Source organism: Haematobia irritans, chromosome 2 (assembly GCF_050003625.1).
Source record: "Haematobia irritans isolate KBUSLIRL chromosome 2, ASM5000362v1, whole genome shotgun sequence".
NCBI lineage: Eukaryota > Metazoa > Arthropoda > Insecta > Diptera > Muscidae > Haematobia > Haematobia irritans.
In genome coordinates, this window is record NC_134398.1 from 113,505,273 (window position 1) to 113,577,361 (window position 72,089).

Genomic DNA, 72,089 nt, shown 5'->3' on the forward strand with positions numbered 1-72,089 from the left:
TTGCTTTGTTAAAGAGCTTCCTGCAGGATTTCCTCATATTACTTAACTCCGTAGTCCACCATGGCGGCCGATTTTTTCCCCTTGGCTTTCCTCTAGGGCAAGCAGCTTTCAGTGAAATGTTGAAGGCCTTCGTAATCCGCTCCACTGCGTGTTCGATATCTTGCACAGTGCTCATATTTGTCTCCGGCATTTCCGGTATCATCAAATTGAACGATTCACTATACCTATTCCAATCAGCTTTCCTAACATTTGCGGAAATATGGTCTTTGAAGTACGAACAGCCAATCTGAAACTGATGTAGCGATGATCTGAGAAGCTATGTTCCCTCAAAACTTGCCACTCAAATATCTTATCATTCAGTTCCGGAGAGGTCAACGTTACGTCCAAAACCTCTTGTCTGTTCCTGGTGACGAAGGTTGGTGCATCTCCCTTATTGCAAACTACCAGGTTAGTACGCAAAATAAACTCTATTAGCGACTCTCCCCTTGCATTAGTATCACTACTTCCCCAAATACTATGATGTGCATTTGCATCGCATCCCATAATGAGTTTTGTCTTTGTTTTTAGTGACTCCTCAACTAAGGTCTTAACGGCACAGGGTGACATATCCCTATCATGTCCCATGTAGACCGAAGATACCCAATATTTGCATGTGGATATCTCTAGACTGGCTACGACAGTGTCTGCATTGCTCAATGAAGGAAGCAGAAACAAGTTTAGTTCGTTTTTAGCAATTATACATGCTCGATTTATATTGTTACCGGTATTATGCAAAAGTTTGAAACCCGGAGTGCTTAATTCACAGATCTTGTTCTTATATATGTATGGTTCTTGAATAAGAACTATATCTATGTCTCCTTTCATCAGGAGAACTTTTAAGGCAGCACAAGCGGCCTTACAATGGTGAAGATTTATCTGGAGGAACCGTAGAACCATCCAAATTTTCAACCACCGTCACATCAGCCGCTTCAATTGAGTCATCAAGGGCTTCCTCTTCACAGATCTCGGTAACTCTCGCAACATATCCATATTTACTTCGTGCCCATCAAACGTAACATATAAACGCAGACATCATGTAATTGCAAATAAAAATAAAAACTACCATATAACAAAATGCAGAACAAAAAACTGGTAAAGTTTTTCAATTACACTTCCCTTTTTTGTGTTCACATAAAACCACGTGCCACTTCTGAATAAATAAACACAAAACACACTAATTCCGTATTCTCCGTCCATTCCAAGCACCAATCAACACACGACTGACGCACAAAATGAAAATTGTGTATACCTGCTCAATGCTTTTATAAAATTCTTTTCGCTGCAAAAAAGTTAAAAAATTAAATGGCCACGAAGACAATGCACATGGTCTCCTTGGTCATGTAGTGGTTCTAGACATGTCTATACGTAACCTAAAAAATACTTTTTCCCTGCAAAAAAGTCAAATAATTTAAATAATAAAGTCAATAAATTCTATCATTTAAATAATAGAACATGATTGCGGCATTTGAGAACCATTTAAATGCTTATTACAAGCATTCATTTTTCTCTGTTCGAAAATTATTTTTACAAAGACAAAATACACGGTTTTCGCAACAATTACATGCTCTAGATAAGCATTAAATGGAAGCGACAACCATGTTCCAACATGTTTTTTCTGTGCGTGTAATTTTAAAATTTTCCTAGAGATTAATTAAACTATTGTGGACAGTAAGTGGTTTACCCATTTGCTATCAACCCGATATGTCCTTGTTAGTATGTAATAAGGATAATCGGCTCTGTCCGCAGGAAATCTGTAAAGAATTGTTGTTCCATCGTATCCTTTCGTCCAAAACAGCAGATAAATTAAAAACCTGAATTAACAAGCTGTTCCGACGTTCGCCTTGGGCTATCCACGTCCAACACGAGGCATCGAATTTCGAATATGAGGAATAATTAATTAAATTTGTTTATTGTAATTGTTCACTTATTGCTCTTGCTTTTGTTGGCTGGCCTGCTCGTATGGTAACATTCTGACAAACTCATATTGTTACCTTGCAGATGGTATTTCAATGGGGAACAATGTTGGAATGGTAGTGCAACTATTTCACAATATCTCTCGAAGGAGTGGCATATTAATTGGATACAATTACTGTTAATACATTCACAGATTCAGATCCGCATGACATCTTCTTGGAGAAATTTACACCAGGGAAAATTGAGATGGTTTTATTTTAAGGGCCCGAAAAGCAACATTGAAAAGAAAAAGGAAGCAGATAATGATCTTTTTTTTGAGCCGATGTGGACAATTTTGTATTCGTTTCCCCATACAAGTAAAAATTATGAATGAGAATTTGAATTGTCCCCAAATATTGCAGAAATATTCTATTATTCAAATAAAGATCATGTTGTTTTTATACCCTCCATCATAGGATGGGGGTATATTAACTTTGTCATTCCGTTTGTAACACAACGAAATATTGCTCTAAGACCCCATAAGGTATATATATTCTGGGTCGTGGTGAAATTCTGAGTCGATCTAAGCATGTCCGTCAGTCTGTTGAAATCACGCTAACTTCCGAACGAAACAAGCTATCGACTTGAAACTTGGCACAAGTAGTTGTTATCGATGTAGGTCGGATGGTATTGAAAATGGGCCATATCGGTCCACTTTTACGTATAGCCCCCATATAAAGGGACCCTCAGATTTGGCTTGTGGAGCCTAAAAGAGAAGCAAATTTCATCCGATCCGGCTGAAATTTGGTACATGGTGTCGGTATATGGTCTCTAACAACCATGCCAAAATTGGTCCACATCGGTTTATAATTATATATAGCCCCCATATAAACCGATCCCCAGATTTGGCTTGCGGAACCTAAAAGAGAAGCAAATTTCATCCGATCCGGCTGAAATTTGGTACATGGTGTTGGTATATGGTCTCTAACAACCATGCAAAAATTGGTTCACATCGGTCCATAATTATATATAGCCCCCATATAAACCGATCCCCAGATTTGGCTTGCGGAGCCTCAAAGAGAATAAAATTTCATCCGATCCGGCTGAAATTTGGTAAATGATGTTGGTATATGGTCTCTAACAACCATGCAAAAATTGGTCCATATCGGTCCTTAATTATATATAGCCCCCATATAAACCGATCCCCAGATTTGGCTTGTGGAGCCTCTAAGAGAAGCATATTTCATCCGATCCGGCTGAAATTTGGTACATGGTGTTGGTATATGGTCTCTAGTATCATGCAAAAATTGGTCCACATCGGTCCATAATTATATATAACCCCCATATAAACCGATCCCCAGATTTGGCTTGCGGAGCCTCAAAGAGAAGCAAATTTCATCCGATCCGGCTGAAATTTGATGTTAGTATATGATCTTTAACAACCGTGCCAGAATTGGTCCATATCGGTCCATAATTATATATAGCCCCCATATAAAACGTTCTCCAGATTTGACCTCCGGAGCCTCTTGGAGGAGCAAAATTCATCCGATCCGGTTCAAATTAGGAACGTGGTGTTAGTATATGGTCGCTAACAACCATACCAAAATTGGTCCAATCACACAAAAATTGGTCCATATCGGTTCATAATCATGGTTGCCACTAGAGCCAAAAATAATCTACCAAAATTTTATTTCTATAGAAAATTTTGTCAAAATGTTATTCTATAGAAAATTTTGTCAAAATTTTATTTCTAGAGAAAATTTTGTTAAAATTTTATTCGGTTCATCATTTTCAAAATTTTATTTCTATAGAAAATTTTGTCAAAATTTTATTTCTATAGAAAATTTTGTTCAAATTTTATTCGGTTCATAATCATGGTTGCCACTCGAGCCACAAATAATCTACCAAGATTTTATTTCTACAGAAAATTTTGTCAAAAGTTTATTTCTATAGAAAATTTTGTTAAAATTTTATTTCTGTAGAAATTTTTGTCAAAATTTTCTTTCTATAGAATATTTTGTCAAAATTTTTATTTCTATAGAAAATTTTGTGAAAATTTTATTTCTATAGAAAATTTTGTTAAAATTTTATTTCTGTAGAAAATTTTGTCAAAATTTTATGTCTACACGCTCGCAAAAAATCGCTTCTGTAACATATACTCCCAAACATATTTTGCTTCAAGCATATACATTTTTGGGTATTGCCCAAACATTTATATGTTTGATCTCTTCCAATATATAATATGTTTGAAAGCATATTGGCCTAAACAATATATGTTTGGGTAGTCTAAGTTCCAAACATTTTGTATTTTTGCATCCAAATTCAATAATGTTGTCTTCCAAAAAACAATATGTTATTATGTGAACATATAATATGTTTGGAAGCATTTTGCACCCAAAAATATTACATGCTTAAAAAAAATCTCCCAAACAATATTGTGCTCAAAATTTTATTTATTTATTTATATATTTACAATCATAATGAATTATCAAAATAAACAGGTAATATAGGTGCTAACAACATAGGTTTTCGACCTGAATGCTCAAAATTTTGTTTCTGCCCAATTGTATATTCCCCGACATCTTTCTTACTTCCACGAGATTTTTTAGTTCTTAGCACCTTTTTCTGTAATACAAACATTGTAGAAGAAATTATTCAATTGTATGATTTTTTTTATTTTAATTTTACCTTTTGCCGGACGGGGATTCGAACAGCGGACCACACAGTTTGTAAGGATCAAAGAAGTAGCTGATAAATTGCCCAAGGAAAAATAAAATGTTAATTTTGTAATAACAAGCAACAACCACCAACTTAATTCAATATCGCTCCCTGTTAAATAGCGCTCCAAGCTACTAAACACATATATGTTTATAGGCTATTTCTAAATTAATATATGTTTGCATCCAAGCATATTATATTTACAAACATTTTATGTCCCAAACATAATAAGTTCTAACATATTAACATATATGTCCCAAACATGTTATGCTAGTTTATGAACATTATATGCTTGCACTCAATAATATTGTGTTTAAAAATGTGTGCTCCAAACATATAATGTTTATAGCCAAACATATGAAAAACAGTCTTTTTCATCCGTGTACTTTCTCAAACTGAATTATATACGTATTGGATCGATCTTTTTTGATGTAATATATACCACGTATGGACTTACATACAATTTAGAAGATGGTGTTAGGAGGTTTTAAGATACCTTGCCATCGGCAAACGTTACCGCAACTTAAGTAATTCGATTGTGGATGGCAGTGTTTAGAAGAAGTTTCTACGCAATCCATGATGGAGGGTACATAAGCTTCGGCCTGGCCGAACTTACGGCCGTATATACTTGTTTATATTCACATTCATACTTTATTTGTAATTTTAAAGCCCTATGGCCAATTATAACAAAATTGCACAGATTACAATTCAGTCTACTATAAAATACTTAAATTCAATGCAGAATTGAAGAATTCTTAATGTTTACCATTTAAAGTGGATATGTATATATCCCTACGAATTACAAAACAGTTCGCTATACTACTAAAAAATTAATAATCCAACGCGAAAATAGCAAATATCTCCTTAATTTTAACTCGTAACAATAATAATATATGTACTAACAGGTTGGCTGATAAATCCCCGGTCTAACAAAGAAAAATACATTTTTTTTGTCAAAATTCGTTTTTATTATTCAACATAGTTCCTTTCAAGAGCGATACAACGATTATAACGACCTTCCAATTTTTATACCCACCACCATAGAATGGTGACGGGGGTATAATAAGTTTGTCATTCCGTTTGTAACACATCGAAATATCGATTTCCGACTATATAAAGTATATATATTCTTGATCAGGGAGAAATTCTAAGACGATATAACGATGTCCGTCTGTCCGTCCGTCTGTCTGTCTGTCTGTTGCAGGCAGGTCAAGTTCGAAGATGGGCTATATCGGTCCAGGTTTTGATATAGTCCCCATATAAACCGACCTCCCGATTTGGGGTCTTGGGCTTATAGAAATCGTAGTTTTTATCCAATTTGCCTGAAATTTGAAATCTAGAGGTATTTTATGACCATAAAGAGGTGTGCCAAAAATGGTGAGTATTGGTCCATATTTTGGTATAGCCCCCATATAGACCGATCTCCCGATTTTATTTCTTAGGCTTATAGAAACCGCAGTTTTTATTCAATTTACCTGAAATTGGAAATCTAGAGGTATTGTAGGACCACAAATACGTGTACCAAAAATTGTGAGTATCGGTCCATGTTTTGGTATGGTCCCCATATAAAACGACCTCCCGATTTGGGGTCTTGGGCTTATAGAAACCGTAGTTGTTATCCAATTTGTCTGAAATTGGAAATCTAGAGGTATTTTAGGACCATAAAGAGGTGTGACGAAAATGGTGAGTATCGGTCCATATTTTGGTATAGCCCCATATAGACCGAACTCCCGATTTTACTTCTTGGGCTTATAGAAACCGTAGTTTTTATCCAATTTGCCTGAAATTTGAAATCTAGAGGTATTTTTGGACCATAAAGAGGTGTGCCAAAAATGTTGAGTATCGGTCCATGTTTTGGTATAGCCCCCATATAGACCGATCTCCCGATTTTACTTCTTGGACTTATAGAAACCGCATTTTTTATGCAATTTACCTGAAATTGGGAATCTAGAGGTATTGTAGGACCACAGATATGTGTGCCAAAAATTGTGAGTATCGGTCCATATTTTGGTATAGCCCCCATATAGACCGATCTCCCGATTTTACTTCTTGGGCTTCTAGAAACCGCAGTTTTTAACCAATTTAACTGAAATTGGAAATCGAGAGGTACTTTAGAACCTTAAAGAGGTGTGCCAAAAATGGTGAGCATCGGTCCATGTTTTGGTATGGTCCCCATATAAACCGACCTCCCGATTTGGGGTTTTGGGCTTATAGAAACCGTAGTTTTTATCCAATTTGCCTGAAATTTAAAATCTAGAGGTACTTGAGGACCATCAGAAGGTTTGCCGAAAATGGTTCGTATCGTTCCATGTTTTGGTATAGCCCCCATATAGACCGATCTCCCGATTTTACTTCTTGGGCTTATAGAAACCGCAGTTTTTATTCAATTTACCTGAAATTGGAAATCTAGAGGTATTGTAGGACCACAAATACGTGTACCAAAAATTGTGAGTATCGGTCCATGTTTTGGTATGGTCCCCATATAAAACGACCTCCCGATTTGGGGCCTTGGGCTTATACACGCTCACAAAAAATCGCTTCTGTAACATATACTCCCAAACATATTTTGCTTCAAGCATATACATTTTTGGGTATTGCCCAAACATTTATATGTTTTTATCCAATTTGCCTGAAATTTGAAATCTAGAGGTATTTTTGGACCATAAAGAGGTGTGCCCAAAATGTTGAGTATCGGTCCATGTTTTGGTATAGCCTCCATATAGACCGATCTCCCGATTTTACTTCTTGGGCTTATAGAAACCGTAGTTTTTATCCAATTTGCCTGAAATTCTAAAATATTCTGGTATTTTAGGCTCACAAAAACGTGTATCGGATTAAGTTTTTATCGGTCCATTTGGTAATGCCTCCATATAGACCGACTTCACTTCTTGAGGGTGTAGAAGGTGCACTGATCATGAAAATTGCTTGAAACTCAATGTAAAATTTCAAGATTTTACTTCTACAGATTTAAGATTTCAAATCAAGACGTTATTTTATAATTTTCTTGCACACTTACAAGAGATGTTAATGATTCCTCTAAAACTCAAACAAAAATGGTTCTTATAAATCCAGAATCTGATATAGTCCTGATACGTGAAATCTTTAAATTTATTTTCGGGAAGTGTCCTCAAGTCCTCAAGCCCTCCTGAAATTTAAAAGGAAACCCTAATATTTGGTTCATGGTGGTGAGTATTTAAGATTCGGCCCGGCCGAACTTAGTGCTGTATATACTTGTTTGATACCATTTTGCAGCCAAATTTTTTCCCTGCGAGCATCCTTTTGAGGTCTGAGAACAAGCTGTCCACTCAGCCGACTGTCGATTGGACTCAGGAGTGTAGTGATGGAGCCATGTTTCATCCATTGTCACATATCGATGGAAAAACTCGGGTGTATTACGAGTTAACAGCTGCAAACACCGCTCAGAATCATCAACACGTTGTTGTTTTTGGTCAAATGTGAGCTGGCGCGGCACCCATTTTGCACAGAGCTTCCGCATATCCAAATATTGATGAGTGATATGACCAACACGTTCCTTTGATATCTTTAAGGCCTCTGCTATCTCGATCAACTTCATTTTACGGCCATTCAAAATCATTTTGTGGATTTTTTTTGATGTTTTTGTCGGTAACCACCTCTTTCGGGCGTCCACTGCGTTCACCGTCCTCCGTGCTCATTTCACCACGCTTGAATTTTGCATACCAATCAATTATTGTTGATTTCCCTGGGGCAGAGTCCGGAAACTCATTATCAAGGCAAGTTTTTTGCTTCCACCGTATTTTTCCCTTCAGAAAACAGTATTTTATCAAAACACGAAATTCCTTTTTTTCCATTTTTTCACAATAACAAAAGTTGCTTCACAAAAGACGCTCTATCTCACAAACTAATTGACTTATAACGTCAAATTTTGACACGAATCATTTGAAGGTTGGCACTATATAAAAATAATAAGCATTTAATACTAGCGACGCCATCTATGTGTCAGACCGGGGACTTATCAGCCAACCTGTTAATAAATTTCAATATACAAAAAACCCTTGCCAATTATCAATACCCAGCAAAAAAAGCGTCGCCAAAAAAGTAATGAAAATGTTCTTTTTGGATCCGGAAGTGGTGCAAAATTGACGCAGAAGCGATGAATTTAACATGGGCTTGTCATAGGACGGAAGTCCTCCATTTCAACAGCCGTTGCACTGAATTTGCATCACTTCTTTAGGTGTTATCCGAATTCAATGTTTTGGATGTAAATTAAAAAATTCTGTGATATTTTGTCAAATAAATAATTTTTATAATTTGTTATAATTTTTAATGGATTCTAACGCTTGTCGGAAAGGTTTGAACTCAATATTTTCAAAAAATCACAATTTTTTCAGATTGGATTTAGCATTTTTTTTGTTTTTAACCTATTTGAAACAAAAAAGTTAAAATTACCCATTAAAAGTATGAAAAAACCAAGTTATAAAAAATTGAATTAAAAGAACTTACTGGGGAGTTAAAATAAAGAACATCATTGGGAGTGCATCTTCCCAAAGTGCTTTTAAAGTTGTGCCTTTGGAAGTACTTCCAAATGTTTTTGTTGGGTAGTTCATAATGTAATTACAGGAATTATAATAGTGCATCAGCTAACCGCAAACAATATTCATAAAACTAACAATATTTATAAAAATTCCCACGCGTCAAAAACTCTCAATAGCCTACCATGGTACACCGAATCAGACACACCAAACGTCCTCAAAGCATCAGAGAGGACATTAAAAGCCATCAAGTAATAACCAGCACAACCTGCATAAACCTCCATACCATACAAGATCATAGACATCACCAAATCGCAATTAAAGAGCTGTCGGAGGGTGAAGTTGACACGCGACACCACCAATTCCACATGCTCAGCAAACTAAGCCTGTCATCCGCAACAACTCCCAAACATCTAACACTCGACGCAAAGGCGATACACCATACCGTAGGTCCCCGCCACCGGTCAAGAGACAAACAACACCGCCTACCTCTTACCGGGATTAACAGAAGGGCCGTTGGCAGACATCCAGCTATGCAGAGCAAGTAAACAGAATCTGTATATCATCGGCATATGCCTGCGATACGGCAGGTACGGCGACTCCAACCGACACGCACTAGGACGAAACCCAAAGCAGTCCCCAAACTTCCTCACCAGCAGCCCATGGTGCACCCTATCAAACGCCTTCTGCAAATCCAATGAAAGAAGAACACAAAACTTCCTGTTGCAGATACTGAACCTTATCTCATCAGTAAGGCCAGCCAGCAGGGTAGAAGTACTACGGTTAGAGCGAAGACCATACTGGCAATCGTTAGGCATAGGCTAAACACATCCTCAAGTCATCGATGGAACCAGAACTAGTGACTTTCCAAATCGGCGTGATCCTAGCTACCTTCTAATTTGAAGGGAACACAGAAGTCATAAGGATGTTATTAACCAGATCTTAGAAAACCCCTCTTTCATGAGGGAAAACCACCTTAAAGAACTTCAAAGAAAGCCCATCACAACCTGCCGCATTTGAAGATATCGTCGAAAACAATTCCTCCATAGCTATACAGGCCAAAATGAACGATATCAACATATTCGTCCAATCTATCATCAACTACCCCTCAATTTCGAATGCACCTCCATGAGGGAAAACCACCTTAAAGAACTTCAAAGAAAGCCCATCACAACCTGCCGCATTTGAAGATATCGCCGAAAATGCCGAAAACAATTCCTACATACCTATACAGGCCAAAAATAAACGATATCAACATATTCGTGCACCTCCATAAGCACCTAGCATCACTGTGCACAGAAAACAAAGACTCATGACACTGCCTCTTGGCTCTCATCACAACAACCTTGGCCTTGTTGCGCAACCTACAAAATCCAATCACTCCTATCCTCCAAGTAAGCCTTAAATGCCAAATACCGAAGAGATAGGTGGTAAGATATGAGAGGAACATTGAACCAATCATCCACCTCACCTCGCACTCTGACAGTCCTCACCGGAAACAAAGAATTTGTCCTATACAAATCTGCAATGCCGCGATTTTCCGTTTTTCCACTCTATTTGTAAGGCTGCGTGCTCAAGTTATAAAATATGGGTAATTAGTGATTCCTCCAGCATTACAGATAATTATAAACTTGCTGCGTGTAGCATTACCGGGGACTTAAATAATAAGTTACCTGCGTAGACCAAAAGTCATTCCTTTTATCATTACGAGTAATCAAAATCGTACTACTCTCAGCATTACAAAAGATTTAGAAGTAATGGGTTACAATCTTTATATAAATACATTGTAATCATATGTGGTTACATTGTAATTATATGTGGTCAAATGTTTTTATTTATTTAATAAAAATAATTAGTATAAAATATAAATATTTAAAAAAAATTTTTGAATGCAAAAAGTTTAGCTTAAATAAATAATAAATTTGAGTCGTTCCGCTCCAATTTTAAGTTACTCCTTTTCTGAAATTGGACAGCATTGCCGATTGGGAAACTTTGGTCACTGGAATGGAATCTAAAATTTAGAAAAATAATATAATCTCTTAATATAACTAATAATTGACGTACTTACCAAATATATGGAACAAAAACGATCCGAACACAACCAAACTTAGAGAAAGACTGACAAATATGTTTTGTTTTTTATTTTTCACCGTTGAATTACGGTACTCTCAGAAATCTTAAATGGTTTTTATAGATTACTTCGTTGCATTCCAATGAGTATAGGAACCCTTCCGATAACTTTGTATGCAGAAAGGAGTTAGTATACCAAATTATTGGTGAAGAACCAACTACGTTGTGCAGAATGATACTTCTAGCACCACAGGGAACGTACGACGAGTAATTCAAAATATTCAGACAAAGGAAGTTGAAAACAGCGGAAAATATATAGAAATTACAAAAGGGATCTTCATACAAAATAACGAAAGGGCACTATAATCTTTTTAGAGTTGGAGCAGTAAACTAGTTCACGCCTAAATAAATTTATGTGTATATTGTTTTTTAATTATTTATGTTTATACTCCACACATTCTTCTTTTGTTAGTTTGTGAATTTCATCGAAAATTTCAAACTTTTATACCAAAATTTTATCCAAAAGTTCAGTCCATTTCGTTTATAACAGTCACTGTTCTTTTCTGACTGTAAATCTTTAATAACCTAACGCAAAAAAATAATTCTTTCCTCCCAAACGAAATTTTAGACAAACAAAGTTCGTTTTTCATTTGCTTTTCGCTGGAAGTAAGTGTATTTGGAAGAAAAGTATATACTTTTTTGTGATAAACGTTTATTCTTTTCCAGGATGTAAAAACAATTTCATAAAGACAAACTCAAAAAAAAAACATTGTTTTCTTGCTAATTGCATTTTCCCTCACATCTTTCTCACATCCACGAGGTTTTTTAGTTATTAACACCTTTTCCTGTAATACCAACAATGTAGAAGAAATTATACGATTTTATAAATTTATAATTTTTTTACCTTTCGCCTGGACAGAGAATCGAACCGCGGACCATGTACTTTGTAAGCCAACACACTAACCACTCAGCTATGTACCTGTTATGGTCATCAATAGATAATTATCATATGGAAGTTATATTTATATAGCATAGCTTGCGGCGCCCACGAACCGAATAAACAAAGTTTATTTAACAGAAACAAACATTTAGTTTGGCACCGTGGAGCAGTGGTTGCTACGTCCGCCTTGCATGCCAAGGGTCGTGGGTTCGATCCCTGCATCGACCAAAGTTTTTTTTTGTTTTGTTTTTTTTTTTACATATATTCCAGATATGTTCGGCAGATTCCGAATTCAACATGTTGTTCAACATTATATTGTAGTATATTAAATTTTGAAATGTAAAATGTGTCTTATTAAAGACCTAAAGTCAGAAAAGAACAGTGTTTGATATAAACGAAATGGACTGTGTTGTTGTTTCAAAAATAACTTTTTTTATTGAAAAAATAAAAATTTTGTAACAAACGAATTTTTTTGGTGATGAAAGTTTAAAATTTTCGAAGCAATTCAAAAAACTCTAACAAAAGAAAAACGTTTTCGGTACACGTTTTCCAAACGTTTTTTTTGCTTTGCGTATACATTTCGAAGTTTCATTATAAAAATTTAATATAGTATCGAGCATCTTTTCGGAATTTTTGGAATATATGTAAAAAAAAATTTGGTGTTCGGTCGGAGCAGGCATTTGCATGCAAGGCAGACATGTCAACCATTACTCCACGTGGCCAACAAATAAGATCGATTAAAAGAAAAAGTTTTAAAAAACAATCAAGAATTTGTGGCATTGCCTTAATAACTGACACTCGATGTTGTTGAAATATGTGGGATTGACACTTATATATAAAGTTTACAAGAGCTTTAAAATATCGGAAATTAACAGATATATTGTCTGTAAAGAAATTTTTAAATCAGCAATTTGCCGTACAAAAATGGATATTTATAATTCGCCGTGGACATATTTTCAAAACAATGAAGAGACTGGTGAAACTGTTTGCAAAAAATGTAATCGATAAATGAAATCATTAAAACTGAATTACTACCGTGGTTTAATATTTAGAGGGTTATATACAAAGTGTATACGAACACAATTAAAAAATCAAATCACAAGCTCACAACGTGTTTGCCTGTCTCCAATTTCAATTTGTGTCACACATACTACTACATAGAGTTTTCGTTTAAATTAGCTCGAAAAGAGCCTATTTTTCAGGGCTCCGAAAGCAAGAGCTAAAAAACTGAACAGCTCTTTTTTTAAAAAAATGCTGCGCCGGAGCTTCGGAGCAATTTGGAACACTGAATAACACTATTCTGAAACAAGTATATACGGCCGCAAGTTCGGCCAGGCCGAATCTTATGTACCCACCACCATGGATTGCGTAGAAACTTCGTAGACTATCATCCACAATCGAATTACTTGGGTTGTGGTATCTTAAAACTTCTTAACATCGTTTTCTAGACAAAAAAAAGTTATGTATAGTTACGTCTACAAATAATTACGAATCGATATGGACTTTTTGTACGTAGAGAATTGAAATATCGGGGTCGCTTATATGGGGGCTATATACAATTATGAACTTGATATGGACCAATTTTTGTGTGATTGGGGATCGATTTATCTGAGGGCCATATATAACTATAGACCGATATTGCCCTAGTTAGGCATGGTTGTTAACGACCATATACTAGCACAATGTACCAAATTTCAACTCACTCGGATGCAATTTGCTCCTCCAAGAGGCTCCAAAACCAAATCTCGGAATCGGTTTATATGGGGCTATGTACGATTATGGACTGATATGGACCACTTTTGGCATGGTTGTTAAATATCATATACTACCACCACGTACCAAATTTCAAGCAGATCGGATGAATTTTGCTTCTCCAAAAGGCACCGGAGGTCAAATCTGGGGATCGGTTTATATGGGAGCTATATATAATTATGGACTGATAGGAACCAATTCCTGCATGGTTGTTGGATACCATATACTAACATCACGTACCAAATTCCAACCGAATGGGAAGAATTTTGCTCTTCCAAGGGGCTCTGGAAGTCAAATCTGGGGAACGGTTTATATGGGGCCTATATATAATTATGGACCGATATCGACCAATTTTTGCATGGAAGTTTGAGGCAATATATTAACACCACGTACCAAATTTCAACTGAATCAGATGAATTTTGGTCTTCGAAGAGGCTCTGGAGGTCAAATCTGGTGAACGGTTTATATGGGGGCTATATATAATTATGGACCGATGTGGACCAATTTTTGTATGGTTGTTAGAGACCATATACTAACACCATGTACCAAATTTCAGCCGGATCGGATGAAATTTGCTTCTCTTAGAGGCTCTGCAAGCCAAATCGGGGGATCGGTTTATATGGGGGCTATATATAATTATGAACCGATGTGGACCAATTTTTGCTTGGTTGCTAGAGACCATATACTAACATCACGTACCAAATTTCAGCCGGATCGGATGAAATTTGCTTCTCTTAGAGGCCTCGCAAGCCAAATCGGGGGATCGGTTTATATGGGGGCTATATATAATTATGGACCGATGTGGACCAATTTTTGCATGGTTGTTAGAGACCATATACTTACACCATGTACCAAATTTCAGCCGGATCGGATGGAATTTGCTTCTGTTAGAGGCCTCGCAAGCCAAATCGGGGGATCGGTTTATATGGGAGCTATATATAATTATGGACCGATGTGGACCAATTTTTGCATGGTTGTTAGAGACCATATACTGACACCATGTACCAAATTTCAGCCGGATCGGATAAAATTTGCTTCTCTTAGGGGCTTCGCAAGCCAAATCGGGGGATCGGTTTATATGGGGGCTATATATAATTATGGACCGATGTGGACCAATTTTTGCGTGGTTGTTAGAGACCATATACTAACATGATGTACCAAATTTCAGCCCTATCGGATGAAATTTGCTTCTCTTAGAGGCCTCGCAAGCCAAATTTTGGGGACCGTTTGTATGGGGGCTATGCGTAAAAGTGGACCGATATGACCCATTTGCAATACCATCCGACCTACATCAATAACAACTACTTGTGCCAAGTTTCAAGTCGGTAGCTTGTTTCGTTCGGAAGTTAGCGTGATTTCAACAGACGGACGGACGGACGGACGGACGGACGGACGGACGGATGGACGGACATGCTCAGATCGACTCAGAATTTCACCACGACCCAGAATATATATACTTTATGGGGTCTTAGAGCAATATTTCGATGTGTTACAAACGGAATGACAAAGTTAATATACCCCCCATCCTATGGTGGTGGGTATAAAAATATTTACGTGATATTAAAGATTACGCAACCTAAATTTTAGGATTTACAAAATATTAAGGACAAATTTCTTTAAAATAATGAATTTTTACTTAAAATAAAGTTTATAATCTTTGCTTCAAAAATTTTGTTCATTATATTTAGGACACATTTTGTATATTTTCGTTCCTCCGTTGATGTCGCATGTCTTTGAACTAAGGCTAATTTTCCTTAAAGTAAAGAAACACATTTTTGATTTAAAGAAATTGTCCTTAAATTAACTGAAATATTAAAACTTTAGATTTAAGATAAAAACGCTTCAAATATAGGCTAAGACTTATGTTGAGGATTTAGCGTCTTTGGTTTAAAGTTGTTTTGTAATTAAGAAAACATTTTCTACTTTGAAGTGTCCGCTATAATTTGGTTTTTTACACTGGCATTTGTTTGTACGTGAGTTCCTTTATTAATAAACCGCGAAAAGAGAATGAAATGTTGATAAATGAGATCTGTATCCTAATTTTAATTTTATTTGTCCTAGATTTAAAGCCATATAAGTCGCTAAAAAATTTCTTTATTTTAAAGAAGCCGAATCTTTGGCTCGGAATCGATACAAAAATCCTTAAGGAAAGGTCAAAATCTTTGGATCCAAGTAAACTTTTTTTTTGAGTGTACTATAAAATTTTATGATCTAACATTATGCTTAACAAACGTACTTAATAATAAAATTTAGCACACAATTCCCTAAATAATTGCTTATAATATACAGTGCTGTTCAAAACATTTGCAACTACATTCCCTGTTGAAAATAAACCGTAATTATAATGAAAATAAAAACATTAAAATAAAAATTTTTATGCAATATTGTTGCTTATTATGTCAATTTTAAAGATTCAAGGAAATAACGGAACTAACGATAAAGATTTTTTGATAATTTATAATTTTAAAAAAATTAGAGTTTTCGCCTGTTCAATACATTTGCAACTGATATGAAGTGTCACATATATTTAAAAATAATTAATGTTTTTGTAACTTTTAACGATAAATGTTAATAGTTGATACTAAGGCCATGCCGTTTGATTACTTCTGCGCAACTTTTTGCCATTGGTTAGGATTAAATGGTCAATGATATCCTATGGTTCAAGTTCAAATAGATTGCGTAAGCCTTCTGGACAATAATATTGGCCCCACCATGATTGACGTCACTTTTTGCATATCTTGGATTAAGGCTTTCTTTGCAGTCTTCGTACTAAATTTCTACCATCCGATCCATGCAAATGAAATTTTGTGCCGTAGGAAAATATAGCACATATCCACTGCTCCTGAGGCCATTTAAGGTATTTTTGTGAAAATTTAAGGCGCGCTTACCTAGTTTTCTTTGAAATAAGTGATTTTTGACATTTTTGTATAATGGCACTCCGACTTCCAATGCTCTACCTATGATCGTTCTTGTAGATATACCTACCCAGTTGAATTTAGTTTTCGACTTCTTTAGATTATATTTGATTGAATTGTTGCATAGTTCCTTTGATTATATGATCTTCTTTTGGCGTAGTCTTAGGTTTTCTTTTACCTCAGTTTACAATCATCGATATTTTGCTTTTTATTATATTGATTATGCTTATTTCCGGTAATTTTTTTCGAATTATTAAAAAAATAGGGCATAAATGCCTATGCCGATCAGTTTATGACCAAATTAAACAATAAACTTAACGATATTCGTACAATGCCATTTTTGTACATTTAATCCATCTTTTTATAGGTTCAGGGAGCCACCGTGGTGCAATGGTTAGCATGCCCGCCTTGCATACACAAGGTCGTGGGTTCGATTCCTGCTACGACCGAACACCAAAATGTTTTTCAGCGGTGGATTATCCCAGCTCAGTAATGCTGGTGACATTTCTGAGGGTTTCGAAGCTTCTCTAAGTGGTTTCACTGGAATGTGGAACGCCGTTCGGACTCGGCTATAAAAAGAGGTCCCTTATCATTGAGCTTAACATGGAATCGGACAGCACTCAGTGATAAGAGAGAAGTTCACCACTGTGGTTTCGCAATGGACTGAATAGTCTAAGTGAGCCTGATACATCGGGCTGCCACATAACCTATCCTAACCTAACATAGGTCCTTATAACTATTTCAGGTAAAAAATGCAAAAAATAATGCCCTTAAAGAAGAAAATATTACAGTGTGCTACATAGTTGAAAATGTTTTGAACAGGTCGAATCATACGATTCTTTATCTTTCGTGAAATACCAATTTTTAATAACAGCCCATTCACTGTTCCAATTAGAATTTGGAAATACCACTCCATAACGATTATTTTTTAAGTGGAAGCGCAACAATAAAGTTATTATTATGGGAAATATACGTAGATTAAATTCATGGTTGGGCTAGTTGCAAATGTTTTGAACAGCACTGTATATGGGCACTATTTGTAGATTGTGAGCTACGGTAGAAATTATTGTAACTGCAAGATGCTTAATAATATTATTTTGTGCTGGTAGAGCGTTCCAAGTTCTTGCTAAACGTATCGCAAACGATCTTTCATAGTTTGGATTATTATAATATTCAATCCTAACTTAGGTGTTCTTCGTTGATCTCAAGAATGTGAGGATGTCCCCAGATAAGCACACAGGTCGGGACAAAACAGAAGTAGTAAAATTATCCAAATTCATTATCAGAGTTGGTTGCAATAAAGAATTTCACGCAAGACTAAAAATCATGCGAAGAAGCTCATATCGCAAGATCATTTTTCCTTACTGCACGACATCGGGATTGTTGCACCACGGATATTTCTCACACAGGTATATGGGTTTCAAAAAGTTCTCATAAATATTCATTAAAGCAACGCAGCTGTATGTCTATCGCAGAAATGTCCCTGTCACATATTTCGTTAATCAAGTTTAATCGAAATTAATGGAATTATAATCTCTTATAATTTTACCATGTTGCCATGAATTATAATCTCTTATAATTTTTCCATGTTTCGTTTTCTTTCATCAAAGTATCTTTATTTGAATGAATACGTGTTTTCTTGGCTCGGAATCAATATACACACAAAAAAATCAACGAATTTTCTTGGCAATACAATTAAACTTATGTTTAAATTTGAGCTAACAACGTTTACAAATTACGTAGAATTAGTAAAATTTTGTCACATTAACAACCAATTTTGTTATATCAACAAAAATTTTCTTGAACTTAAAAATTTTCTTTAACAACAACTTATTGTAAGTTCAAAAATTATAATATTATTTTGTGTGTATTTGGATCCAAGTATACTCCTTTTGAGTGTGGATTTCCGCTCTACTAAATGAAATGTTCATACATTTGTTGTTCATATGGAATGCCATACTTACTTCCTTAGAATTTTTGCGGAATTTATTTATTTATTTATTTACATCTACCGTGCTATGCTCTTACAGATTACGCTAGATTTTCATAATAAAGTAGAAATAGGATTTATACATTGCAAACAAATTATACAAAATTTACGTTATCATTATCAAACAAAATTCTAAGCATTCTCTTGAAAATGTGTCGTTCTGTGTGATAATCTATTCGGTTTGCAATGGAATTAAATAAATTGAGGCATCGTGTTAAGGGTTCATTTATCCCGTAGCTTATTCTATGAAAAGGAATATTAAATAAATGATGTTCCTTTAAAAATCGATTAGGAACATTGAATGGCAAGAAAGACAATAATTCTGGGTAATCTATATTCGCATCCATAAGATCTTTCATTAAAGCAATACCTTGGAACTTTCTCCTATTACTATACTTGCTGGAAGTTTTAAATTGAAATCGCTAGTATAATGCCTGCAAGAAGGCCTTCGGCATTTTCAAATGTCTATTTCACTCCTGGATTGTGGTTAACAGATCGAAATTATAACTTTGCACTTTGATTTTATTACGGCAAATTATGCGTATTAATCAATGCTTCAGGGAATTGTGATGGTATGTCTTATTCTGATAACGCTGCGAAATGGGACAGTTGACAAATAATGACATCAATGGCGTGGAATATGTTCGTAAATTAATATGGGGAAAGTAAATTTCATTTTACAACAATAATATGCTTACGGCAATCTTTATTAAATTTGGTAAATAAACCATGCATTATACACTGAAAAAATATTTATGTGATATTAAAGATTACGCAACCTAAATTTTAGGATGCGAAGTTTACATAATATTAAAGACAAATTTTTTTTTAATAATGAAATTTTAATTAAAATAAAGTTTATAATCTTTGCTTCAAAAATGTTTTTCATTAAATGTAGGACGCAAATTTACAAAATTTGCGTCCCTTCGTTAAAGTCTAATGTCTTTGAACTAAGGCTAATTTTCCTTAAAGTAAAGAAACACATTTTAGGTTTAAAGAAATTGTCCTTAAATTAACTGAAATATTGAAACTTTGGATTTAAGATAAAAATGCTACAAATATAGGCTAAGACTTATTTTGAGGATTTAGCGTCTTTGGTTTAAAGTTTTTTTGGAATTAAGAAAACATTTTTTACTTTGAAGTATTCGTTATAATTTGGATTTTTAAACTGGCATTTGTTTGTACGTGATAAACTTCATTCATAAACCTTCATTCATAAAGAGATCTGTATCTTAACTATAATTTTATTGATCCTAGATTTAAAGCCAGATAGGTCGTTAAACAATTTCTTTATTTTAAAGAAGCCGCATCTGTGGCTCGTTGCAGCGTTACTGAACTTTTACTGTGCAATGTTACGAAGTCTAGTTGGACACGAAATTTCCATTTGTAGTAGTATAAACAAGTATATACAGCACTAAGTTCGGCCGGGCCGAATCTTAAATACCCACCACCATGAACCAAATATTAGGGTTTTCTTTGAAATTTCAGGAGGGCTTGAGGACTTGAGGACACTTCCCGAAGATAAATTTAAAGATTTCACGTATCGGGACTATATCAGATTCTGGATTTATAAGAACCATTTTTGTTTGAGTTTTAGAGGAATCATTAACATCTCTTGTAAGTGTGCAAGAAAATTATAAAATAACGTCTTGATTTGAAATCTTAAATCTGTAGAAGTAAAATCTTGAAATTTTACATTGAGTTTCAAGCAATATTCATGATCAGTGCACCTTCTACACCCTCAAGAAGTGAAGTCGGTCTATATGGAGGCATTACCAAATGGACCGATAAAAACTTAATCCGATACATATTCTGGTAGAAAAAGGTGCTAAGAACTAAAAAATCTCGTGGAAGTGAGAAAGATGTGGGGGAATATACAATTGGGCAGAAACAAAATTTTGAGCATTCAGGTCGAAAACCTATGTTGTTAGCACCTATATTACCTGTTTATTTTCATAATTCATTATGATTGTAAATATATAAATAAATAAATAAAATTTTGAGCACAATATTGTTTGGGAGAATTTTTTTAAGCATATAATATTTTTGGGTGCAAAATGCTTCCAAACATATTATATGTGCACATAATAACATATTGTTTTTTGGAAGACAACATTATTGAATTTGGACGCAAAAATACAAAATGTTTGGAACTTAGACTACCCAAACATATATTTTTTAGACCAATATGCTTTCAAACATATTATATATTGGAAGAGATCAAACATATAAATGTTTGGGCAATACCCAAAAATGTATATGCTTGAAGCAAAATATGTTTGGGAGTATATGTTACAGAAGCGATTTTTTGTGAGCGTGTATAAGCCCAAGGCCCCAAATCGGGAGGTCGTTTTATATGGGGACCATACCAAAACATGGACCGATACTCACAATTTTTGGCACACGTATTTGTGGTCCTACAATACCTCTAGATTTCCAATTTCAGGTAAATTGAATAAAAACTGCGGTTTCTATAAGCCCAAGAAATAAAATCGGGAGATCGGTCTATATGGGGGCTATACCAAAATATGGACCAATACTCACCATTTTTGGCACACCTCTTTATGGTCATAAAATACCTCTAGATTTCAAATTTCAGGCAAATTGGATAATAACTACGATTTCTATAAGCCCAAGACCCCAAATCGGGAGGTCGGTTTATATGGGGACTATATCAAAACCTGGACCGATATAGCCCATCTTCGAACTTGACCTGCCTGCAGACAAAAGACGAATTTGTGCAAAATTTCAGCACGATTGCTTCATTATTGAAGACTGTAGCGGGATTACAACAGACAGACAGACAGACGGACATCGTTATATCGTCTTAGAATTTCTCCCTGATCAAGAATATATATACTTTATATAGTCGGAAATCGTTGGTAGCTAGGGGCATACCAACAAATTCCAGTTCCCCTGGAATATGTAAGGTAGTCCCTAGCCTTGCCAACTCATCCGCTTCGCAGTTCCCCGGTATGTTCCTATGGCCAGGCATCCATATTAGGTGAATATTGTACTGCTCAGCCATCTCATTGAGAGATTTGCGGCAGTCGATGGCCGTTTTCGAGTTGAGGAACACAGAGTCCAAGGATTTTATTGCAGGTTGACTGTCTGAGTATATATTAATGCCAATATTTGTTGGAACATTACTTCTCAGCCAATTCGTCACCTCTCTTATTGCCAATATTTCAGCCTGAAAAACACTACAGTGATTAGGTAATCTTTTCGCTATTCGAATTTCCAGATCTTTAGAATATACTCCGAACCCCACTTGTCCATTCAATTTGGAGCCATCAGTATAGAAATCTATATATCTTTTATTCCCCGGGGTCTGTGTACACCACGCCTCACTGTTGGGAATTAGAGTTTCAAACTTTTTGTCGAAAAGTGGTTTTGCCAGGGTATAATCCACTACGTTAGGCACATCTGGCATTATTTTGAGGACCGAACTATGACCGTACATTTTTTCCGACCACAGCGATAGCTCGCGCAACCACACAGCCGTTGTTGCAGCTGACTGTTTGGCCAAAATGTCTAAAGGCAATAGATGTAGCATGACATTAAGGGAGTCTGTTCCTGTCTTACTAAATGCGCCTGAGATACATAAGCTCGCCATACGCTGAACTTTATCTAAACAAGTCGGTTTCTGAAGTGCCGGCCACCAGACTACAACACCATATAGCATTATAGGATTAACTACTGCAGTGTATAGCCAATGCACAATTTTTGGTTTTAGTCCCCACTTTTTCCCTATTGCCTTTTTGCACGAGTACAAAGCTACCGTGGCTTTTCTCGCCCTCTCTTCAATATTAAGCCTAAAATTCAGCTTCCTGTCCAAAATAACGCCAAGGTATTTTGCACACTCACCAAAGGGAATTTCAGTACCCCCTAAGGAAATGGGCCTAACCGTGGGAGTTTTACGATCTTTGCAGTACATGACTAGTTCTGTCTTTGCTGGATTTACTCCAAGACCATTATCTTTCACCCATTTCTCAGTCATCCGGAGAGCTCTCTGTATAATATCTCTGATTGTGGATGGGAATTTTCCCCTGACTGCTAGCGCCACATCATCTGCGTATGCCACCACTTTTATCCTTTCTTTTTCTAGGGAAACCATAAGGTTGTTTATAGCAACATTCCAAAGAAGAGGTGATAGAACTCCTCCTTGGGGAGTGCCTCTGTTCACATACCTTTGTATGTTTGCTTGCCCTAGTGTGGCTGAAATACGTCTCTTTATTAGAAGTTCGTCTAACAGCCTAAGTATACCTGGATCAACATTCAGAGTTGTCAGTCCATTTAATATCGAGCTCGGATGGACATTATTGAACGCCCCTTCGATGTCTAGAAACGCCACGATTGTGTATTCTTTGACAGATAGTGAGCTTTCAATAAAGCTGACTAGTTCATGCAATGCGGTCTCAGTAGACCTGCCCTTCGAGTATGCATGCTGTCGTTTCGAGAGCAAACTTGAATCCACGCTAGTTCTAAGATACATGTCTATCATCCTCTCCAGGGTCTTAAGTAGGAATGAGGATAAGCTGATTGGTCGGAAATCCTTCGCACTCGAGTGAGAGGCTTTTCCTGCTTTAGGTATGAAGACGACTTTTGTTTCCCTCCACTTTTCTGGAATATATGCTAAGTTTACACATCGTTTATATATGACCGTCAACCAGGGGATAACTCTTTCAGCCACTGCCTGTAACTCCGCCGGAGTAATTCCATCAGGTCCGGGGGATTTGAATGGTCCAAAGCTATTTAAAGCCCATTTTATTCTAGATTCCGACACAATTTCCTCGATAGGAAATGATCGCTGAGCCTCTGTTACACCGCCGGAACATGGTTCAACCGTCTGATTTCCAGGGAAGTGTGTGTCCAAAAGTACCTCCAACGTCTCCTCACTGGACGTTGTCCAATTTCCCTCCGATGTTTTAATGAAACCTGGAGCGGTGTTAGTGGATGCTAGTACCTTCCGTAGTCTGGAAGCCTCTGACGTATTCTTAATACTGCTACAGTAATCATTCCAAGAGTTTTGTTGAGACCTTCTCAGTTCTCGTTTATATTCTCTCAGATTCATCTTGTAAGTGTCCCAATCCTCCGGAGCTCTTGTGGACTTTGCTTTGTTAAAGAGCTTCCTGCAGGATTTCCTCATATTACTTAACTCCGTAGTCCACCATGGCGGCCGATTTTTTCCCCTTGGCTTTCCTCTAGGGCAAGCAGCTTTCAGTGAAATGTTGAAGGCCTTAGTAATCCGCTCCACTGCGTGTTCGATATCTTGCACAGTGCTCATATTTGTCTCCGGCATTTCCGGTATCATCGAATTGAACGATTCCCTATACCTATTCCAATCAGCTTTCCTAACATTTGGCGGAAATATGGTCTTTGAAGTACGAACAGCCAATCTGAAAGTTTGAAACCCGGAGTGCTTAATTCACAGATCTTGTTCTTATATATGTATGGTTCTTGAATAAGAACTATATCTATGTCTCCTTTCATCAGGAGAACTTTGAAGAAATTATTCCCTTTAATAAATTTTTTAAATTTGACCTTTCGCCTGCACTGAGAATCGAACCGAGGACCATACAGTTTGTAAGCCAACACACTATCCACTGGGCTACGTAGCTGTTATAGTCACCAGTGGATAATTATCGTTATAAGTTACATTTATATAGCATAGTTTGCAGCGCATGGGCTCGTGGTCCATGCAAACATAACGTTATTTAACAGAAACATACATTTGTTTGCCACGTGGAGCAGTGGTTAGCATGTCTGCCTTGCATGCAAAGGGTCGTGGGTTCAATCCCTGCCGACCGAACACTTTTTTTTAAATTTACACATTTATATTTATACTATATTAAATTTTTATAATGAAACTTCGAAATGTGGGTTATTAAAGATTTATAGTCAGTAACAGTGCTTGATATAAACGAAATTGACTTATTTTTGGATAAAATATTATTTTTTTATTGCAAACATAACAATTTTGTAACAAAAAACTGTTTTTAGTACAAAACTTTAAGGAAGGAATTCAAAAACTCTAACAAAAGAAGAAAGTGGTGTCGAGTATAAACATACATAAATAATTTTATAATATAAACATAAATTTATTAGGCGTAAACAGTTTTTTACTAGCATTTAACACCATCGCTCTAAAATACCTTTTATTTTTCTTTAATAAGAAAAAGAAAATAAACTTTTTAAATTGTTTTAGGTGCAAAACTCGAGCTTAATGTCCGCTTTTATATTTGAAGGTGTCCGTCAACTCCTCGTGGAGTACTTATTAATAAAGAGGAACAAAACTTTGTTTTCATACATTTCACAGTGTAATTTTTCACTGTTTCCTCCTCATTTCATTTTACAGTCCCACCTCTAAAAAGAGTATAGTGCCCTTTCGTTATTTTTATGAAGACCCCTGATTTCTTTTAACGAACCAAGAAAAAAATTATGCCCATAATGCCAATATGATAAACAAAACACATGTCCACACATACATAAAATGCTGCTCTCAAGGCCAAAACATATGCTGTTTGTTTTTCAAATGTCTATTCTCTTTATTCAAATTAAATAATATTTAGACTTAAGCATATTAAATTTTTGGCTTTATCATAAAACAGTTTTCCGAAACAACATACAAGCGGTTTCACAGAAATTGTTCTCTTTTGATTCTTTCGCTGTGTTATGTTGATATCTTTTGTCAACTCTCCCGGTTTCCATCTCTATTTCTTTCTCTATACTCTCTCTGTCGCTTTGAATAAAATATCACAACATATGTATGTTAAGTCGAAATTTGTAAATTTATATATGTTTGCATTCGCACATATGATTTTTATGAACATTCATGCCCCAAACATAATATATTCTAACATATTAACATAGATGTCCCAAACATTTAGTGTTAGTTTAGGAACATTACATGTTTGCACTTAAATATATTGTGTTTTAAAATTGTGCCCGAAACACATTTTGTTTATATCGGAACATATGAAAACCATAGTTTTCTAACAGTGTACTAATGGGAAACCTACACCAAATTATGGTATTGCATGTAACTTCCACTCTTTTCTCACTGTGTTTATAAATTAACATTTCGAAAGGTACGAATGGTACGTTCTTTTGTAGTATATTATTTATGTTTTGTTGATCTTATAAATTTGTGTTGTTTTAACAAATTGTTTTAACAAATACAAAAGCTGGTCAACCAAAAATGACGCTGCGCCCCTCCAGCAAACCCATTTGGGAAGCGCTGTTCTAGATCATAGTTCATCTCCGAAACATGTGCTCGTGTGCTGTTCTATAAATAGACACTGTATATGTTAATGAATACATGCCAGTGTTGCCAGGTTAGGGGTTTCCACCCCCCCCATTTTAAGGGGGTTTTCACGTTTAGGGAGATTATTAGGGGTAACATTTATTTGGGGGGATTTTTGGGGGTAAAAAAATATCTTAGACCTAATATAGTGGAGCAATTCTCAAACAAATTCGCAACAATTCTGGCATGAATTATGACAAAAAAAAAAGATGCGGGAAGTCAACCCAAGTTCCTAAATATAAGCAAGTATGCAATGGCATTATTTTCGTTATATTTTTCAAACGCTTCTGATGAAAGGACATTTTTAATAATTGACACAATTAAAAACAAATTACCCGCATCCTCAAAAAAAAATCGATTCTGTAACATATACTTCAAGCATGTACATTTTTGGGTATTGCCTAAACATTTATATATTTGATTTCTTCCAATATATAATATGTTTGAAAGCATATTGGTCTAAACAATATAATATGTTTGGGTAGTCTAAGTTCCAAACATTTTGTATTTTTCCATCCAAAGTCAATAACGTTGTCTTCCAAAAAACTATATGTTATTATGTGAACATATAATATGTTTGGAAGCATTTTGAGCCCAAAAAAAATTAGATATGTTTAGAAGAATTTTCTCGCAAAGAAGATTGTGCTAAAATTTTTTGTCTGCCTAATTGTAAATACCCACACATCTTTCTCACTTCCACGAATTTTTTTTTAGTTCTTAGCACCTTTTTGTCTAATACAAACATTATAGAAGAATTTATACAATTTTTTTAAATTTTACCTTTTGCGAGACGGGGATTCGAACAGCGGACCACACAGATTGTAAGCCAGCACACTATCCACTGGGCTACGTAGCTGTTATGGTCATAAATAGATAATTATCGTTATAAGTTATATTTGTATAGCATTGCTTGCGGCGCCCACGAGCCGATGCAAACATAACATTGTTTAACAAAAACATACATTTGTTGGCGACATGGATCAGTGGTTGGTACGTCCGCCTTGCATGCCAAGGGTCCTGGGTTCGATCTCTGCTTCGACCGAACACCAATTTTTTTTTATTTTGTTTTTTACATATATTCCACATACGTTCGGAAGATACCGAAAAGGTGTTCAAAATTACATACTACTATTCAACTCAACCGTCGAACGGAACGGACGTGTTTTTCAATAGCGGATAAACTCATCGTAATAGGTACCTACTAAGAATTTCAAGTGTGGTGGGATATTAAGCCACCATGCAGCGAAATTCCAAGTCATCCACTGGGTTGCTAACTTTAGGGCCCAGTGGACGGGTATCGACTGGAGTTATAAATTTGGGCAATGACCCTCTTGGTCCAATTAGTCGACCTGTAGACGGGTCGACAGGTGTCGACACTTTCACAAGTCGTACTTTTTCTAAGGTAACGACATCAAAAGGAGGTAATCCCTCACGAAAGAGATTCAAGGAACGCAGAAATGCTTTGTCTATCCTAAAGAAATTAGGAGCAGTCGACCCAAGCACGCTGTCGGTTAAACAAAGCGATTCCTTAAAATGGGCTCAAGGAATTCTTGAGACTGGAAAAAGGGAACGATCGCCGGATGAGTTGCCTTCCTCCAAAAGGGATCAAAGATCGTTTGCCTCAGTTGCTAAAGACAGCCTTGTGATGGCTATCATTAATAAAGGAGCATTGGACGGTATGGTTCCAAAGCAAAAATGGGGGGAAATTGAGAATGCTCTGTCTGTCGTCTACTCACAGGTGCTGGAAAAGTTTCCCGGCCCAGATCCTCGACACCAAGAGGCTGGTTGGTATCAAGGACGATTTAAGCTAGTCACATTTGAGGACCAGAGGTCTATAGAATGTTTTAAAGCTGTTCTGATACTAATTGGTGAAGTTTGGGAAGGAGCTGCTCTAGAGTTAGTCGAGAAGAAAGACATACCGGCTAGACCTAGAGCACATGTGTGGATACCTGCAAATCCTTCTGACCCTGAATGTATTTTAAATAGGCTGAAACGATGCAATCCAGATCATCCAACAGCTGATTGGAAGGTTGGCCGTTTGGATGAAGTGGATGGACCAAGACGGCATGCAGTGTTTATATTGAACACTCAGTCTTTGCCACATCTAGCAAAGTCTCAGGGCCGTGTATGTTATGGCGTTCATTATATCCAAATGAAGGTGTATAAAAACGATCAGCTAAAGAATTCAGAAATGGACAAGCCTCTGTCTGAATCAGAAGTAAGCGGATCCTCTTGCGAAGTCGAGGGAGATACCAAAGTTGAAGACATGAATAGATACCGTATGCGTGAGGTGGTTTCTACTGCCTCAGGACTCACCAAAGTTGAACCTATGGTTATTGCGAGAGTCACCGAGATCTCTGAAGAGGACATTCTTGGTGACTCGATTGAAGCGGCTGATGTGACGGTTGTTGAAAATCTCGATGGTCCTACGGATCCTCCAGATAAATCTTCATCATTGTAAGGCTACATGTGCTGCCTTAAAAGTTCTCCTGATGAAAGGGGACATAGACATAGTTCTTATTCAAGAACCATATGTTTATAGAAACAAAATATGTGAGTTAAGTACTCCGGTGTTCAAACTATTGCAGTATACTAGTAATGATGTAATTCGAGCCTGTATAATTGCTAAAAACGAGCTTAACTTGTTTCTGCTTCCTTCAATGTGCAATGCAGACACTGTCGTTGCCAGTTTAAAAATGGCCAAATGCAAATATTGGGTATCTTCGGTCTATATGGGACATGACAGGGAGATGCCTCCATGTGCCGTGAAGACCTTAGTTGAGGAGTCACTGAAAACAAAGACGAAACTCATTATGGGATGCGATGCGAATGCCCATCATAGTATATGGGGAAGTAGTGATACTAATACAAGGGGAGAGTCGCTAATAGAGTTTATGTTGCGTACTAATCAGGTAGTTTGCAACAAGGGAGATGCCCCAACCTTTGTCACTAAAAACAGGCAAGAGGTTTTGGACATCACCTTGGCCTCGCAAGAACTGAATGAAATGATATCTGAGTGGCAGGTTTTAAGTGAACACAGCTTCTCAGATCATCGCTACATCAGTTTCATATTTGATGTTCATACTACCAAGACCATATTTCCGCCAAATGTTAGGAAAGCTGACTGGAATAGGTATAGGGAATCGTTCATGATGATACCGGAAATACCAGAGACAAATATGAGCACTGTGCAAGTTATCGAACAGGCAGTGGAGAGGATTACTAAGGCCTTCAACATTTCACTGAAAGCTGCATGTCCTAAAGGGAAGCCAAGGGGGAAAAATCGACCACCATGGTGGTCTACGGAGTTAGGTAATATGAGGAAATCGTGCAGGAAGCTCTTTAACAAAGCAAAGTCCACCAGAGCTCCTGTGGATTGGGACGCTTACAAGAAGAATCTGAGAGGATACAAGCGAGAACTGAGAAAGGCTCAGCATAACTCTTGGAATGATTACTGCAGCAGCATTGAGAATACGTCCGAGGCTTCCAGACTACGGAAGGTGCTAGCATCCACGAGCTCCGCTCCAGGTTTCATTAAAACATCGGAGGGCAATTGGACAACGTCCAGTGAGGAGACGCTGGAGGTACTATTGGACACACATTTTCCCGGAAATCAGACGGTTGAACCATGCACTGGCGGTGCCACAGTGGCTCAGCGGTCGTTTCCTATCGAGGAAATTGTATCAGAATCTAGAATCCCCCGGACCTGATGGAATTACTCCGGCGGAGTTAAAAGCGGTGGCTGACAGAATTATCCCCTGGTTGTCGGCGATATATATAGGATGTATCAACTTAGCATATATTCCACGAAAGTGGAGAGAATCAAAAGTCGTTTTAATACCTAAAGCGGGAAAAGCCTCTCGCTCGAATGCGAAGGATTTCCGACCAAACAGCTTATCATCATTCCTACTTAAGACTCTGGAGAGGATGATAGATATTTATCTTAGAACTAGCGTCGATTCAAGTTTGCTCTCGAAACGACAACATGCATACTCGAAAGGCAGGTCTACTGAGACCGCATTACATGAACTAGTCAGCTTTATTGAAAGCTCACTATCTGTCAAAGAATACACAATCGTGGCATTTCTAGACATCGAAGGGGCGTTCAATAACGTCCATCCGAGCTCGATATTAAATGGACTGACAACTCTGAATGTTGATCCAGGTATACTTAGGCTGTTAGACGAACTTCTAAGGAAGAGACGCATTTCAGCCACACTAGGACAAGCAAACATACAAATGTATGTGAACAGAGGCACTCCTCAAGGAGGAGTTCTATCACCTCTTCTTAGGAATGTTGCTATAAATAACCTTATGGTTACCCTAGAAAAAGAAAGGATAAAGTGGTGGCATATGCAGATGATGTGGCTCTAGCAGTCAGGGGAAAATTCCCATCCACAATCAGAGATATTATTCAGAGGGCCCTCCGGATGACTGAGAAATGGGCGAAAGATAATGGTCTTGGGGTAAATCCTGCAAAGACAGAACTAGTCATGTACTGCAAAGATCGCAAAACTCCCACGGTTAGGCCCATTTCCTTAGGGGGTATTGAAATTCCCTTTGGTGAGTGTGCAAAATACCTTGGCGTTATTTTGGACAGGAAGTTGAAGTTTAAGCTTAATATTGCAGAAAGGGCGAAAAAGCAACGGTAGCTTTGTACTCGTGCAAAAAGGCAATAGGAAAAAAGTAGGGACTAAAACCAAAAATTATGCATTGGCTATACATGGCAGTGGTTAGACCTATAATGGCCAGGGCTGTGGAGCCGGTGTCGGAGTCTGAAGATTTTGCTGGAGTCGGAGTCGTAAAAATTTTGCTCGACTCCGACTCCGGCTAAACCAAATTTTTTAAAACACTTCACATTTTTGTAACTAAGCAAGTTTTTACGCAAATTAGTTTCCATTGCGTTATTCATTCGATCAATGTACAGCATGATTGTAAATGAAAATCAACTTCCAATTACGGCTATCTTTTTATGTTTCCTAGAATGTTAGACTAGCAGATAGGCTGGATCCATCCATTTTAATGCCCATATCAATTTATTTGAAATATTTCGAACAATCGAAATTATTTTTTTTATACCCTTCACCACTACTGTGGTACAGGGTATAATAAGTTTGTGCATTTGTATGTAACGCCAAGAAATAGTGGTCATAGACCCATCTTTTAGTATACCGATCGGCTTAGAATTAAATTCTGAGACGATTTAGCGATGTCCGTCTGTCTGTCTGTCTGTCTGTCCGTCCGTCTGTCTGTATATGTAATTTTGTGCACAAAGTACAGCTCGCAATTTAAGTCCGATCGTCCTCAAATTTGGCATAGGGCCGTTTCGTGGGATAGAGACAATCGCTATTGGTTTTGGAAAAAATCGGTTCAGATATAGGTATAGCTGCCATATATATTTATCCCTGATTTGGTCATAGTTAGCGTGTTTATCAACCGATTTTCTTGAAATACCGTACATTCAAATATTTTATGAGTCTCAAAAATCTTGCAAAATATCAGCCAAATCGGTTCAGATTTAGATATAGCTCCCATATATAGCTTTCGTCCGATTTATACTCATATAACCACAGAGGCCAAAATTTACTACCGATCTTCGTGAAATTTTGCGCAAAGGGTAGAATTGACATTCTACCAATGCTTGGTAAATTTGATTGAAATCGGTTCAAATTTAGATAGCTCCCATATATATCTTTCGTCCGATTTGAACTTATATGACCACAAAAGCCAGAGTTTTGCCGTGATTTGCTTCAAATTTTGTACAAGGGGTACGTTTAATAGTGTCGTTAAGTGTGTCGAAGTTTGTTAAAATCGGTTCAGATTTAGATATAGCTCCCATATATATCTTTCGTCCAATTTAAACCTATATGGCCTCAAAATCCAGGGTTTTGCCGTGATTTGCTTCAAATTTCGCACAAGGGTTACGATTAGTAGTATCGGTAATTGCGCCAAATTTGGTTGAAATCGGTTCAAATTTAAATATAGCTCCCATATATATCTTTCGTCCGATTTGAACTTATATGACCACAAAAGCCAGAGTTTTGCGGTGATTTGCTTCAAATTTTGTACAAAAGGTACGTTTAATAGTGTCGTTAAGTGTGTCGAATTTTGTTAAAATCGGTTCAGATTTAGATATAGCTCCCATATATATCTTTCGTCCGATTTGAACCTATATGGCCTCAAAATCCAGGGGGGCCAAAGTTATACTCCCATTTAAGTGAAATTTCGCATAGATAGCAGAATTATTAGTCTAACTATACATGTCAAATTTAGTCAAAATCGGTTCAGATTATATATAGCTTCCATATATACGTACACCAGAGTTGAGGAAATATGGTAGACTGTTACACATTATAGACCCATTTTCAATGGAAGTTTCCTCCAATTAACTGGATAGCGTTAGCCGATTTAACTTTTAATTCTAGAGATTTTGTAGAAGTAAAAAAATTGTCTCCTTTATGTAGCTTCCAGCAAATGTTAAGTAGTTGAGATGGTAACAAAAATTTTGGCCTACAAAGGGGTGAAGGGTATAATATAGTCGACCCCGTCCGACTTTAGACTTTACTTACTTGTTTCATTTTATTTTAAGGCCATATACATATGTGGAATATTGACAGAGAATTTTTTCAAAGTTGTTCTTTATAGAAAATTTTGTCAAAATGTTATTTCTATAAAAAGCTTTGTCAAAATTTTATTTCTATAGCAAATTTTGTCAAAATAAAATAAAAAAATAACAACAATGCTTAAAGAACAAAACCAACAATAACAAAACAAAACAAATGGAAAAATTTTATTTCTATAAAAAATTTATTCAAAATTTTATTACTATAGAAATATTTTCTTCTATAGAAAATTTAGTCAAAATTTTATTTCTACAGAAAATTGAGTCAAAATTTTGCAAAATTTTGTTTGCTACACATTTTTTTTTTTAATTGTATTTCTATTGATAATTTGTTCAAACTTTTATTTCTACAAAAAATTTATTCAAAATTTTATTTCTATATATTTAGTCAAAATTTTTTTTCTATAGAAAATTTAGTCAAAATTTTGTTTCTGTAGAAAATTTTTCCAAAATTGTATGCTCACTGATACTTACTGCTAAGTCGAAAACTTGTAGAAATGACTCAAATTTTCAATTTTTTCAATCATAAATGCATTTTTGCGAAATTGTCTAAACAATTATAAATATTTGCCAAATATTGCCCGAGATTTTGTAGAAGTCTGATTTGAGATTTTATCAAAATGTAGATCTAAATACAAAGTTGTGCAGACTATATTATAATCGGCCCGCCCGACTTTAGACTTTCCTTGCATTTTTATTTTTTGTTAAAATTGTGTTACGTCCCATAACGTTAGATATAAATTTTAAGTACATAGATTTTGTAGAAGTATATACAATTTTGTCTAAATCGATTCAGATTCAAATTCATGCATATGGGAATATAATCCTTTATATAGCTCACAACAAATTTAAAGGATTTGAGATAGTATCAATAATTTTGGTCCATAAATACATATACTGTTGGTATCTTCTCATATTATGATGGGTATTTATATCATTATTTTATTTATTACACATTGCCCTAAATTTGAAATATAGAGTTCAATTGGCATCTAATGTGAAATTAAGACCTTTTTTTGCACACATAAATAAATACGATACTTTATATCGATCCACTTACGGTACCCCCACAATAGAACTACAAACTAGTGGTATTAAAATGAGATTTACTTATATATATATATATATATATATATATATATATATATATATATATATATATATATATATATATATATATATATATATATATATATATATATACATATATATATATATATATATATATATATATATATATATATATATATATATATATATATATATATATATATATATATATATATATATATATATATATATATATATATATATATATATATATATATATATATATATATATATATATATATATATATATATATATATATATATATATATAATGGCAATAATATATACTCAGACAGTCAACCTGCAATAAAATCCTTGGACTCTGTGTTCCTCAACTCGAAAACGGCCATCGACTGTCGCAAATCTCTCAATGAGTTGGTATGCCCCTGGCTACCTGCAAGCTCATGCTGCGTGAGAAGGCTGTTATGATGGCAAATGTTCGATGGGAGAATTGCAAGGGCTGTAACGACACCAAGCAAATATGGCCCATTTAAACTTAAACCGCACACTAGATATTCACAAGCTAGTGTTCTCGAGACGTCAGATATCACTCCTGATATCTGCTATAACGGGTCGCTGCCTGATAGGCGATTTTGCAAAAACTATTGGCGCGAAGTATAATGACTATTGTATGAGCTGTCATGATGCGGAGGAAAAGAAATCAATTAAACACCTCTTGTGTGAGTGTCCTGCATTTTGTGTAAAGCGCAAGCAACTTTTAGGAGCATATAGCTTCAGATTACTGGCGGATATGGAAAACGTTAACTTAAGCAGTCTGCTAATGTTTTTGGAACAATCTGGTTGGTTCAACAAAGAAAAATAATCAAAAAGGTTCAGCGGTTAAAACTAGAAGGGCCCATATGTAATAGGTACTTTTAGTTTATGTGGTATCACAATGGACTGAATAGTCTAAGTGAGCCTGAATCTTAATCGGGCTGCCACTATAACCTAACCTAACCTACATACTACTATATTAAATTTTTACTACGAAACTGTAAAGTGTGTCTTATAAAAGACTTAAAGTCAGAAAAGAACAGTGCTTTTTTTTTTTTTTTTTTTTTTTTTTTTTTTATTTTATTCTTAAACATTAAAAATAGATTGTTTAAGTTATAATACTACAACTAGTCTATTTACAAAGGGACTAACTAGTAGTTTTTTAATATTGATATGAAAATTTACAGAGTTAAAGTATCATATTGTGCCTTGTTGATTGAATCGAAATTTCAAATCAAGTGGTTTATATCTCTGAAGTCTTCGGTTAGATATATGTTGTAATATATGTGGTATCTCTTCATTTTTGTGACTTAACAGTCTCATTTCATGCGCTTCTGCTTGATGATAGATTTCTTCTCTCACTGTTTTTATATTCAGATCCCTATGCAGATCGTTGTTCCTTATATACCACGGAGCGTCCACTATTTCTCTCAACACTCTGTTTTGAAATTTTTGAATCATATCTATGTCTTGATTTTTAGCACAACCCCATAGTTGTAGACCGTATGTCCACATAGGCTTCAATACTTGTTTGTACACCATTAGTTTATTTGCAATTGACAAATTAGATGTTCTCCCAATTAACCATTTTAACTCACGGTATTTTATTTCCAATGCCTTTTTCTTACTCTTTATGTGCTCGTTCCATTTCAGCTTTTCATCAAGTGTCATACCAAGATATTTCGCTGAATCAGCTCTAGGTACTTCTTGATCTTTAATATATATAGGTTTAGGTTGTATCTTTTTCTGTGTAAAGTTAACATGCACAGATTTTGAACTGTTTAATTTTAGACCCCATTTGTCCATCCATTTATCAATATCGTTTAGAGCAGTTTGTAGTTTGGTTGTTGATTCTTCAATATTTCGCGTTTTTGCCATTATCACTGTATCGTCAGCAAAAGTGCCTATTATGCAATCTTCCTGAGGCTGAAGGTCATATGTATATAGGAGATAGAGCATAGGACCCAATATGCTACCTTGCGGTACACCGGATTGAATATGGTAAAGGTTGGAGTACTCTAAACCTTGCTTGACACGATAAAATCGGTCTTTTAGATACGATTCCAGCAAAAGGCAGAAGTTGCTGGGTAAAATGTTTTTCAACTTGTGTATTAATGACGAGTGTACTACTCCATCAAATGCTTGTGATATGTCCAAAAAGACTGCTGAACATACCTCCCTTTTCTCAAAAGTTTCTTCAATGGCATGAGTTATTCTGTGGATTTGCTCTATTGTAGAGTGTCCTTTTCGGAAGCCGAATTGATGATTAGGAATGATTTTTTCACGCTCCAAATATGAGTTGAGTCGTTTACATAAAATTTTTTCAAATAGTTTTCCAATTAATGGCAGTAAAGATATAGGTCTGTAAGAACTAGCTTGACTAGAATTCTTCCCAGGCTTTGGAATCATTACAACTTCTGCAACCTTCCAGAGAGTTGGAACGTATTGAATGCGAATGCAAGAATTGAATATTTTGGTCAGTTTTGCTAACGCTTTAATTGGTAATTGCTTAAGGATCTCTCCATTAATTAGGTCAAAACCAGGCGTTTTTTTGCAGCTTAAATTTTTTATTTCTTGAAGAACTTCTTTCATCGTAACTTTTTCTATAATTTCTTCCTCAATGTTTCCGGTAATGTCAGTCATTGGGTTAGAGATTTTGGAGAAAATTGTTTTTAAATGTTCGGCAAAGACGTTGGCTTTATCGTAGTCAGTTTTTGCCCATGTATTTTGTTGTGTTCTTAGTGGTTGATTTAATTTCTTTGGCCGTTTTAATTTTTTCGTTGCTTTCCACAAAGAATAGTCAGTTTTACTGTCATGCCCAAGCTCTGATATGAATTTATTGAATTTGTTATTATTGTACTTTTTAATTACTTTACGTAACTTTTGTGCTAACTGATTCATTTTCTTTTTTTCGTGCGGTGATCTATTTGTTTGCCATTTTTTTCTTTGTTTTCTCTTTTCTTTAATGAGATTTGTTATATACGATGGGTAGGTGTGGCCTAGTGACGGTTTTTTTAAAATAGGAGTGCTGTTCCATCCAGCATTCTGAATTAGGTTTGTTAATTCTAAGACTTCCTTTTCAAGATCGTCAGAAGTTTCTATTTGAGAAAAACAATTTATTCCATTTTGGACTAAAGTCCTAAAATATTCCCAGTCAGTTTTGTGACTCGTTAGTCTTGGCTTTTCTTGATACACATTGAGCTCTGTGCAGTACGTTAAGTAAATTGGAGAATGATCAGAATTCAATTCATAACCTTCTTCAATTTTTAATTGTGTTGCAGAAATTTTATTAATAATGAAAAAATCTATTAGATCTGGACTTTTAGAATAATCCGTAGGCCAATAAGTTGGAGATCCGGTAGAGAATACATTGCATCCAATTTTGTTTACAGCTTTAAGGAGCTCCCTTCCTTTGGTTGTAGTTAATCTTGACCCCCAATGCACATGTTTTGCATTAAAGTCACCACCAATTATAAATTTATATTTAAACCTTTGAAATAATTTTAAGTAATCAGTATGTTTTATGTTGTGTCTCGGCGGACTATAAACAGACATGATAGTTAGATGTTGGTTATTTTCCATTACAGTGATAGTTGTGGCTTGAAATTGTTCACATTGAATTTTCTCTTCCTCCCAGTGGATTAAATTGTTTTTTACGATAATTGCACTGCCGCCTCTGGCTTTATTGCATGGATGAATAGTATGATATACAGAATATTTTTGAAGAGAAAAGTATGATTCATTTGTAAAATGGGTTTCGCTTATTAAACAGATGTCAATATTTTTTGATTCCAAAACTTGAATAAGTTCATTTTTTTGTTTTTGGAGCCCATTGGCATTCCACTGCATAATTTTTATGTTCGACTTCATTCGAATACACAACTGAAATTTTCCTCCAAAGAGAGGAGGCGGTTCTCGAATATCTTATTTTGTGATACAATGTTATCTAATTTGATTATTATTTCTGTTAGGAGATTTTGATTGATTTGGTTTGTATTTGGTACACTTTGTTTTTCATTGATTTGATTTGAATTTTGTACACTTTGACGTGTTATTTGAGAGTACGATTTCGATGGTTGGGTTTTATTTGAGATTGTTACTACATTTGTATCTAATATTCTTTTATTTCCTTGAATGGTTAAATGATTAGCATGTGTTGGGACTTTACTGTTATAATTACCATTGTGAGATACGGCATTTTTTAACTTCTTTTCACGTATTTTTTGGAGCTCCTTAGCTACAATGCAGCCTCGATAGCTGGCGGGGTGCTCTTCACCACAGTTGACACATTTCGGATTGGTATCTGTTTGTTTTGTGCAGTTTTTGGATTCGTGTTTTCCAGCGCAGCGGACACATCTAGGTTCTTTTGAACAATAATTTTTAGTATGGTTAAAACTCTGACATTTTCCACATTGAGGAATGAGTTTTGGAAGTTTCAGTGATTCTATGATTATTTTTGTATCAAGTACAGTATCTAGTTTGTATATTTTGTTTATATCTTCGGAGTGGTCGAATGATAAAACAAACATATCTAGCGGTTCTTTAGTTTTAAATTTTGTTTTATTAAAGGCATTAATAATTTTAAGTCCCTTATCTTTTATGTTGGCTATGATTTCAGTGGCATCACAGGTATGAGACAGACCCTTTGCCATAACCCTTATAGGTCTTTGTTGCTTGTCCTCATAGGTATGCCAAGTGGTTTTGGATTCATTCAATATTTTTGTAGTGTTACGATAGTCATTCGCATCTGATGTGTTGATTTTATATGATTTATTGGGTAATAGTTTTATAGAGAAATCATTTTTTGTAGCACTTTTTACAAGATTATGCAGTTCATGATAGTTTTTATCAAACGACACAATAATCGGTGGTGGCCGATTGGGTTGGTTGTCCCTGTTATCCCTTTGTTTATGATTTTCATTTGTACCCGATGGGTCATCGGTTTGATTTGATGAGGTTGTTGATTTTGGAGGTTGAGGATGTACCTTGTTTTTAGATTTCTTGTGTCTTTGAACTATCCAATTAGTTTCACGTGTAAGTTCATCCTCATCGGTGAAGTATTCTTGTATTGGTTGATCAGGAGCAGTTTCTGTGCGACGATCATTAGAATTTATATGTTGTTGGGTTGAAGCATCTTGTTTTAACGATAAGTTTTCTTCTTTCAATGTGTTGTTTTCTTCAAGTAAGTTATGAATGTATGTTTCAAGTTCGTTGATTCTTTGAATTAAATTTGCGTTTATGGACTCTAATTCTTTGACTCTGTTTACCCTAAACTCAGATAAACTGTATCTTGGAGTGTCTATATTATTCATTTTCTAATTTGTAATTCCTAGTGGGGTGTTTATAAAACAGTTCCTACTGGGGTAGTTTTGATCAGCTGATTGGCCACTACACCAATCGCTGGTTTAAAGGCGGTCGATATGGCAACTGTGATTTATCTGTACGAATGTATCAGATGTAGTTGTTTACTTTTATGTTACTGTCTCTATCAGCTGTGTTGAGTATTGTTTGTGTATATATTATAGCACAGAATTCACAAAATTTCAAGTAAATGTCTATTATTTTTAATTGTGGAAAACTATATTTAAGAACCGAGCCGTACATTGCCAAACAGCAACGAATATAACGTTCCCGGTATGAACTAGTGTGGACCGAAAAAATTTGCACTTTGGCGACTATTTATCGGTGTTTAAATACGTTTTTGCGGAGCTTTACTTTGTTGCGTCTGATCGATGAAAGATTTGGAACCAATGAACAGTGCTTGATATAAACGAAATGGACTGAGTTCAAATCATAGACCAATTAAGGTATGGACATCGCAAGTGAATTCACAGCGCTGTAGTTTGTCTGCACACCGTAGAGGGCTCTTTTAAGTCTGCAATTGAGTGATTTTTTAATTTGGCTTTAATTTGTTTTCTTTCCTTTGTTCTTTTGATGAAACACCAAATTTTGGAAAAACATGTATAATTCTATACATCCACGCCTTTTTTGTAATGCAAATTGACTGATTTGTACGGTAATTCTTGTTTTCCAAAAAGAAATTGAGTCACATGACTGCGCAATTGAGTGGAATGACTGCGCACTGCAAATAAACAAAACCATGGTGAATTGTCAAGGTATGTCTCTATTTTAATTGGTCTTTGTATGGTCCACAAGTATGTGTCCAATTTAAGTCCTAACAAAAACTTCGACTAATCTCAAAATTAATAAATAAACCCATTGTGCATAACGTCGCAATACTAAAAGACAATGGTCAATGGGCTAAAAGCAGTATCGAAAAGACGAATGAATTTGCGAATAATATCCAATTGACCTTTTCAAGCAATACATGTCAAATTCTTCAACATCAAATAAATACCTATGCAATTAGCGAGCAGCCGTTTGATATGATCTGTATCAAGCTTTTTTGGGTTTGCGACTGTCGCAAAGTTGTAAACATCGTAAACGTCATAAACGCGTCGTAAATGTAGAACAAGTAGCAAGCGTCGCAAACTCAAAATACGTCAGTCCCTTCAGTGAGTAAAGAGTTATTTCAATTGGAGACTCCAAGCCAAAATTCCTATGAACTATTTGATGGTGCAGTACACGTGACGGTATTCGCTCATCCTTTCTTTCAAAAATTTCTACAGAAACTGGACGGAACGAAAACTATTAAAGTCTTGCATACGTGAATTGTTGTTTAGAGAGAATTTTATAAAATCACTTTTTGGCTTATTAGAGCCAATTTCCATACTAATAAAATTTTTTTCAAAATTGTAGCTAGTCATTTGCCTGTACAATTAAAGCTTGGTTGGACATTATGGACCACGCAAACCAATAATAGTTTGAAGTTGCGAATGAGATATGTAAAACTAGTAGAGTTTTGAATAAATACAATATAAAGCATTTTTTGGCATCCCTTTAATCCGGGAGCCTAACTAAATTAAATTAAAAAATATTCACAATTTCTTTAATTAAAAATTAGGTGTTTTACATTAGGTTTACGGCTTTTGCGACATGCGTATAATACCATCGTAAACGTATGTCGCAAAAGTCCCAGTTTGCGACAAGCTATTTCTGGATATGATGCAGTGAATCAAATAAAGGTAAAAAATCTGGCGGTTTCGATAAAACTAAGGGTGAACAAGTTCATAGGGTCACCGATAATATTGAAAAGGCCTTCGAGAAAAACAAGTCTGCTCAAGATATAACCCCCTAAGAAGTACTTTTTTAAAACTCAGCAAAATATCTTGGTTTTACACTGGATTCAAAATTAAATTGGAAAATTCATATTGATAAAAAATGCGAAGAACTAAATATTAAATACCAGAAGTAAAGCTGGCAATAAATTCAGTCCTCTCCACAGATAATAAACTCTTTATATAAACAAGAATTAAAACCAAGATGGCTATATGGTATTCAACAATGGAGATGTGCGGCAAACAGTTCCATTGACAAAATACAAATGTTTCAAGACAAAGTGATAAGAAGCGCAGTAAACCCTCCATGGTAAGTCCGAAATAGTACCTCCACCATACAACCAAAAAGGAAATCTCTAGATTTGCAGAAAAACATCTTGTCCGCCTACAGAACCATACTAATCGCGAAGCCCGTAATTTACTCCAAACTAAAAATAAACCTAAAAGATTGCACTCTTCATACCACACGGTTTAACTCGCTAACTCGTTTTTTGTCTGCAGACAGGTCAAGTTCGAAGGTCATAAGCGTAGGAAGGCCTCTGGGGAGGGGGCTTAGACCCCCCAGAAAAATTGTAGCCCCACCAGACTAAAAACTTTCATGCACAATCGAATTAGTTGGGTTGTGGTAGCAGTTGACGATGGCAATGTTTGCAGTCTGATATTTATGAAATAAAGCTGTTGTTGAACTTACACCCTCAAAAAAAAAAATCGTACAGTGCTTGATATAAACGAAGTGGCTTTTGAATAAAATATTATTATTTTTTTTGAAAAAATAACAATTTTATAACAAAAAACTGTTTTTGGTATAAAAGTTTGAAATTTTGGAAGAAAATCAAAAACTCTAACAAAAGAAGAGTATAAACATACATAAATAATTTTATAATGTACACATACATTTATTTAGGTGTGAACCGTTTTTACTAGCATTTAACACCATTTTAAATGCCTTGAAACTTATCGTGTTTTGTACTTAATTTCATTTTTACCTTTAAGGCCGTTAAAAAATGTGTGCCCATAATGCCAAAATGATAAACAAAACACTTGTACACACATACATAAAATTCTCCTCTCAAGGCGAAAACACATGCTGTTTTTCAAATCTCTATGCTCTTGGTTCCGAATGTCTACTCTCTCTACTCCGAATACTCATTCTAATATTCAAGTTAAATAATATTTAGACTTAAGCATATCAAATTTTTGGCCTTATCATAAAGCAGTTTTCCGAAACAACATACAACCGTTTCACAGAAATTTTAAACATATATATGTTTACTCGAAATTTGTAAATTTATATATGTTTACATTCACACATATTATTTTTATGAAACATTCATGCCCCAAACATAATATATTTTAACATATTAACATATGTGTCCCAAACATTTAGTGTCAGTTTAGGAACATTACATGTTTGTACTTAAATATATTGTGTTTTAAAATTGTGCCCGAACACACATTTTGTTTATATGGGAACATATGAAAAACATTTTTTTCTAACAGTGTATGATTAAGTTGAATAACTAAAGCTCCTTTATTATTTTGTTTAGTCTGGTTTAGTCCATTTAATTAAAAAAATAGTAATTGACATTAAAACTATTCTTTCATAAATTAATATCTTAAAAATGCTGCAAAAAAGCGTCACCAAAAAAGAAGTGAAAATGTTCTTTTTTTTGGGTCCGGAAGTGGGTCAAAATCGGCGGAGAAGCGATGAATGTAATATGAACTTGTCATAGAACGGATATCCACCGTTTCAATAGCCGTTGCAATGAATTTGCATCACTTCTTAAGGTGTGATCCGAATTTAGTGTTTTGAATGTGAAAAAAATTTTGTGATATTTTCCCAAATAAATAATTTGTATATTTTTTATGATTTTAAATGCATTCTAACGCTTGTTTGAAACGTTTTCCCTCGAATATTTTCAAAAATTATCGATTTTTCTATAATTGATTTAGCATTTTTTGGCAAATTTTGAATAATTTGTACCATTTTATTTATTCTTACTCTTTTTTAAACTATTTGAAAACAGAAAACAAAAAAATACGCATTAAAATATAAAAAAAAAACTGGAAGTGCTTTCAAAGTTGTGCCTTTGGGAGCCATCGTGGTGCAATGGTTAGCATGCATGCCTTGCATACACAAGGTCGTGGGTTCGATTCCTGCTTCGACCGAACACCAAAAAGATTTTCAGCGGTGGATTATCCCACCTCAGTAATGCTGGTGACATTTCTGAGGGTTTCAAAACTTCTCTAAGTGGTTTCACTGGAATGTGGAACGCCGTTCGGACTCGGCTATAAAAAGGAGGTCCCTTGTCATTGAGCTTAACATGGAATCAGGCAGCACTCAGTGATAAGAGAGAAGTTCACCAATGTGGTATCACAATGGACTGATTAGTCTAAGTGAACCTTATACATCGGGCTGCCACATAACCTAGCCTAAAGTTGTGCCTTTAGAACAACTCCAATTTTTTGTTTTTGCTGCGAAAAGTGTGGAACTACTTTTAGTTGTTTTATTATAAATTAATTGTCGAGTTATTTTGATGTCTATTTCTTTATTCGTTTTTATGAAATAAAACATTAATTTAACCTATAAGTTCAGTCTATGAATTTTTAGCTAGGGGGGCTATGGTCCTGTATATAGATCGATATCCAAATCCGATCTTGATATCTTGAGGGCATGAAAGCTGCATGCCATAACCAAATTGCTTGAAATTTGAAATGTCGGGTTATTTAGGTTGAATTAACATGGCTACATACCGATTAAGTATTTACACCCAGAAAAAAGTGTCTTCGAAACTAAAGGAAAAAATGTTCATCAATTTAGTTTAGCCATTTTATTTCTATTAAGTTAAATTTTTATGTTAAATAATAAAATTTACTTGTCTCAGCAAAAAACTCCTAAACTGAAAGCAGTTAAGAATAGTTCATTAACTAGAATAAGGCATGGAATTTTACTAACACTGTTTTCTTCGCTGGGTATAAGAATTTACTACTGAACAAGAACATTTTATTCACTGAAAACAAAGCATTCGTAAAAATAAACAAAAACCGTACTAAAACCAAGTTTCCTCAAATTTAATAAAATTTATTATAAAATGATAATTCTGACTTCCTTTATTATAGAAAGCTTATCATACATACGAATAACACTTGGCATAGAAAAATATTTTAGTTCATTCGTACTAAGAAGTATTCAATCCTTTCAAACTCAAAGAAACATACTTAGAAAATAGGAACTTTTCCTATATCTTTATTGTCTAGCTGTAATCGATATGTTTGCACGTGGGTTGTTTTTTAGTTGGAATCGCGTTGTTATGGTATACGGAGAGATTGTTAAAAAATAATATAGTAAAATAATATAATAAATAACAAATACAATATATAAGATATTTGTTATTTTAAATTAGTGAGAACAATTTTCGTTTTTTGAAAATTATTAAACATAAATGACAAACAATAAGTTTATCAATGTTGGTGATGGTTACAAACAAAGAAAACACCAAAAGAATAACAGCCCCTACATTCATCAGGTAACATTCAACCTTTTGTGAAAAAATTGGTTTATGATTTTTTATATTTGTAGGCATCGAAATTGTAAAATGAGGACAAAATCGTTAGGCAGCAACTTATTAAAAGTGAAAGGTACAACAAGAAGAAAAAAATTACGTTTTACAGTTGATAATATTACATCGAAATTGGAAATAGTGGAATAATAAACTAATATTTCGATGCTGTTGATTCTTAATAAATATATTAATAAAACATGTATTTTATTGAAGAAAAAATTGCCTATATAAATAAATAAAATTGTATTTAATAACGAAGATAAGCAGTTCTAATTTTGAAGTAAAAGGTTTGCAACAAATATGTAAGATTTGTCCAAATGAATGAAAAAAGTTCAATAAAATCATTCCATATATGAATTGAATTCAGTTAAATTTTTTCATTCTGTAGTCTAGTGGTACATAAATATAGGAAAATGTTAACTAATATATGGAATGAATTCTACCTAATTTCTATGAAAATCACATCGTTCAAACAAATAAAAACGTCTTTGGCGCTATACGAAGTTCAACTTTCTTCACAATGAGTTCATTTTAACTTAAAGAAGGGGTCACTTTTTTCTGGGTGTAGCGAAACTGAGCATAGGGTTATTGTGTTAATCTGTATCGAGCAAAACACAAAAAAGGAACACATCTAGCACAATTTGTCGGTGCAGTAGTTCATCAGTTACCGTCCAAAATCACAAAAAAACTTAATTTGGCGACGTCTGCGACGAACTACACATAAACACTCCCCACGGCCCATAGAGCATGTATATAAAATTTGATCCAGTAATTTTTCGCTTTATCGATCACGAGTATATTTTCACAATTCTTTTATTCACAATTCTCGCATTTATTTCATTCAATTAAAATTGGTCCCTATATGCATATGCTAACAAGTTTTTGTTTGAAATGACCTACATTTGTGCTATCTTTCTTCTAACGAGCAGAACCCATAATGATTTTACATGTAAAATCAAAACATTTGATGAATGAGACAAAATAAAGCATGTCAACACCACTCAGCTAGATATAGGACTTTTAGTCCTCCCAACGCAAAGTGCATACGATGTGGAGTTAATAGTTACCAATATTAAGTTAATAGTTACCAAGTGGTTTAATTTGAGATGGTTATGTGATTTCACGAATTCTGTTGCAATAAGTTAAACATTTTCGTGAAAATTTTTGAATTCGTTTACCTTTGTGTACTTCAGGCAAGTTTGGTGCATCTTAGACACGTTCGAAAGGCAAATAGCACTTCAAGAAATGTTGGCCATTAAAAATGTTGTCTAAACTTACCACAGATGAAGTCATCTCCATTGTGAGATACATCTACACTGTTAGAAAAATATGTTTTTCATATGTTCCGATATAAACAAAATGTGTTTCGGGCCCAATTTTAAAACACAATATATTTAAGTGCAAACATGTAATGTTCCTAAACTAACACTAAATGTTTGGGACATCTATGTTAATATGTTAGAATATATTATGTTTGGGGCATGAATGTTTCATAAAAATCATATGTGTGAATGCAAACATATATAAATTTACAAATTTCGACTAAACATACATATGTTGTGATATTTTATTCAAAGCGACAGAGAGAGTATAAGAAAGAAATAGAGATGGAAACCGGGAGAGTTGACGAAAGATATCAACATAACACAGAGAAAGAATCAAAAGAGGACAATTTCTGTGAAACCGCTTGTATGTTGTTTCGGAAAACTGTTTTACGATAAGGCCAAAAATTTGATATGCTTAAGTCCAAATATTATTTAATTATTTAATTAATTAAGAGAATAGACATTTGAAAAACAAACAGCATATGTTTTCGCCTTGAGAGAAGCATTTTATGTATGTGTGGACATGTGTTTTGTTTATCATTTTGGCACTAGGGGCACAATTTTTTTCTTAGTTCGTTAAAAAAAAATATTTTTTTTTCCAAAAATCAGTCAATTTCGTTTATATCAAGCACTGTTACGGACTATAAATCTTTAATAACCCACATTTCGAAGTTTCATTATAAAAATTCAATATATAGTGTAAATATAAATGTGTACATTAAAAAAAAAAAAAAAGTTTTCGGTCGGAGCAGGGATTGAACCCACGACCCTTTGCATGCAAGGCAGACATGCTAACCACTGCTCCACGTGGCAAACAAATGTATGTTTCTGTTAAATAATGTTACACAGAAAGAAATTTCACGAAAATTTTTCCAATTAAAATCTTAACTGAGTTTTAAAAAATATTCAATTAAAAATTTAATTGAATCAACAAATTTTTTAATTGAAATAAAAATCAATCACACAAATTAATAGTATCAATTAATTTTTTAATTGGATCAATTAATTTTTTAATTGACTGTCAATTAATTATACCCTCCACCATAGGATGGGGGTATATTAACTTTGTCATTCCGTTTGTAACACATCGAAATATTGCTCTAAGACCCCATAAAGTATATATATTCTGGGTCGTGGTGAAATTCTGAGTCGATCTAAGCATGTCCGTCCGTCCGTCCGTCCGTCCGTCTGTCCGTCTGTCCGTCCGTCCGTCTGTCCGGCTGTCCGTCCGTCTGTGGAAATCACGCTAACTTCCGAACGAAACAAGCTATCGACTTGAAACTTGGCACAAGTAGTTGTTATTGATGTAGGTCGGATGGTATTGAAAATGGGCCATATCGGACCACGTTTACGTATAGCCCCCATATAAACCGATCCCCAAATTTGGCTTGGGGAGCCTCCCGGAGCAGCAAAATTTATCCGATCCGGTTGAAATTTGGTACGTGGTCTTAGTATACGGTCTCTAACAACCATGCAAAAATTGGTCCATATCGGTCCATAATTATATATAGCCCCCATATAAACCGATCCCCAGATTTGACCTCCGGAGCCTCTTGGAGGGGCAAAATTCATCCGATCCGATTGAAATTTGGCACCTGATGTTAGTATACGGCCTCTAACAACCATGCAAAAATTGGTCCATATCGGTCCATAATTATATATAGCTCCCATATAAACCGATCCCCAGATTTGACCACCGGAGCGTCTTGGAGGAGCAAAATTCATCCGATCCGGTTGAAATTTAGTACGTGGTCTTAGTATACGGTTTTTAACAACCATGAAAAAATTGGTCCATATCGGTCCATAATTATATATAGCCCCCATATAAACCGATCCCCAGATTTGACCTCCGGAGCCTCTTGGAGGGGCAAAATTCATCCGATCCGGTTGAAATTTGGTACCTGATGTTAGTTTACGGCCTCTAATAATCATGCAAAAATTGGTCCATATCGGTCCATAATTATATATAGCCCCCATATAAACCGATCCCCAGATTTGACCTCCGGAGCCTCTTGGAAGAGCAAAATTCATCCGATCCAGTTGAAATTTGGTACATGGTGTTAGTATATGGTCTCTAACAACCATGCAAAAATTGGTCCATATCGGTCCATAATTATATATAGTTCCCATATAAACCGTCCCCAGATTTGACGTCCGGAACCTCTTGGAGGAGCAAAAGTCATCCGATACGGTTGAAATTTGGTACATTTTGTCAATATATGGCCTCTAACAGCAATGTAAAAATTGGTCCATATCGGTCTTTAGTTATATATAGCCGATGACTTATTACACAAAAATTGGTCCATATCGCCAAAAATAATCTACCAAAACTTTATTTCCATAGAAAATTTTGTCAAATTTTATTACTATAGAAAGTTTTGTTAAAATTTCATTTCTATAGAAAGTTTTGTCTAAAGTTTATTTCTATAGAAATGTTTGTCAAAATTTTATTTCTATAGAAAATTTTGTAAAAAAATTATTTCTATAGAAAATTTTGTCAACATTTTATTTCTATACAAAATTTTGTCAAAATTTTATTTCTATACAAAATTTTGTCAACATTTTATTTCTATAGAAATTTTTGTCAAAATTGTATTGCTACAGAAAATTGTGTCAAGTTTTTATTTCTATAGAAAATTTTGTCAAATTTTTATTTCTATAGAAAATTTTGTCAAAATTTTATTTCTATAGAAAATTTTGTCAAGGTTTCATTTCTATAAAAAATTTTGTCAAAATTTTATTTCTATAGAAAATTTTGTCAAACTAGATTATATACGTATTTAATCGGCCTTTTTTTGTTTAGTATATACCCCGTATGGGCTAACTTACAATTTAGAAGACAGTGTTAAAAAGTTTTACGATACCTTGCCATCGGCAAGTGTTATCGCAACCCAAGTAATTCGATTGTGGATGACAGCCTTTAGTAGAAGTTCCTACGCAATCCATGGTGGAGGGTACATAAGATTCGGCCTGGCCGAACTTACGGCCGTATATACTTGTTTTTTAATTGATACTATCATTTCTGATTGAAGAAATTTCAATTAAAAAATTAATTGGATCAATTAATTTCGTGATTGAATCAGAAAAATATTTTTTTGTGTGTATGTTTGCATGGGCTCGTGGGCGCTGCAAACTAAGCTATATAAATGTAACTTATAACGATAATTATCTACTGGTGACTATAACAGCTACGTAGTCCAGTGGATAGTGTGTTGGCTTACAAACTGTATGGTCCTCGCTTCGATTCTCCGAGCAGGCGAAAGGTAAAATTTAAAAAATTTATAAAAGTGAATAATTTCTTCAACATTATTTGTATTACAGAAAAAGGTGCCAAGAACTAAAATATTTCGTGGAAGTGAAAATTACGAGTATGTTAGGCAATGAGTACAATCGTCTTTGGGAAAAATTCTTCCAAGCATATAATATTTTTGGGCTCAAAATGCTTCCAAACATATAATATGTTCACATAAAACAAACATATTAATGTTTCGGCAGTATCCAATAATATATGTGCTTCCTGCAAAATATGTTTGGAACATATGTTAAAGAAGCGATTTTTTTTGAGGGTGTATCAACCAAACGGCTAGGGTTTTTCAATTCGCAGGAATTTTTTTTTCCAAATTTCCTGAAATGCAACTCAAAGAGCAACTTTTTTGACATGAATATTATACATTAAAACTCATTAAAAAATCTAAAGAAATTTTGCCAAACAAAATAATGTGAAAAACGTCGGTAATGCAGATCAAAACTTTCAAACGCGAAAGATATAAAATTAAAATAGTAAAAAAATTGTCAATACAGTTTTCGCGTTACACTGAAAAAACAGTGAACCCTTTTCCATTGCAAAATGAACTAAACTGTAGTAATATTGACCATGATTTAACCCTTAAGATTTTTTCAACTTGTCTAGTTTAAAATTCTCTTAAATTTTAGTTAATCTATAACATTGTATTTTAGTTCATTTTTACCACACCATAAGATTTATATATCCCTACCAAGTTAAAAAGTCAGTATTATTTTGATTTACTTGCTTATTTTTGGGAAACGCGATAATAAAAATTGGTTAACAGTAATAATAAAAATTGGTTAACAGTCTCTTTAAAATGTCGACGACTAAACTATTTTGGAATCAATCATTCAACAGTACAGAGAAATTAAATAATTAAACAAACCGTTTTACTATTATGAAAATTTTCATACATTAAAATTAAACTTTCTTTAAGCGAAAGTACTTTATTATAAAAACTTATGATGAAAGTTCTTAATACAATGTTTTTGTGAATGAAAAGTATGACCACGTGAAACAAGAAAGTAGTTTATTTCAACTCGCTTTTTGACTTTTCTCTAGTTTTTTATTCATCGTAAGTATATTCACATATCTTGCTGAAAAAAATGGAAGGAATAATGAAAATTGTTAAAAATTAACATGTAATAAAATATAATTTTTTATCTCTTTAAATTAGCTTGTAATTTACTATATTTGGGGGCATTTTATTAAATGGTGGATGGAATTCAACCTTTCTTATGGTGATTTAGATTGGTAAAAAATATGTTGCATATTGTACACCATACCCCAATAAATCGAAAATTTTTGTTCGATTGGAAACTTCAGTGCAGCCTACCCAAAATGTGCACGTTCGATTGACGGGGTGTTACCCATTACAAGAGCAAAAGTGTAAACCATTTTAAACCGTAGCTGGTCTACGGTGCAGATGGTTACACTTTCAATCAGATGTTGAAGACGCTTTTATTCATCGACCTAAATAATAGCGTTGTTGCAAATAGAAAAGAAAGTGCTTGACGCGTGTATTGTGGTTGCTTTTCAATTTCTTCAACACAGCTGATTAATTTTCCAAGAAGAAGCATATCAATTGTTTAGTGCCGCGACAACAAAATTCCATATTAAATATTTTTAATATAATAGCAAAATGCAAATATTTCAACCGTCGAACGGAACGGACGTGTTTTTTTAATAGCGGATAAAATCATCGTAATAAGTACCTACTACGAATTTCAAGTGTGGTGGGATATTAGGCCACCATGCAGAGAAATTCAAAGACATCCACTGGGTTGCTAACTTCAGGGCCCAGTGGACGGGTATCGACTGGAGTTATAAATTTGGGCAATGACCAAGAGTTAGGCCCAATTAGTCGACCTGTAGACGGGTCGACATGTGGCGACAATTTGACAAGTCGGACCTTTTCTAAGGTGACGACATCAAAAGGAGGCAATCCCTTTCGAAAGAGATTCAAGGAACGAAGAAATGCTTTGTTTATCCTACAGAAATTAGGATCAGTCGACCCAAGCACGTTGTCGGCTAAGTAAAGCGATTCCTTAAAATGGGCTCAAGGAATTCTTGAGGCTGGAAAAAGGGAACGATCACCGGATGAGCTGCCATCCTCCAAAAGGGATCAACGATCGTTTGCCTCAGTTGCTAAAGACAGCCTTGTGATGGCTATCATAAATAAAGGAGCATTGGACGGTATGGTTCCAAAGCAAAAATGGGGGGAAATTGAGAATGCTTTGTCTGGCGTCTACTCACAGGTGCTGGAAAAGTTTCCCGGCCCAGATCCTCGACACCAAGAGGCTGGTTGGTATCAAGGACGATTTAAGCTAGTCGCATTTGAGGACCAGAGGTCTATAGAATGTTTTAAAGCTGCTCTGATACTAATTGGTGAAGTTTGGGAAGGAGCTGCTCTAGAGTTAGTCGAGAAGAAAGACATACCGGCTAGACCAAGAGCACATGCGTGGATACCTGCAAACCCTCCTGACCCTGAATCTATTTTAAATAGACTGAAACAATGCAATCCAGATCTTCCAACAGCTGATTGGAAGGTTGGCCGTTTGGATGAAGTGGATGGGCCAAGACGGCATGCAGTGTTTATATTGAACACTCAGTCTTTGCCACATCTAGCAAAGTCCCAGGGCCGTGTATGTTATGGCTTTCATTATATCCAAATGAAGGTGTATAAAAGCGATCAGCTAAAGGATTCAGAAATGGACAAGCCTCTGTCTGAATCAGAAGTAAGCGGGTCCTCTTGCGAAGTCGAGGGGGATACCAAGACATTTGAAGACATGGATAGATACCGTATGCGTGAGGAGGCTTCTACTGCCTCAGAACTCACCAAAGTTGAACCTATGGTTATTGCGAGAGTCACCGATATCTCTGAAGAGGACATTCTTGATGACTCGATTGAAACGGCTGATGTGACGGTTGTTGAAAATCTCGATGGTCCTACGGATCCTCCAGATAAATCTTCATAATTGTAAGGCTGCATGTGCTGCCTTAAAAGTTCTCCTGATGAAAGGGGACATAGACATAGTTCTTATTCAAGAACCATATGTTTATAGAAACAAAATATGTGAATTAAGTACTCCGGGGTTCAAACTATTGCAGTATACTGGTAATGATGTAAATCGAGCCTGTATAATTGCTAAAAACGAGCTCAACTTGTTTCTGCTTCCTTCAATGTGCAATACAGACACTGTCGTTGCAAGTTTAGAAATAGCCAAATGCAAATATTGGGTATCTTCGGTCTACATGGGACATGACAGGGAGATGCCTCCATATGCCGTTAAGACCTTAGTGGAGGAGTCACTGAAAACAAAGACGAAACTCATTATGGGATGCGATGCGAATGCACATCATAGTATATGGGGAAGTAGTGATACTAATGCAAGGGGAGAGTCGCTAATAGAGTTTATTTTGCGTACTAATCTGGTAGTTTGCAACAAGGGAGATGTCCCAACCTTTGTCACTAAAAACAGGCAAGAGGTTTTGGACATCACCTTGGCCTCGCAAGAACTGAATGAAATGATATCTGAGTGGCAGGTTTTAAGTGAACACAGCTTCTCAGATCATCGCTACATCAGTTTCAAATTTGATGTTCATATCACCAAGATCATATTTCCGCCAAATGTTAGGAAAGCTGACTGGAATAGGTATAGGGAATCGTTCAATATGATGATACCGGAAATAACAGAGACAAATATGAGAAATGTGCAAGATATCGAACACGCAGTGGAGCGGATTACTAAGGCCTTCAACATCTCACTGAAAGCTGCATGCCCTAGAGGAAAGCCAAGGGGGAAACATCGACCACCATGGTGGTCTACGGAAATAAGTAATATGAGGAAATCCTGCAGGAAGCTCTTTAACAAGGCAAAGTCCACCAGAGCCCCTGAGGACTGGGACGCTTACAAGAAGAATCTGAGAGGATACAAGCGAGAACTGAGAAAGGCTCAGCATAACTCTTGGAATGCTTACTGCAGCAGTATTGAGAATACGTCCGAGGCTTCCAGACTACGGAAGGTTCTAGCATCCACCAACTCCGCTCCAGGTTTCATTAAAACATCGGAGGGCAATTGGACAACGTCCAGTGAGGAGACGCTGGAGGTACTATTGGACACACATTTTCCTGGAAATCAGACGGTTGAACCATGTACTGGCGGTGCCACAGTTGCTCAGCGGTCGTTTCCTGTCGAGGAAATTGTATCGGAAACTAGAATAAGATGGGCGCTAAATAGCTTTGGACCATTCAAATCCCCTGGACCTGATGGAATTACTCCGGCGGAGTTACAAGCTGTAACTGACAAAATTATCCCCTGGTTGTCGGTGATATATAAAGGATGTATCAACTTATCATATATCCCAGGAAAGTGGAGGGAAACAAAAGTCGTTTTCATACCTAAAGCGGGAAAAGCCTCTCACTCGAGGGCGAAGGATTTCCGACCAATCAGTTTATCCTCATTCCTACTTAAGACTCTGGAGAGGATGATAGATATTTATCTTAGAACTAGCATCGATTCAAATTTGTTCTCGAAACGACAGCATGCATACTCGAAGGGCAGGTCTACTGAGACCGCACTACATGAACTAGTCAGCTTTATTGAAAGCTCACTATCTGTCAAAGAATACACAATCGTGGCGTTTCTAGACATCGAAGGGGCGTTCAATAATGTCCATCCGAGCTCGATATTAAATGGACTGACAACTCTGAATGTTGATCCATGTATACTCAGGCTGTTAGACGAACTGCTAGTGAAGAGACGTATTTCAGCCACACTAGGACAAGCAAACATACAAAAGTATGTGAACAGAGGCACTCCCCAAGGAGGAGTTCTATCACCTCTTCTTTGGAATGTTGCTATAAATAGCCTTCTGGTTACTCTAGAAAAAGAAAGGATAAAAGTGGTGGCATACGCAGATGATGTAGCTCTGGCAGTCAGGGGAAAATTCCCATCCACAATCAGAGATATTATTCAGAGGGCCCTCCGGATGACTGAACAATGGGCGAAAGACAATGGTCTTGGGGTAAATCCTGCAAAGACAGAATTAGTCATGTACTGCAAAGATCGCAAAACTCCCACGGTTAGGCCTATTTCCTTAGGGGGTATTGAAATTCCCTTTGGTGATTGTGCAAAATACCTTGGCGTTATTTTGGACAGGAAGCTGAACTTTAAGCTTAATATTGAAGAAAGGGCGAGGAAGGCAACTGTAGCTTTGTACTCGTGCAAAAAGGCAATAGGAAAAAAGTGGGGACTAAAACCAAAAATTGTGCATTGGCTATACACGGCAGTGGTTAGACCTATAATGTTATATGGTGTTGTAGTCTGGTGGCCGGCACTTCAGAAACCGACTGGTTTAGATAAAGTTCAGCGTATGGCGTGTTTGTGTATTTCAGGCGCATTCAGCAAGACAGGAACAAATTCCCTTAATGTCATGATGCATCTATTGCCTTTAGACATTTTGGCCAAACAGTCAGCTGCAACAACGGCTGTGCGGTTGCGCGAACTATCGCTGTGGTCGGAAAATGGTTACGGTCACAGTTCTGTCCTCAAAATAATGTCAGATGTGCCTAACGTAGTGGATTACACTTTGGCGAGTCCACTTTTCGACAAAAAGTTTGAGACTCTAATCCCCAACAGTGAGGCGTGGTGCACACATACCCCGGGGAATAAAGAATATATAGATTTCTACACTGATGGCTCCAAATTGGATGGACAAGTGGGTTTCGGAGTATATTCTAATGATCTGGAACTTCAAATAGCGAAAAGATTACCTAATCACTGTAGTGTTTTTCAGGCTGAAATATTAGCAATAAGAGAGGTGGCGAATTGGCTGAGAAGTAATGTTCCAAAAAATGTGGGCATTAATATATACTCAGACAGTCAACCTGCAATAAAATCCTTGGACTCTGTGTTCCTCAACTCGAAAACGGCCATCGATTGCCGCAAATCTCTCAATGAGATGGCTGAGCAGTACAATATTCACCTAATATGGGTGCCTGGCCATAGGAACATTCCGGGGAACTGCGAAGCGGATGAGTTGGCAAGGCTAGGGACTACCTTACATATTCCAGGGGAACTAGAATTTGTTGGTATGCCCCTAGCTACCTGCAAGCTCATGCTGCGTGAGAAGGCTGTTATGATGGCAAATGTTCGATGGGAGAATTGCAAGGGTTGTAACGACACCAAGCAAATATGGCCCCATTTCAACTTAAACCGCACACTAGATATGCTAATGTTCTCGAGACGTCAGGTATCACTCCTGATATCTGCTATAACGGGTCGCTGCCTGATAGGCGATTTTGCAAAAACTATTGGCGCGAAGTATAATGACTATTGTATGAGCTGTCATGATGCGGAGGAAAAAGAATCAATTAAACACCTCTTGTGTGAGTGTCCTGCATTTTGTGTAAAGCGCAAGCAACTTTTAGGAGCATATAGCTTCAGATTACTGGCGGATCTGGAAAACGTTAACTTAACCAGTCTGCTAATATTTTTGGAACAATCTGGTTGGTTCAACAAAGAAAAATAATCAAGAAGGTTCAGCGGTTAAAACTAGAAGTGCCCATATGTAATAGGTACTTTTAGTTAATGTGGTATCACAATGGACTGAATAGTCTAAGTGAGCCTGAATCTTAATCGGGCTGCCACTTTAACCTAACCTAACCTAAATGCGTTTTTGGCCAACACCATTGTAGTTGCGCTATTGGAGAGTAGTTCTTCTGACGACGATGAAGAAGTTACAACATCATTGCTTAGACGAAATGACCAACGGCGAGTTAAAAACTTTGTTGAGGATGTAATTAATTTGTACTCTGAAGTAGAAGTAAGATCATTAAAAATATATAAAATCAAAAGTTTTAACAATTTTCCTTAGTTCAAGAAAAATTTGCGTGTTAGTCGAGATTCCAACAATAGTTGTTAATAATAATCGAAATAGTTCTGACAAATTTCTTTTGTTTTGATTTTATATCAGTGTTGCACCTTTTTTGTTCATTTTCATACGCAAACGGTGTTGTCCTTGCAAGGGGTTTCGGCAACACTGTGGTAACACCATAAAATGTTGTACCATTTGTATGCAACACTTTTTTCCCAAACGAAAACACAATTAAATAAACGTACACCCTCACAAAAAATCGCTTCTGTAACATATACTCCCAAACATATTTTGCTTCAAGCATATACATTTTTGGGTATTGCCCACACATTTATATGTTTGATATCTACCTATATATAATATGTTTGAAAGCATATTGGTCTAAACAATATATGTTTGGGTATTTTTGCATCCAAATTCAATAATGTTGTCTTCCAAAAAACAATATGTTATTAGGTGACCATATAATATGTTTGGAAGCATTTTGCACCCAAAAATATTATATGCTTAAAAAAATTTCTCCCAAACAATATTGTGCTCAAAATTTTATTTATTTATTTATATATTTACAATCATAATGAATTATGAAAATAAACAGGTAATATAGGTGCTAACAACATAGGTTTTCGAGGTTTTAGCACCTTTTTCTGTAATACAAACATTGTAGAAGAAATTATTCAATTGTATGATTTTTTTTTTTATTTTAATTTTACCTTTTGCCGGACGGGGATTCGCTCCCTGTTAAATAGCGCTCCAAGCTACTAAACACATATATGTTTATAGGCTATTTCTAAATTAATATATGTTTGCATCCAAGCATATTATATTTACAAACATTTTATGTCCCAAACATAATATGTTCTAACATATTAACATATATGTCCCAAACATGTTATGCTAGTTTATGAACATTATATGCTTGCACTCAAAAATATTGTGTTTAAAAATGTGTGTTCCAAACATATAATATTTATAGCCAAACATATGAAAAACAGTCTTTTTCATCCGAGTACCTCATAAATTTTGTACCTGAAACAATTAGAGAAATAATGAATTAAGTAATATATTAACTCATAAAATTGTGTTGTTACCGATGTGAAGGACATACTACAATAAATATTCTTGTTAAAAGAAAGCCAAAGTTTTAGTATAAAACTTACCAATTCTCTATTACAATGTACGATGAGGTAAAAAAGTTATCGAAATTCATTTGGGGTTACTCTGAAATTAAATATTTATTTTTTTACATTAAATAAAAAACATTAAATTGGTTTCCAAAAATCTAATTAAAGAAATAATATGCATAAAAAAATAAATATTCTTATTAAAAGAATGTTAAAGAAGGCTTACCAATTCATAAAAATGTTTCCAAATTGTTATTCTGAAATTAAATATTTGTTTTTTACATTAAAAATATTAAATTGGTTTCCAAAAATATTTGATTAAAGTAAAGCTAAAATAAGGTATTAAAAACCTGTAATGTTGATAATAAAAAGGTCATAAAAACGTAAATATTCTAGTGAAAAGAAAGCCAATTTAAAAAAACAAAAACTTACCTCTTCTCTATTAAACTATACGCTGAGGAGAAATATAAAAATTGGCCCGAATCCATTTGGGGTTGCTCTTAAATTAAATATTTTTTACAACAAAGAAAAACATGAAACTGGTTAAAAAAAATAATAATAATAATTAGCAAATAATAATATACATAAAGAATATTATTTTTTAAAAGAAAACCACATTGAAAAAAGAACACTTACCTATTTATGATTGAACTATACGCTGAGGTGTAACAAACAATTTTCCAAATTCATCAGGAGTTACTCTGAAATTGAAAAAAATTAAAATATTCCATACCTTTATATTCCCTTGTTACATACAGCTGCGGTCAAAATAATAGCAGTGCTGCGCTTCAAGTAACTCTCCAGAGCAAAACTTCCTCGTTTGTTTCAAATTCATAATTATTATTGTTTTTATAGTATACTGTTATTGTGTAGTTAAATTTTGTCGACGAACCAGAATCAAATGTGTTACCAATTTCGATATATTTTCATACAAATGAAAATAGATACGAATTGGGGCGGTCTAAAAAATAGCAGTGACATTAAAAACTGAAGATATTCTAAAAATTATGTTACGGAATTTACTTCTTATACTAATATAAATAATAATATTTTATTTATGCTTATTTAATATTTTGTTGCATGGCCTTTGTTTCGCAAGACGGCTGCACAGCGGCGCCGCATTGAATTTATTAATGCTGAACATCTCTCGTTGGGTATTTTTTCCCAAGCTTCTCTTGTAACGGTCCAAAGTTCGCGATTGTTCTTAGGTTTTAAAGCAGCGACAGTATTTTTGACGTCGCACCATAAATTCTCAATTGGGTTGAGATCTGGTGACTGCGCTGGCCATTCCATAACATCTACATTGTTATCCTAAAACCATTTTTTTGCCAACCGACTAGTATGTTTTGGATCATTGTCCTGTTGGAAGATCCGTTTTAGTGGCATTTCATACTCGGCATATGGTAACATAATATTTTGAAGTATCTCAACATACTGCGCAGCATCCATTGTGTTTTGAATCCACTAAATTGGGCCTACACAATAATACGAAAAACATGCCCAAATCATTATGCTTGACCCACCGTGTTTTATAGTTTTTGTTGTATACTGGGGATCATATTCTTTATTCGGGGGACGTCGTACATACTTCCTGGATCCTGTTCCACCATACAAAACAATCTTAGATTCATCTGACCATAATATATTTCTCCACTTTTCTATTGGCCATTCCAGATGAACTTTTGCGAAACTTATCCTCTTTGCTACATATATTTTTCGTAAGAGGGACACCTTTCTTGGGCTTCTAGCATTGAGGTTATGGTTTCGAAGTACTCTCGTAACAGTTTCAATACTTATGGATGGACAAACATTGTCTCTTATCTCAGTCGCTGGTGTTTGGGGATTTTTAAAGCTAGCATTTACTATGCGCCATTCTGTGGACTGAGTTACTATCGTCTTTCTTCCACGTGTTTCTGGTTTTGTTTCATAAGTAAGTGCATTTCTAATCATTTTAGCCGAGCACTCAAGTAAATTTTGTATCTCCTTATATGTTTTCCCTTCATTTACAAGCTTTCTTATGAGATTTCGCTTTTCCGCAGAACAATGTTTTCATCGTCCCACTAAAAACATTAAATATTATTATAATATTTCGAAACTGTAAAATTAACACTATAATTAATTACTTTTGACACGAAAAATATCCAAAAACTTTGATCCGGTAAGATTTATTGAAATTTAATTTTAGCGCTGCTATTATTGTGACTGCACTTAATTTAACACGTTTCACAAATGACCGCCATCTCTACAATAACAACAACAACAAATCCGTATAGACACTCAATTGTTTTTGACAATCGTCAATACTAACGGTACATACAGTAAGGGCAATTGAAATATGTATTGAAAGAAAAATATTAACACGTATGTATCAACGTAATGTGCACTGCTATTATTTTGACCGCAACTGTACTTGCTAAAAAGGTGCAAGAGCCCACGCCAACGCCAACTATACAACTGAAGCATGCCAAACAAAACCAAGCAAAACCAAAACATTTCTACAACAACAAAAACACATATGCCTTCATTGAAAACAACACCTCATCCAGATAAATAAACAATTCGCGAAAAATAAACACACACACACACACAAACCACTGAAAGATCAAAAATAAAAACAACCCCACGCTCAGATATACACAACATCCCCATCACTCGCTACCATTTCTCATTATTGCATTGCATGCTCTCACTCTCAAAAAAATTTCAAGTAACATCATCTTTACATTAAACATATTCCACTTTGACGAGAAAGGTCTCTGTACTATGCATTAATTCATCGCATCTGTCCACAATTTACTCTAAAAACAATACTCTTAAATGCATATCAGTATAAGAACGATGAAACGTTTAACTTAAAATTAGCAAAAACTTCATGAAATGATATCTACCCATTTTTGACGAAAATGTCTATAAATTTAATTACATGTGAACTAAAAATATTTCATTGAGAAATGTTGTACCAACTATTATTAACTATAGGAATTGCCAGTAAGAAATTGCTATCCGCTTTCAAGTTCAATTTTCGTAAAAAAATATTTTCTCATACAAAAGCTCTTTATAGTAAATTACACTTATTATTTAGAAAGTATTTTACATTATTGTATTTTGTAGGCTATGAACTTTAGTTCATTGCTACTTAAAATTTGTAAAATTTCCTTTCGAGTAGTTAATTTTCGTTAAAGATACGAAAAATGAACTAAAATTCTGGAAAATGCTTGTAATAAATTATTGTAAAAATCTGCTTAAATTTACCACACACTTTTTTCTGTGTATGGACCATATTATGCCACGGTTATTTAGCTCATGGAGGGAGTCTCCGTGTTGGTTAGCTTGCCTACCCCTCAAAAATATCGCTTCTGTAACATAGGTATACTCCCAAACATATGTTTCCAGGATTGGTCAAACAAAATATTGCTTGTATTGTTCATATTATGTTCCACCATAGGCATTTACTGGTAGAAAATACTTTTAATACTTTTTTAGCTCGCATTAAAATTGTGATTATATTTAAAGCCACACATATTATATTAAAAAAAAGTTATGTCCCAAGCATAATATATTCTAATATATTAACATATATGTTGTGTTAGCTATGAACATTATATGCTTACACGTAAAAAGTATGTACTAATTTGACTTCCAAACATAGACGTTTTACAACCAAACATATGAAAAACAGTCTTTTTCGTCCGTGCAGTTTCGACCAAACACCAAAAAATTTTTCAGCGGTGGATTATCGAATCTCAGTAATGGTGGTGACATTTCTGAGTATTTCAAAGCTTCTCTAAGTGGACAGTGAGACTTGTCATTGAGTTTAACATTGAATCGGACAGCACTCAGTGATAAGCGAGAAGTTCTCCACTGTGGTATCACAATGTAAAGGGTGATTTGTTAAGAGCTTGATAACTTTTTTTTAAAAAAAAAACGCATAAAATCTCATCGGTTCTTTATTTGAAACGTTAGATTGGTCCATGACATTTACTTTTTGAAGATAATTTCATTTAAATGTTGACCGCGGCTGCGTCTTAGGTGGTCCATTCGGAAAGTCCAATTTTGGGCAACTTTTTCGAGCATTTCGGCCGGAATAGCCCGAATTTCTTCGGAAATGTTGTCTTCCAAAGCTGGAATAGTTGCTGGCTTATTTCTGTAGACTTTAGACTTGACGTAGCCCCACAAAAAATAGTCTAAAGGCGTCAAATCGCATGATCTTGGTGGCCAACTTACCGGTCCATTTCTTGAGATGAATTATTCTCCGAAGTTTTCCCTCAAAATGGCCATAGAATCGCGAGCTGTGTGGCATGTAGCGCCATCTTGTTGAAACCACATGTCAACCAAGTTCAGTTCTTCCATTTTTGGCAACAAAAAGTTTGTTAGCATCGAACGATAGCGATCGCCATTCACCGTAACGTTGCGTCCAACAGCATCTTTGAAAAAATACGGTCCAATGATTCCACCAGCGTACAAACCACACCAAACAGTGCATTTTTCGGGATGCATGGGCAGTTCTTGAACGGCTTCTGGTTGCTCTTCACTCCAAATGCGGCAATTTTGCTTATTTACGTAGCCATTCAACCAGAAATGAGCCTCATCGCTGAACAAAATTTGTCGATAAAAAAGCGGATTTTTTGCCAACTTTTCTAGGGCCCATTCACTGAAAATTCGACGTTGTGGCTCGTTAGTAAGTCTATTCATGATGAAATGTCAAAGCATACTGAGCATCTTTCTCTTTGACACCATGTCTGAAATCCCACGTGATCTGTCAAATACTAATGCATGAAAATCCTAACCTCAAAAGAATCACCCTTTAGTTTTATAGCATGACAAACGAATTTTTAACTACCAGTTAAGAAATTTTTTAAGGAAATTTCCATCGTATTTTGTAGGCCATGAACTAAACGATTGCTACTTAGAATTTGTAAAATTTCCTTTCGAGTAGTTAATTTTCGTTGAAGATACGAAAAATGAACTAAAATTCTGGAAAATTCTTGTAATAAATTATTGTAAAAATCTTCTTAAATTTACGAGACACTTTTTTTCTGTGTACTAGTAAAATTTCGAAGCTTTTTGCCAATCTCGTACTGCTCCTCCTGAGTATATTTAAGGTTTTTGAGAACAGTACCAAATACAAAGTTTTCCATGGTGAGAAGCTTCTTGGTTGGGATCGCTTCTTCATGCCATACTAAAAAAAGTACCCGTTTTGCTACGGACATTGTTCCTAAAAAGTGCCATGATTTAAAGGTTAGCAGGTAATAGCAGTTCATATTACACATTTTGGACGCACAATGACTCATACTTCCAGCTAAAAAAAGAGTTAGACCTAATCCGTGCGAATCTTGAAAGTTCTACTCCACGATCGAGAGGTGCACGCTAGTGCGGGCTAGTTGTTAATACACTTAATTACCACTACATTTTATGAACAACACATTTAAAGACCGGTCACAAACACTGATTTTTTATGTAATACATACCTAGAAGTTAATAAAAAGCCACACTTTTAATAAAACAAGTAAAAATTGTAAATTTCCACGGAGCTAGAAATCAATGCGCACAACAAAGAAAAAATATTTTAAAGCACTTGCTAAAACATATTTTGTGTTTGACAGCTCACAGCAGATGATCAGCTCATCGTAGAGCTTATAAAAAAACACCAAAAATCTAATCAAAGCATCTGTTATCGATTTGTGAAAAAAATTAACGCTTTTTCAAATTTGAATTAAATGCCGCTAGCGAGGCCCAATCGCCCACTGTGCAACGGTACGAGGATTTTATGTATAAAATTTGTAAATATTTCTGATAATATATATCCTTTTTTTGGGAAACATCCCAGAACAAAAATTTGGAAGTACTTCTAAAGGCACAACTTTAAAAGCACTTCCAAAAATGACCTTCCAGAGATGTTCTTTATTTTAACTCTCAGGAAGTTCTTTTAATTCAATTTTTTATAACTCGCTTTTTTCATACTTGTAAAGAGCAATTTTAACATTTTTCGTTTCAAATATGTTAAAAACAGGGCAAGGATTAATAAAATGGTATAAATTATTTAAATTTTGTCAAAAAATTTCGAATTTTTGAAAATATTCGAGGTCACATGTTTCAAAGAAATGTTAGAATGCATTAAAAGGGATAAAAAAATTACAAAAAATAATTATTTGTCAAAATACCACAACATTTTTTAATTCACATCCAAAACACCGAATTCGAATCGCGCTTTAAGAAGTGGTGCATATTAAGTACAGCGGCTGTTGAAATGGTGGACATACGTCCTATGTCAAGCCCATGTTAAATTCATCGCTTCTGCTCCAATTTTGCACCACTTCCGGATCCAAAAAAAAACATTTTCACTACTTTTTTGGTGACGTTTTTTTGCTGGGATATTGTTATGATTTTATCGATCAAAAATCCACCACCTGATAAAAATATCGTATGTGTTTTATCAGTTTTATTTCAGATGTTGTGCAAATACATACACCCTTAAAAAAATCGCTTCTCTAACATATGTTCCATACATATTTTGCAGGAAGCACATATATTATTGGATACTGCCGAAACTTTAATATGTTTGTTTTATGTGAACATATTATATGTTTGAGCCCAATGTTGTGCAAATACATACACCCTTAAAAAAATCGCTTCTCTAACATATGTTCCATACATATTTTGCAGGAAGCACATATATTATTGGATACTGCCGAAACATTAATATGTTTGTTTTATGTGAACATATTATATGTTTGAGCCCAAAAATATTATATGCTTGGAAGAATTTTCCGCAAAGAATTGTGCTCATTCCCTCACATAATTTTCACTTCCACGAAATTTTTTAGTTCTTGGCACCTTTTTCTTCTGTAGAACAAATAATGTTGAAGAAATTATTCAATTTTATAAATTTTTTATTTAAATTGTACTTTTCACCTGGACGGAGAATCGAACCGAGGACCTTACAGTTTGTAAGACAACACACTATCCACTGGGCTACGTTGCTGTTATAGTCACCAGTATAGTATAGCATAGTTTGCAGCGCCCACGAGCCCATGCAAACATAACATTATTTAACAGAAACATACATTTGTTGGTCACGAGGAGTGGTTAGCATGTCTGCCTTGCCTTCAAAGGGTCGTGGGTTTAATCCCTGCTCCGACCGAACATCAATTTTTTCTAGTTTACACATTTATATTTATACTATATTAAATTTTTATAATGAAACTTCGAAATGAGGGTTATTAAAGATTTACAGTCAGAAACAGTGCTTGATATAAATGAAATGGATTGAGCTTTTGAATAAAATATTATTTTTTTGTTGCAAAAATAACAATTTTGTAACAAAAAACTGTTTTTGGTATAAAAGTTTGAAATTTGGGGAGGAATTCAAAAACTCTAACAAAAGACGAACGTGGAGTCGAGTATAAACATCCATAAATAATTTTATAATATACACATAAATTTATTTAGGCGTGAACATTTTTTTACAAGCATTTAGGTTTAGGTTAGGTGGCAGCCCGATGTATCAGGCTCACTTAGACTATTCAGTCCATTGTGATACCACATTGGTGAACTTCTCTCTTATCACTGTGTGCTGCCCGATTCCATGTCAAGCTCAATGACAAGGGACCTCCTTTTTATAGACGAGTCCGAACGGCGTTCCACATTGCAGTGAAACCACTTAGAGAAGCTTTGAAACCCTCAGAAATGTCACCAGCATTACTGAGGTGGGATAATCCACCGCTGAAAAACTTTTTGGTGTTCGGTCGAAGCAGGAACCGAACCCACGACCTTGTGTATGCAAGGCGGGCATGCTAACCATTGCACCACGGTGGCTCCCTTACTAGCATTTAACACCATTTTAAATGCCTTTAAAACTTATCGTGTTTTGTACTTAATTTCATTTTTGCACAGAAAAAAAGTGTCTCGTAAATTTAAGAAGATTTTTACAATAATTTTTTACAAGAATTTTCCAGAATTTTAGTGCATTTTTCGTATCTTTAACGAAAATTAACCACTCGAAAGGAAATTTTACAAATTTTAAGTAGCAATCGTTTAGTTCATAGCCTACAAAATACGATGGAAATTTCCTTCAAAATTTTCTTAACTGGTAGTTAAAAATTCTTTCGTCATACTATAAAACTACTGAAATGTAGAATACTTTCTAAATAATAAGTTTAATTTACTATAAAGAGTTTTTGTATGAGAAAATATTTTTTTACGAAAATTGAACTTGAAAGCGGATAGCAATTTCTTACTGGCAATTCCTATAGTTAATAATAGTTGGTACAACATTTCTCAATGAAATATTTTTAGTTCACATGTAGGGAGCCACCGTGGTGCAATGGTTAGCATGCCCGCCTTGCATACACAAGGTCGTGGGTTCGATTCCTGCTACGACCGAACACCAAAAAGTTTTTCAGCGGTGGATTATCCCACCTCAGTAATGCAGGTGACATTTCTGAGGGTTTCAAAGCTTCTCTAAGTGGTTTCACTGGAATGTGGAACGCCGTTCGGACTCGGCTATAAAAAGGAGGTCCCTTGTCATTGAGCTTAACATGGAATCGGGCAGCACTCAGTGATAAGAGAGAAGTTCACCACTGTGGTATCACAATGGACTGAATAGTCTAAGTGAGCCTGATACATCGGGCTGCCACATAACCTAACCTAACCTAACCTAGTTCACATGTAATTAAATTTATAGACATTTTCGTCAAAAATGGGTAGATATCATTTCATGAAGTTTTTGCTAATTTTAAGTTAAACGTTTCATCGTTCTTATACTGATATGCATTTAAGAGTATTGTTTTTAGAGTAAATTGTGGACAGATGAACTAATGCATAGTGCAGAGATCTTTCTCGTCAAAGTGTTTGGAATATGTTTAATGTAAAGATGATGTTACTTGAAATTTTTTTGAGAGTGAGAGCATGCAATGCAATAATGAGAAATGGTAGCGAGTGATGAGGATGTTGTGTATATCTGAGGGTGGGGTTGTTTTTATTTTTGTTCTTTCAGTGGTTTGTGTGTGTGTGTGTTTATTATTCGCGAATGGATTATTTGTCTGGATGAGGAGTTGTTTTCAATGAAGGCACATGTGTTTTTGTTTTTGTTTTTGTTGTTGTTGAAATGTTTTGATTTTGCTTGGTTTTGTTTGGCATGCTTCAGTTGTATAGTTGGCGTTGGCGTGGGCTGTTGCACCTTTTTAGCAAGTATGTAACAAGGGAATATGAGGGTATGAAATATTTTGGTTTTTTGAGACATATATTGGTGTTTGTTTATTAAAACTTTTAAATTAAAGTTATTAATATTTTATCGATGAGATGTACGATGGCGGTAGCTTAGAAAAAAGTTATTAAGAATGTTGAATATTTAGGAAAAAATGCTGAAATGGAAAGTATATTGAAATTGTTTTATCTAATTAAACTTTTATTATTCAATGTAAAAAATAAATATTCAATTTCAGAGTAACTCCAGATGAATTTGGAAAATTGTTTGTTACACCTCAGCGTATAGTTTAATCATAAATAGGTAAGTGTTCTTTTTTCAATGTGGTTTTCTTTTAAAAAATAATATCCTTTATGTATATTGTTATTTGCTAATTATTATTATTATTTTTTTTTAACCAGTTTCACGTTTTTCTTTGTTGTAAAAAATATTTAATTTGAGAGCAACCCCGGATGGATTCGGGCAAATTTTTATATTTCTCCTCAGCGTATAATTTCTTTTAAAAATTGGCTTTCTTTTGACTAGAATATTTACGTTTTTATGACCTTTTTATTATCAAAATTACATGTTTTTAATACCTTATTTTAGTATTACTTTAATCAAATATTTTTGGAAACCAATTTAATATTTTTAATGTAAAAAACAAATATTTAATTTCAGAATAACAATTTGGAAACATTTTTATGAATTGGTAAGCGTTCTTTAACATTCTTTTAACCAGAATATTTAGTTTTTTTATGCATATTATTTCTTTAATTAGATTCTTTGGAAACAAATTTAATGTTTTTTATTTAATGTAAAAAATAAATATGTAATTTCAGAGTAACCCCAAATGAATTTCGATAACTTTTTAACCTCAGCGTACAATGTAAGTTTTATATTAAAACTTTGAATTTCTTTTAACAAGAATATTTATTGTATTATGTCCTTCACATCGATAACAACACAATTTTATGAGTTAATATATTACTTAATTCATTATTTCTCTAATTGTTTCAGGTATAAACTTTATGAGGTACGTTTATCTAAGAAAAGTTGAATTCCTTACACCATTTAATAAAATGCCCCCAAATATGGTAAGTTATAAGTTAATTTAAAGAGCTAAAAAATATATTTTATTACATGTTAATTTTTAACAATTTTCATTATTCCTCCCATTTTTTCAGCAAGATATGTGAAAAATATACTTACGATGAATAAAAAAGTAAGGAAAAGTTAAAATGTCCAAAAAGCGAGTTAAAATGAACTACTTTCTTGTTCCACATGGTCATAATTTTCATTCACAAAAACATTGTATTAAGAACTTTCATCATAAGTTTTTGTAATAAAGTACTTTTGCTTATAGAAAGTTTAATTTTATTGTATGAACATTTTCATAATAGTAAAACGGTTTGTTGTTCCTTTAATTATTTAATTTCTCTGTACTGTGGAATGATTGATTTAAAAATAGTTTAGTCGTCGACATTTTAAAGAGTCTGTTAACCAATTTTTTTTTATCGGGTTTTCCAAAAAATAAGCAAGTAAAGCAAAATAATACTGACTTTTTAACTTGGTAGGGGTATATAAATCTAATGGCGTTGTAAAAATGAACTAAAATGCAATGTTATAGATGAACTAAAATTTAAGAGAATTATAAACTAGACAAGTTGAAAAAATCTTAAGGGCTAAATCATGGTCAATATTACTACAGTTTAGTTCATTTTGCAATGGAAAAGGGTTCACTGTTTTTTCAGTGTACCTAAAATGACCCTGTTTTGCATTTTACTTTTCTTTAATAATTCATTTTAAAGAAAATAAACTTCTTCAATTGTTTTAGGTGCAAAGCTTGAACTTAATGCCAGCTTTTATATTTGAAGGTGTCCGTCAACTCCTCTTGGACTACCTATTAATAAAGAAGAACTAAACTTTGTTTTTATACATTTCACTGTGTAATTTTGCACTTTCCTCCTTTTTTCATTTTACTGTCCCAACTCTAAAAAGAGTGTAGTGCCCTTTCTTATTTTTATGAAGATCCCTTTGTAACTTTTGTATATTTTCCACCTTGTTTTAATTTCCTTTATTTGAATATTTTGACTTACTCCTCGTACGTTCCGATTTCTTTTAATAAACCAAGAAAAAAATTGTGCCCATAATGCCAAAATGATAAACAAAACACATGTCCACACATACATAAAATTCTGCTCTCAAGGCGAAAACACATGCTGTTTTGTTTTTCAAATGTCTATTCTCTTGGTTCCGAATGTCTATTCTCTTTACTCCGAATACTCATTCTAATATTCAATTAGAATGATAATATTTAGACTTAAGCATATCAATTTGTTGGCCTTATCATAAACCGTTTTACCGAAACAACATACAAGCGGTTTCACAGAAATTGCTCTCTTTTGATTCTCTCGCTGTGTTATGTTGATATCTTTCGCAAACCCTCCCGGGTTCTATCTTTATTTCTTTCTCTATACCTCTCTGTCGCTCTCTGAATAAAATATCACAACATATATATGTTTACTCGAAATTTGTAAATTTATTTATGTTTACATTCACACATACTGTTTTTACGAAACATTCATGCCCCCAAACATAATATATTCTAACATATTAACATATGTGTCCCTAACATTTAGTGCTAGTTTAGGAACATTACATGTTTGCACTTAAATATATTGTGTTTAAAAATTGTGCCTGAAACACATTTTGTTTACATCGGAACATATGAAAAACACATTTGTCTAACAGTGTACACATAGACCAAGGAAGGTATAGACATCTCAAGTGAATTCACAGCGCTGTAGTTTGTCTGCACACCGTAGATGGCTCTTTTTCGTCTGCAATTGAGTGATTCTTTAATTTGGCTTTAAATTGTTTTCTTTCCTTTGTTCTCTCGTTGAAACACCAAATATTGTGAAAGTTTATAAAATTCTATTCATCTACACCTTTTTTGTAATGCAAATTTACTAATTTATACGGTTATTCTCGTTTTCCAAAAAGAAATTGAGTCACTTGACTGCGCAATTGAGTGGAATGACTGCGCACTGCAAATAAACAAAACCATGGTGAATTATCAAGGTATGTCTCTATATTTTCTTGGTCTATGGTGTACATACATCATAGACCAATTAACATAGAGACATACCTTGATAATTCACCATGGTTTTGTTTATTTGCAGAGCGCAGTCATTCCACTCAATTGCGCAGTCAAGTGACTCAATTTCTTTTTGAAAAACAAGAATTACCGTACAAATCAGTGAATTTGCATTACAAAAAAGGTGTGGATGGATAGGATTTTATAAGCTTTTACAATATTTGATGTTTCGTCAAGAGAACAAAGGAAGGAAAACAAAAATATAGCCAAATTAAAAAATCACTCAATTGGAGACCAAAAAGAGCCCTCTACGGTGTGCAGACAAACTACAGCGCTGTGAATTCAATTGAGATGTCTTATATTTAATTGGTCTATGCATACATCTGCATATTAATTTGTAGCACCATGAGTTAAGCTGTCCATTACATCTCTTTTAAAGAGAACATGTTTTCTTTTTGTGTTCGTATCTTTTTGTTCACTCTCTTTTTTTGGTGCCGTATTTGTATGTCCAACAGTGCTCTTTATGTACTCTATTTCAAAAAAAATCCTAGATTGATGGAATTTTATTTATTTAGTAGGAATTCGCCACAATTGTTCGCCACTAATTGTTTACTGGGTTAAATCTGTTTTTAAAAAATTAAAGGCCGGAACACAATTGCGACGTTTCGACGTACGGCGTAAAAATTAGAAATAGATGTAATTGAACGTACGACGTAAATACGCCAATACGTTGTCGTCGTCAATTTATTTTGTTTATTTTTTAAGAAAATGTGATTCTTTTTGTTTTTTATTGTTTTATTATATAATTATTTCATTGTTTTAACATCAATAAAATTATTAATTATTTAATAAAGAATTTTTTTATTGTAAACTCTTTTTTAGTTAAAATGTTCTCTTTTTTTAAAGCGAAAGTTCTCTTTTGAAAATTATCCATATGGAAACCCTACCATGAGTGAAAATAGAACAAAATGCGTTAATGTTCTCACTTTTAATATGGGAATGTGCAAAAGAATTTAGAACCCGTTAATTTTTGGAAGCGTCAAACAATTTTTTATTACACCCATCAATTGTTGATGTCACTTTAATCATTCATATCGTAAAATTTAAACAGTGATCACGAGTTTTTAATTTACCGAAATGGAAGAAGTAAGTATTAAGTTTTGTGATTCAGGAATTATCATGCTGATAATTATGTTACTGTCTTACAACTGTTAATCTTATTTACAGATTGTAATCGATTTTGAGTTAAAACACACAGCTGTCGCCGATTTGAATTCGAGATGAAATGGGTTTTGAGTCAAAAATTATATATGCAATGAAGATAAAAATTCGAGTTTTATATTCCTTTATTACACAGAAAAAATAAGCATTGTTAAATATTGATAAAAATATATTAAGGAAATTATTAAAAATTTGATAAAGTTTTGCATTATTAATTTGAATTTCTTTATAGATTTTGTATTTGATAAAAAATTTTGGTATATCAACGCCGAAATATACGAGTATTTTATAAATAATATTTGCAAATAATTTCTGATAAAAAGGTCGAGATATCAACGGGCAATTGTACGAGGAGTTTATTAATAAAGTTTTTAAATATTTCTGATAAAAAATGTCCTTCTTTTGATAAAGTTGTTGTTATGATTTTGTTAGTTTTATATCAAATGTTGCGCACATACATATATACATCTGCAAATTTATTTGTAGCATCCAGAGAGAAAACAGAAAAATGCATTGATGTTCCCATTTTTCGTATGAGAATGTGCAAAAGAATTGGGAAACCGTTAGTTTTTGGAAGCGTCGAAAAATATTCTATCATGCCCATCAATTGTGGATGTCATTCTCTATAATTCGTACATTTAAAAAGTGAACATGCGTTCTTAATTTAGCGAAATGAAAGAACTAAGTATTTAGTGTTCATTTTATGATTTAGTATTTATTGTGTTGCTAGAATTGTTACTGTCATTATTATTAATATCTTACAATTTTTAATCTTGTTTACAGATTGAAACCGATTTTGAGTTAAATATAAAGCTGCCGTCGATTTAAAATCGAGATGGAATGCGATTTGAATCAAAAATTATATATGCAATGAAGACAATAATTCGAGTGTTTATTTATTTAATATTCCTTTGAAAAATATTTATTATATAATTTAATATACATTTTTATCTAATGGCGGATATATTCATTAATTATAATTGATCAAATGCTAACGACATTTTATCGAATTGGGATTGTTTAATGTTGATAAATTGTGGACATATTTTTATCGATAATAAACTTAGAAACCTACTACGACCTAATTGTTGAATAGTGGATTTCTTTATCGGTTTGGTAAGTTATAAAATGCCTACGATATTTTTGTTGAATAGTGGACTTTTTTATCAGTACAAATTAGAAAATATGTTCGATAAAACACCTACAACTTTGAATTTTTAAAAAAGTTATCGCAAGAAAATTGAATAATATTTCATTTGGATCTTCGTATTTGTTTATCAAATAATTTTTTTTTCGTTCTGTGTATACAGTCGAAGCTTGGTTTTACGAACGATATATTGTCAGGCTCTTTCGTTATTTCGAATCGGAA